Source organism: Erigeron canadensis, chromosome 8 (assembly GCF_010389155.1).
Source record: "Erigeron canadensis isolate Cc75 chromosome 8, C_canadensis_v1, whole genome shotgun sequence".
Taxonomy (NCBI): Eukaryota; Viridiplantae; Streptophyta; class Magnoliopsida; order Asterales; family Asteraceae; genus Erigeron; species Erigeron canadensis.
In genome coordinates, this window is record NC_057768.1 from 24,568,311 (window position 1) to 24,640,399 (window position 72,089).

Below are 72,089 nucleotides of genomic sequence, written 5' to 3' on the forward strand. Positions count from 1 at the left end.
TCCATTGGAATGTTAACATTATTTCATTTGATGAAATCTTCATTCCATGTGGATGGGAGAAGAAATTTCATTCCGTCCTTCACTTGAGTTTTCAAAAAATCAAAAAATTTTGTTAAATTTAATTCCTTCAGATTTTAATTTTTTAAAAAGATTTTATTTCTTTCAAAATATTCAATGAATCAAACATGCCATTAATAAGATGGGGATTTAGACTTTAGAAAAAGACCTCGGCGGATGCACGGCGCAATTGGGTGGGGAGACACCTTCAGCCCAATTATATGTATATTAAGCCCACTAAAGGTAACATATCAAAGACAGTCCAAGAAAGCAACTATACTAATGGATTTAATATACATAATCTCTATTACATGATTTACATCCTTCACTAAAGCAAAACGATATGAACAATGAAAACTAAAAAGTTACCGTTTCCGGTATATAAATAATACACCAAAAATAATCTAAAGTGTCGTTGGTTTGAGTGAAATAATTTTTGGCTTTTATAAGGAAGGTAAAGGGTTCGAACTCTTCTTACCTTACTATATCTTTTTTTCTCCTTTGAAAATTCAACAGCATTAGAAAATTACTCATTTTTTGTTTTTCTTTTGAACCCACAAAAATAAGACAAGGACTCTTTTCATTTTTCATTTTTTGGGTTTTTTTTTGTTTTGTTTTTTTTCCTTGCTTTTTACTTATTCTATTTTATAATTTATGTTAGTTATTAATCTTGAGTTCATTTGAATACAGTTAATATTTTATAAAATTTTCAACATGATTGTAATACTTTTAAATAAATATTTTTTAGCCAATATAATTATGATGTAGTGTGTTTCTTTTAATCGATTTTCAATTCAATTTAATTATAATAGTATAACGAAACCGTATCAACATAATAACTGATGTCCCGTAACGCGAGGTTTGTATCCCCTAGTTAAAGAAATATAAGTAAAAGCCCTTAGACCCAAAAGAAACAAATTTTATTTTCATCTCTGAAGTTTGAATGTTTTTCATTTTCAAACCACTTAAATGAAAAATATCAAATTTTACCTTAAAATTGGTAAAGTTTTGCAATAATGGTCCTTTTTTCAAACGCTGTTGGTTTTTTGCCGTTATCGTACTCAAGTGCTAAACATGCAAGGGAACTAATGTCTTTTCCCCTTTACACTTGATGGATACCGTTTTGTTTCGATTAAGGCTATATAGTCTAGTTGTATATGTAAGCAAGTAAATTCAAGTTTTGAGAGTGTTTTTCATAAATCGATTATATATATATCATGTGTGTATGTAACTTTTTCATAGATTTATATGAAAGTGGGATTCAAATCGAGTAAATGACTTTTGATTTGTGTTTAGATTTGGACTAAAAGTGGAGTTAAATTTTAGGCATCATATGAAATATAAGCCAGAAAGGATTAATGCTAATTGGTCGGAATTCCATTGGACATATGACCGGAAAAAATGACTTAGGAGATTAAAAGTGAAAAATGTGATAGAATGACGCATATTATAATTTATTCATTATATTAGAGCATTGTAAAGGTCAAAGGACCATCATGCCCTCACACTTTTTGCACGTGTCGCCTTTCACAGGCAAAAAATTGACGTCGTGTGAGGGAAGGACCACGATTTCAAAGTTTTGCTAACTTTAAGGTAAATATTGATATTTTTTCACATAAGGAATTGAAAGTGAAAAAGCTGCCAAGTTTAGAAACGAAAAACGTAATTTACTCTTTAAAAAAATAATAAATTAACGCATGTTTTAAATAGTCATGGGTTAAACAATCCAACGCCACTTGTGGGAGAAACATTGCACATACTAATTGTTTTTTGTTGTGGGGTGGTGTCTCACCCGCTCAGGATTCGTTTGGGAAGGTATTAAAAAAACCACGGAGTTAAACTAGTGGCTCGGCCTCCGTCGATGGGTATTTATTCTCGTGTCTTGGGATAATCGTAAATGGCACGAGTTTATTTCGAATCCTATTATCTTTTTAGCACTTAAAGATTTGAGTTTTTTCATTTCGTTAATTAGTTGTTTTGTCTATTCTCTTTCTTGTGTTTGTACTTGAATTTTTGGAATACTAGTGCCTTGCCAGTGTTTCTTGGTAATAAATCTATTATGCCGTTTTAAAAAGGATTTGTTTTTTTTTTTACATAATACAGTTTTGAAATTAACCTTTGTATTTTTATCACCAACAAGTGAAATCGGCAAAATAACTCATTGACAAATCAACACATGAATAGCTTCAGCAACTAAACTCCCTCATGTCAAAGCTGGAAAATATAACTTTTCGAGATGGAATCAACACATGGAAATGGACAGGTGGGGGACCAGCTCAACTCTAAGTGAAAACAGTCAGAAGTGTAATTACAAGAACGAGACACGGTCCACATCCATGGGTCTTCCCTTGGAACAAATGGGCTACTTTAAAAGTTAACATTTGGGGATGGAAAGCAGAAATGGATCGCCTACCTACAAAATCATAATTAATTAAACGAAATGTGAACGTTGACAGCACTCTATGTCCACTTTGCGAAGATACAGTGGAAACAGTTGACCATCTTTTCACGGCATGCGTGTTTATTGTCCAAGTTTGGTTCTACATCTCTACTTGGTGCAAAATTCCTCCAATTTTCTCCTTTCAAACAAAAGATCTCTTCGTTACAGATTTACTTGCTCCGGGGGCCTCTTTCATCAAGGTTCAATTCATTAGTCTGATAATACTCACAGTGGATTGGCTTATATGAAAAGCCCCGAAACGACAAAACATTCTCTAACAAGAATACCACTCCATTGCGGATATTTGAAGACACTAAACATTCAACATTTGTATGGTTAACTGCGAGATCAAAGTACAAAGATTTAGATTGGAATTCGTGGAACACTTTCTCAATATTGCTGGAACCACGTTAGTGTGACCGTCACTGATCATCTATCATTCCTGATATGATAATTGACGATAACTGAAATCCTTATGTCTAGTAAATATATAATGGGCTTATTTATTCTTAGAGACGTAGTATAGGGTTTCCCATTAGGTGATTGTAAACTAAGAGGACTAATGGTGCACACATTAAACACCAAAGGGGTCGAATGTGTAAATACTCTCCTTATAAATAAAGAGTCATTAACCCTAAGTTAAAGCTAATCCCAACACATATTAAACCCTAATTTTCGTGTGGTTTTCTCTTAGGAATTCGTACATCATGTTACAGCCAAATTTATCATCCCATTATTACTCAATCACCTTGTTATGGGAACCCGAAATTAATAACAATTATGTTTTATACTCTTACAGGTTCCACATAATGATCTGGGATGTTTTATCACTCGAATCAAATCATGTTTATTCCAACAAATATAACTTTCCGATTTTGGTTATGTACACTCTTAGCTTCTTGCTAATTTAAATAATAAAAGGTTGCTGTTTTAAAAAAAAAGAAAACTCATTGACAAAAAGTCTGTCAAGTAATTGCTCAATTCAATATTTGAATTTAATTTAAATCAATTTCTTTGTCAAACACAGTGTATTGCACTATTGCACATCTTAGTTGACCATGTGATAAAGTTCATTTAAAATTTTATGACTAAAGGACGAATTTTTGTAACTAAAGTTTCAATCTCTGTATATATAAAAGATGTCAGCATTTTCGACAAGTCAGCAGTCACTTTGGACCATTAGGGACTTTGTTTTTTTTTTTTTGAACATTATTAGGGACTTTGTTTCATTGTAGAAAACCACAGTTTTTAAAGAAGCTGGGTATTCATTAGTTGTTAATAACACATAAACTTTATCTTAGATTTCATATTACGTTGTGATATTTGGAATTACACTAGAGATAACCTTTATTTATAATTTTCAATCATGAACTGATCGAGGTTTATAAATAAAAGAAAAAACCCTGAAGCACTGTTGCTAATTTCTCATAAGTATGCTTACTTATTTTTATCCAAAAAATCGTTGCTTCTTATTTGGGTGTTTTTAATAATGGGTTTTGATTAATTCATAGAGTTTTCATTATTTTACCCATATTTTTGTGAATGGATTTTGGTTAATTCATAGCTATGGTTAATTTTGTTTAAGTTATTGGTCATAAGAATCAATAAAATAAGGTTTTGCAATTTGTGGTTATATATACTTTCATCGCTAGGCCAGTTAATTTTTTTTCCTGTTTTAGTCTAAATTGGATTATATGGAAAAAAATTGGTATAGTGACTTGATTTGAGGGCCACCTTAATATCGATCGATTTCAACCGTATCCTTTCTCATCATTACTATCAAATCAAAGGTCAAGTTTTCAGTTTGATCTCTTATGTTCTTAATGGATACAGTTTGGGTTAGTTTGTTTATGTATTTTTTTTATGTATATGGATGATATATTGTTTTAAGGAATAATAATTTTGTATTGTTTGATAATGGAGTGATCAAAAGACATATATATTAGAGTTTTCAATACACAATGGTATTTGATGAAATGCTACAATGAGTATGTTTTTAAAAGCATCCTATGAACCTTAATTTCCTATGAAATGCTACTGTAATACTGTTACAGTTAGATAAGGAAATTATAAAGTATAAATTTGAAGTTGTAGTTTGTTGGAAATATTGACGAAGTGCATTGCTTTGTATATAGTTTCGGTAAAGGATAATGATAAATCAACCTAATTGGTGTACCTAAAGATGTGCCTAATTGTAAGATGGTGTCATGTAGAAAAATCAGGGGGCAAGATTAGGAAAGAGAATTAGTGGAATCCACATGTCAAATTCTTAAGGTCTTAGGCATATCTTTAGGCACGCCAATTAGGTTGATTAATCATTTTCTTTCGGTAAAATAACTAAATATATGATGTTTTTACGAGTAATTTTTAACTAGAAATACTTACGGATTGTTTTTAGTTGAATGTTGTAACGGATATTTGCGCAGTATTTAAATTGTGAATCCTGGTGATTTTCATTATTTTGGCATGTTATCCATGTCAAAACAGAAGCATTTTCAATAGAAGTAATCATCGAATCAGCAAATTAATAACGCCGGGTAAGGTTATTTCTATAGCTTTAAAGTATCATTGAATCTTTTATGAGTTGAAGATAGGTGTCTAGAGTTTATATAATTTACGGAAAAGCTTGGGACTTATATACGTTATTAATTATTGAAGCATTGTATCTTCTATAAATAGACGTCATTACTTCAAGGGAATGGGATGGGTGGGAATTTAGAAAATGTCAGGACAAAATGTATATAAATTTTCAGAAATTAGCAGAATTATACATTTTTTGAGTTGCAGGCTTTTAAAAGTTAGGTTGCTTATGCTTTGTCCAAACAACATAGTACTTGCAGTTAAACCTAATTATACATTTTTTGAGATGCAAGCTTAATTTTAAAAGTTAGGTTGTTTATGCTTTGTCCAAACAACATAGTACTTGCAGTTAAACCTATATTGGTAGGTTTTTGGTTCCCATAGCCAAATTTCTTAATCTTGCCTTATGCATCCCATACTACGAGTAGGAGAGCGCCCGTATCTATAGCACATAACTAATAAATGATATTTCATGTGTTTCTTGGCTATTATAAGAATTTAACTTTTTATTCGACGTCACCTAAAGGTGATCCTGCTTAGCATTTAGTAGTAGAAGTTCTAATTCATGCAGCCAAGAAAGTAATAATTTGTAGAACTTGTACACTCATTAACTAAGAAAATTTATTTCGTTCTTTACAGGTATTGAATGGGTTGTTCGAAATACCATAAGGGGATCCAAGGCATTACCAATTTACCATGATGATGTCTCGGTCATTGTAATTCCACTCGAAGGAAGGATATGGAGATCATATGTGTAATCAACACACACTCTAAGATAGATATCACAAAATTAAAATTTTGCTTTCTGACATAAAAATAGCTAGATACAGTTCACCAACTCGACTTGTGCCCAATTTTAAATCTGTTCTTTTTCTATGATGAGATTTCTTTGAAGGTGTAAAAAACTTTGCATCAGTGAGTAGTTGGATTCAATTTTTGTTGGCAAGTCTACAATTGTTGTGAAAATGATAAGCATTTAAGTATAAAATACAACTAATTAAATAATGAAGTAGGAATAGTATTTTAACTTTGGTAGTATCTTTGAAAAAAAAAAAGAAGTTCCTTCTTTAAATCTTTACAGGCTAGAATTTTGTTAACTACACAAAGTATATTATTTCCCCTCCTAAATAACTCGAATGTCTAAAGATAAAATTTTTATCAGTTTGTTTTACCATTATTTTTAGATTCAAAGAAGGCGATTCTTATTAATAAAAGTAAGGACGAAGTTTGGCGTAAGTTAGTTTGTGCTTGATAAATCCAGTGTTTAATCATGGTCAGTTATAGATTGTCTTTTTAAGAGTAAAAAGTAAACAAGGTTTGAAAGTAACTTTGATCTTAAACAAGGAGGGCAAGGTTACAAGTATAACTTTTCCGTTGTAATAAGCTTACTATCTTCCTTATTGTTGACGTCGTTAGTTGAATCCACATAAACATCTATTTTATCAGTTGAATCTATACGAATATCTATTTTATTCTACATAATTATTCACGTCAACGTCCATGATTGAGTTTGCTGTATATAATTTCGAGAAATCAATTATAAGAAATAAATAAACCGGTGCAACGCACGAGTTTCATAATTCGCTTATTTGCACCCTTAGCTTTTATATCGGATATAGTTATTTACATCGCAATATATTTTAAAGAACTTTAAATAATCTCTCTCTCAAATATGTTTTTTGAAAGAGGACTTTCCCGGAGTGAAAGTATGTTACGAATTGAATAAATGGAGAGAAAAATAGCCTTGAATGAGCCTTCGAAAGCTTGATGCAAATAAACATATTTTTGTTTACATCACAAGGGGTTAAAAAATCACCTCACACATAAATGAAAGTTAGAATTAAAATTTAGACAATCTAAACCTAAAATACAAATTGTTATGTTTGGGTTGGACTAATACGGAATAAACCACCAGCCCAAAGTGATACTTATATAAACCATAATAACCCTTAATCACACCCCCACCAAGGCAGCGCCAGATTCCTTCAAACACAAAAATTACTATTGAGTTGCATAGACAAATTACCATGGTATATAGTTATTTCTATAACTATTAACTATATATGTATATATAGTATTTCATAATAATGTTCTGATTACTTAGGTGAATCTTTTGTTTTGATTTTTTTTTCCTTAACATTGCTTTAGATCGAATATAAGACAAATAATTTCAGTTATAAAATCTGTTGTTTGTAAGTTTTTATTTACATGGATATGCATATTATATTGTGATGAGGTTAAAAGAACAATGATGACTATGCAATTGGCGGTTATATGTGAACTTTTAGATTTATATTTTGTGATGGGGTTTGTTATTGTTTTGGATAGTCGAAGCGAAAGGTTAGGGAGCCTAAGGAAGAAAACGTGACCCTCGGACCTGCTACCCGCCCGGGAGAGCTTGTGTTTGGTGTTGCTCACATTTTTGCTTCTTTCAATGACACCTTCATTGTAAGTTTTTTTTTTTAGTTGTTTTGTTGTGGTCAATGAAACCTAGTACGAGTAATTTGTAGTGATTATATTTTGTATCGCGTTTAATATGCAGCATGTAACTGATATCTCTGGACGTGAAACCTTGGTTCGCATCACAGGTATTATCACTTACTTTTTAACTTTAGTGGAGATAAGTATATATCTAATGAGAAGTGATCGATACTTATACCACACATGTGATAAATCTACCACACATTTGTTTTAGTAACTGTATATTGTGTTCAGAAAATTATATTGTGATCATTACCTATATGGCTATACCTGATTATCTATTAATAGTGAATTTATTGTGAGATGTTTTTTTGTGAATTTTGTGAGTTAAATGCATGCATTGTATTAATATTGTCAACGTTCTATAAATTGTTATTCTAAATGTTACTCGTAGTATACTATTGTTTGTTTTAAAGTCACCCTTTAAGATTTGATCAACTAAACGGCTTTTATGTATCGATCTAATTTAGGTGGGATGAAGGTGAAGGCTGACAGAGACGAGTCTTCTCCTTATGCTGCCATGCTTGCTGCACAAGACGCCTCCAATCGATGCAAGGTTTGTATGTTTTTCTATCATCTAATCTTTATATATCAAAGATAATTATATCAAAATAAAATGTCATGGTTTAATCTTTTGTGGTTTTGGTGACAGGAGCTTGGCATTACTGCTCTAAACATTAAACTGCGGGCAACTGGAGGTAACAGAACCAAGACGCCTGGCCCGGGTGCCCAGTCTGCTCTAAGAGCTCTTGCTCGTTCTGGCATGAAAATTGGGCGTATAGGTACAAATGTTTACCTTTCTCAATATACGTTTTGTTAATTACTATTAGGGTGACTTTTTTTATTTTAATTTTTAATTTTTGATGTTTTTTGGAACATTGTTGGTCTGCAATAGAATGATTTTGGACAAATGATTGAAGTATTGATAAAAGAATAACTTCAAAAAGCTTAAAAACCAACTGATTGATACATAATGATGCTGCCCTTGTGTTTCGTAAATAATTAAATATGCATTCTTTGCCTTTTGTATAAGGTATATATCAAAATCATGGATAATGGTTTTGTTATGTCATTGCAGAGGATGTCACCCCGATTCCAACTGACTCCACCCGCAAAGGTAATGGTAGAAGAGGAAGAAGGCTGTGATTCGAGTCTATGAAACTGTGGCATTTACAAGTGGAAATTTTTATGGATTTATTCTGGATCAAGCTTTGTTCAGCAGTTGGTTTTTGATAATTTTGATAGATTTATGGCATTGTGTTAAGACCTTAATTTATACTAGTGCTTGTGGATGATAGTATGTTCTAAGGTCGCGTTTGGTTCACAGCATCTGATGGAATTGGAATTGAATTCCATTCATTAGTGCGTTTGGTTGCACAAAGAAGAGGGAATCTCATTCCATAGGAATGTAAACATTCCATCATTTGATGGAATCTCCATTCCTTGAGGATGGAGGAAGGAATTTCATTCCTTTCATCACTTGAATTTTCAAAAAATCAAAAACATTCCGTCAAATTTCATTCCTTCAAATTTCAATTTCTTTGAAAGATTTCATTCCTTCCCAAAACATTCTGTAAACCAAACGCGTCCTAACAGTTATATCCTAGACTTGTTTTGGTCCAAGATAAGTGTTCGCCAAATCATAAGATGAAATTCTTTTAATCCTAAATGTGGTACTCATTTTTTTAATGCCATCGAATTGAACCATCATTAATTTCTTAAATAAAAAGTCAGAAAGTAAAATTTAAGTATGTGCAACGTATTGATTTCATTCTATATGCTTATGTTTATATTCATACAGATCGACAGGTCTCTCTACTTTGTTTACTTTTCAGTGACCGTTTCACTACAAATAATGTTGCATCTATTTACACTTTTAGTTAGCGTGAACAATTTAAAATTTTTGACACGCTTTTATGTGTATAAAAATATATAGAACTAAAAGTGTGTACAAAATTCTCCACACTTAAAAGTGTGTAGAATTAAAAGTTCACACTTTTTTAGTGTGAACTTTCATAATTATTTTGTAACACCTCATTTGTTCACGCTACCTTTTTTGTTAGCGCGGACAAATGGGGTGTGACAAAATAATTATGAAACTTCACACTAAAAAGTGTGAACTTTTAATTCTACATATTTTTACCCACATAAAAGCGTGACAAAATTTTTAATTTGTTCACACTAACTAAAAGTGTGGACAAATGCAACATTATTTATAGTGTTTGTACCTTTTTGGCATTGTTTTGAACCACACCAGGATTTTCACACCTATCCCACCGCCCACTGCACATCACCCTCACCATCGGACATCATCCACCCGATTTTCCACCCACACCACCGTACATCATCCACAACACCACACCATCGCCACCCACCACTCAAAACATCACCACCACCATAGACCTACCATAGACCCCACCGCCACCGTCGGGATAGCTACAACCGCCACAGAAATCCGGCATAAAGTTGTTGATACAGTCTAGATTTTTTTCCCTTTCTTTGTTTATACTTATATATGTATATACTAGGTCTTTTTACCCGCTCGATGCGCGGTTTTTCTAAAAAGTTGATTAATTATTAACCTTACGATTTTTATGTAGACAATAAAGACCTCTTCTTCTAATTAAAAATATTTGATTTCTGGGGAGTTTTCTTTACACTTGTTATATAATCCGTTTAGACTTTAGAGTATATTTAACCGTTATCATAAGAGCAAAACATGGGAAATTAGGGTTAATATGTAAAGACAATCTCATCTCAAATACATCAAACAAAGATTGATATTCCTTAAAGTTGTAGTAACTTTATAAGTAAAGTTAGAATCACTACTAGAAAAATAGCCTTTAATGACACCTAAATTATGACACACGCATTTTAATGACAAACAAAAACGTGTGTCATAAAAATCCTGGAGTAATCCGTATGTTCAAGACAAAGGGGGGGGGGGGTCAGACCTCCCATATTACTCTTCACATCTTTGACCATGTTGCAAGGAGCCACCCGAGCAACCACATCTACGCACTTAGCAGGGCAAGGCAGGTACGGGTTAAGCTTAACACTTTCATCTAAATTACGAGCTCGATTTGCATCTCATATAGTTTAGGTGATTACATTACCTAAACATTCATCATATAATTTCATCTTAACGTTTGGTCCTTTAAACGTGTTAGTGCATGATTCTCAGTGACATGAGCATTCTAGATATGTGAAGTATATTTATTTATAAGTACAAGTCTAGTAATTATCTTGTAATTACCGTTTGTCAATTGGGATCCATTTATGTTTATATGTTTGTTTATTATTTGTATTTTGCAGGTTTTAGACATAACATGTAAAAAGTCATTAAGTTAATATTGTTTCTACGTTTTACAGCAGTTAAGATATTAACTTAATGCACTTCCAAAGGGAAGTTAAGATAATTGTGTTTCTACGTATTTACAGCAGTATAAACATTATCTTAAATACACACTTCCAATAGGTAATATAGACGACGTTGTTTCTGCGTATTTACAGCAGTTGAAATGTTGTCGAAGGCTAATGCTAGTTCTGCGTATATTTACAGCAGTTAAAGCATTAGTTGAGTTAATGTCGGTTCCGCGTCTTGACAGCAGTAAAGACATTAACTCTGAGTACAATGTTGGTTCTGCATCTTGACAGCAGTAAAGACATTTACTCAACATAACCTAAGTGTTATTTGAGGGTTCTTAGGAACGAGCAAAAGTTTTGCTTGTTCAAGTAAGAACATTCAAATGGTCATTTGAGAGTTTCTAAGAAACAAGCAAAAGTATGCTTGTTCTCAAGAACTCTTAAATGGTTTGAGAGTTTCTGTGGAAACAAGCAAAAGTATGCTTGACCACAAGAACTCTCAAACGTTTAGTGTGTTCAGGGAAACACGCAAAACATGCCAAAACCCTAAAAGGCTTGGGCGTTAAGAAACACGCAAACCCATTAGGCTTTGTGTAACACCCGTCATTTTAAAAATCTGGATTTCAAAAATCTTTGCCAAACGACGTTTAAAAGGTAGCGGAAAAAGATCACTTTAAAACTGCCCCATCCTTAACCGGATGGTACTTTTCATAAAATGGTGTTACTAACATGCATCATCAAAACAATATAAATGAAATCAAAGTTATGACACCAACATAAATGCCATCATCATTACAAGTATCATAAGTATAAATAAAGTAGCCGAAACATAGGCTAAGGGAAGTCTAAGCATTCAAAAATCTATGCTAGTCTTCTTTATTGCATCTACCCCATCTCACCAAGCTAATCCTTTCCTAGCTCAAACCTGCTTATCCTGAAGGACACAACATTTTCATAAAAGCAAGTGTTAGCTAATAAATTAGCTAAGTAAGATACACACAATTAATAAAACGTTCTTCATTTTACTTTCACAAAACTTCTTCATAATATACTTATAAAAACATGACCACATTACTTATCAACCACAAAAATCGTAATATGATCCCACCTTTACTTATTCCCACATCCCAACACATTTCAAATCATATCATCGTATACATACAGCTCAATCATCATGTCACGTCTTACATGTCTCACATAAACATATCACACGTATACGTATAGCACATGTAAAGTAATTACTTATAATTGTGCCTATCAACAATTATATCACACATATCAACATATCTTACTTAAATCTCACGTCACCTTGTAATCCTACATCTTAAATTAAATGTACATCTTTCTCACATATTCATATAGTTTTTTTATTCAACTTATTCCCACATCTTACATCTTTAATTAATTTACATATTACGCACTAGCTTTACAACTAGCACGATTTCCCACGTCTTAACTTTTAGGAAAGGCAATGCCATTTCCATAGTATCCCGTTATGCTTTTAACATTAGTGGTTAGTCACTCCACCCGGAAATACTAGTCCCACGTAACTATGCCGCAAGGAGTCACTCGAGCGACCACATACGCACTAGCTTTTCAACTAGCACGGGTTAAGCTTAACACTTCCCACGTCAATCTCACATATTTTAGCTATAGCATTTCTCACGTATTTATATCTTTCTTACTTTTTACGCACTAACACTAAGGCTAGAACGGTTTCCCACATCTCTCATTTTACTTAAACATTATGTACAATCACTACCTAATTAGTCTCACGTCTACTTTTGCATTTAATCCCACTAACGTGCACAACTCATAATTCTCACGTGTATCTAGTGAACTAGACATTCACACTTAAGTTCCACATACAAGCCATCACATATCAACATTAAGGCATATCAACGACATTATCAACAACACATATCTGAAACATATCATGGCAACGTAATTATAAGCATCATACTTTATATGCACATATTTACTTATACTTTAAACGTCATGATATCAACATATATTATTTCAAAATGCATACATTCCCACATGACCTCCCGTATAACCCGAAAAACCCAACACATATAAGATAATCCAATTAAGAGGTTAGAGGTTAATTATAGAAAACTACTTTTGTTGTGTCTCCAGCGCGAGAAAAGTCATGTATCTTACCTGAAATAGAATGATATTAAAATTGGACCCTTTATTCCTTGTGAACGTCCAAACACTTAAACTGCTATATAAATAAATACACTACTATCAGCAACAACGTTAACTTTTAACTTTATAAACACAAGTAGACACAAGTAGGCAAACTGATATATAATTTGTATGTCCTATATTTAAGATCCAAATTTTATAAAATTTCATGATATTAGTATTACATAAATCATTGCAGTACTAATCCATAATAGTGTAACACTAATTGGGACACAGTATTTCGATCTCCATGACTAGTTTTATGAAAATATTTATATTCAACTATATATGTCATAAGTTTACATATTAATACTCCAGTAAAAATTATCTAAATTACTCACATGGTGTCATGGATAAATTAGACTAGTCATGATCATCTAGAATACATATTAATTAGCTCACCAATGAAGCACATGAATAAATATCTGAATAGCATGCCTAAGCACTTACTGCTATTTGTCATATATATATTTCTTTTTTTTTTTCTTATTGCATGACTAAAGGAACTTAAAGCTAGGCATATTTAAAAAAACATTAGAACTCATGCAGCACTCCTTCTGCACTTTCGAATTAATTTCGAACTTTTGTACGTCTGAATAAAAAATTATAAAATCTATACATCCTTAACATATATATCGATTATATTATCTTTAGTTATATATGTACGTAACTCTTTTAACTAATACTCATAGACGGGTCGATATCGAGTGTTACTTGAGATTCTTCGAGAAAACCCCTAAGACTACGCATATATAACCATGTCTCGTAACAATCATCGTATTTCATAGAAGAAAAGATTAAACGCGTTTAACAAAGTTTTACAACGAAAACCCATACGAATTGCGAAATTCGACCGACTAACCCCTATATGGCAAACGATTCTAAAGAACGTACAAATCTAGTGAGAATTAAATGTCAATTACCTTATTCCCAAGTCGAAAGGATTACTCTTTATCGAACTCAATATTAAAATCACTTCCTACGGAATCGACTTAATTTCTCCGACTTTCGCTCCTCTCCTATATATTTAGTTATTGGGGTTTTTTGTTAAACTTATTTCGAGATCTGCGTTTATTCATTATAGGTTTTAGAAAACGGCCAATATATATATATATATATATACTAGTGCTTAGACCCTGTGCGATGCACGGACAACCCTAAATAATTTTTCTTAAACTTTATTTTAAAATTGTATCAATGAATAAATATAACTGAGTTGGACATAATAAAAATATTCTTATGAGTTGATTAATTTAAAGAAGAAGAATGCTAGATATACCTTGGGATTTATTAATGATATACGAGGGCTTAAAACGCGTACATTGCACGCCGAAGAGAAATTGTAAAATGGATTGCCCATAGTAGACGCATATAAGAAGGACTATGTTGGTTACCTGGATGTGATAGGTATTATGAATTTTCTCCCACTTTGATATATAGACCCACGTGGATGCGCTATAACCTTAAATAATTTCTTTAACACCAGTTCAAGCATGCATGTAGCGAATTAAATGTACTCCTATTACAACTAATGACCATTTTTAAAAAAATTAATGACTTCAAATGCATAGAAAAGTCTTATTTAGCACTAAAATAAACCAAATATACCTCATAATTTTCATCACAAATTTGATAGGCTGTTCTTTGTATAAGATTTGAAATTTGTTGATCATTCATTTTAACTTCAATAGCATCAGTGGCATCTACAATCCTAACTTGCACATTAAACCTACCAAAAAAAAAAAACAGAGATACAATTTTACCACACAACTTAATGATTATAGAGTTTTAATATGAAATATAAATATATATTATATATAAAATTGACGAGAACTCCCTCCTTGTTACATGAACAACAAATCCACATTTTGTTGTCCCTTAAAGCATCAATAATGTCGACTGCATCCATGTAGAGATCGGTCAACTTAACTTCTTGAGAACAGTTCACATATTCCATTGAATACCATAACTGGTCGGTTAGAATAAAACCGATTGTTGCAACAACAACCACTTTATCAAACTGTCAAAATGAAAATGTTTATACATTAGAATGTTAAAAAGCTAGTTATAAATTCGAAAGAAAGTTATGTTAAAAAGTAATCTAATCAAAAAAGAATTTTCACAAACAATGAATACTTACATGTTCGTCCATCAGGATCATCTCAATACTACCTATGTTATTAACATCTCCATATAGAGGTTGCTTCCATAGCCGCAAATTCTAACCGTTATCGTACATGGCTTATTATTTGGACGCAAGTTTCTAATTGAAACATAGTTTAGTGAAGCCATGCTAAAATTGATCTGTTATGTGTTTACGTTTTGAAATGCCTTAAAACTGAATGAAAGTGGCCTTATATAGACATAGACATGCAAGGAAGTAACCGCCACAAGCAATACATGAACGGTTACATATTCAAATTTTCGAAAATTTGAACTTCTTGAAAGCATAACTAATCCGTTTTTGAAAATTTGAACTTCTTATAAAAGTAACTAATCCGTAGACCTTCCAAGGAGCAATATTGTAATGATTTTTGGGCTTTCTTGCATTTTTAAGCATGCCACATAGGCAATAACTAACAAATTTTAAAGTGAGATTTATATAATGTAGGGATACTAGCATCACTCCTAAATTATGGAACTTCCCATATCTAATTTCAATACTAATTCCATATGATGTTTCAACCTTACTCATCAGCCTTTATTAATTCTACCTTTATTAATGTTAGTCCTTCAACATAGAAACGACATGACACTTCATTTAACGACATCCCGAGACTAATAAAAATATATGTCCTAATTAACATGCATGAATAGAAACACTTAACCATATTAATATAATCACATAAACTTATTTAAAACACACATTAACTAACGGTCATAAACAACAAACTAACGGTCAACGTCTAAAAGTTTTAGGATGTTACACTTTACGTGTTCCTGAAACACGCAAATGGGTATTTGCGTGTTCCTGGCCACGCCTATATATATGGGTGTGTGCTCATGCGTGTTCCAACAAGAGTGTAGAGAGAGAAACGAGCAAATCCTAGAGAGAGAAAAATAAGAACATACGTAGTCTTGTCTTGGGGGTGATACTCGTCTCGTGCACGAACCGCAAGCACACACCCGACCCCCAAACGGCTCATAGACTTAGATTACCACGTGTTTGGTAAAGTGAGTCCGAAGAGCAGTTCCCCCGAGTGTTTATATTCACGCAAAAAGATATATATATATATATAGTGTTAATGAAAAGTTATTTTGAGAACCTTTTTTTTTATGAGAACCTTTGAGAACTCTTCAAATCAAGCTCGACCGATGATTATTTTTTACATGAAAATTGTTTTTTGATTGTTTATAAGATAACTTATGTGTAATTTTGAAGTTTATAATTGTGTGGAGGCATGGATTATCATCCGTTATACAATCATGTGAAAATTTGGATTCTTGATCACATGTGCACGAATATTGCTATGATTACATGTGATTGACTTGCATACATGTGATCATAGCAATATTTGTGCACTTGTGATCAAGAATCCAAATCTCCACATAATTGTATAACGAATGATAATCCATGCTCCACACAATTATAAATTTCAAAATTACACATAAGTTATTCAGAAAACAATCAAAAAACAATTTTCATGTAAAGAACAATCATCGGTTAGACTTGATTTGAAAAGTTCTCAAAGGTTCTCGCAAAAAAAAGGGTTCTTAAAATAACTTTACCCTATAGTGTTATATATATCATCTAAAGGTTGATATAAAAACCGTAGGTTATCTCGAGGAATTTCCGCACCTCGACATATCCTTAAGTCGATCTCAGTTCGATAGAAGTACAAGACCCGGGGGACTTACAAAACGTGCACGTGTCATGGCAACTTACAAAGTCTAGTGAACTAGATAAACAAGCCATGTAATCATCACATTTCACATCTACACATGCACATATACTTATCATCTATCATTGCATATAATAGTTCGAACATGTATCGTAAGTCATTACTATATATATACAATTGCGGTCGCCTTATCTACAGCAAAGCAGCCAGGCAGGCTGCTGATTCAGCAGCATGCTTGCCTGCTTGAATTTTTTTTTTAATTCGTTTTTTAATCAAATTTTGTTTTTCTAACTTTTGTCATGAAAGTTTCATTCTTTTTACTTTTTAACACATAAATTTGCTAAAGTTTTCGCTCTTCTATTTTTTGCCACATCTCTTGCATTTATTCTACTTTTTTTACGAAAGTTTTGTTACTTGTGATTATTCTACTTTTTTCACGAAAGTTTTGTTTTATTTACCTAGCTTTTATACTTTTAATTTTGTAACTTTTGTCACGAAAATTTCATTCGCTTACTTTTTACCACATAACTTTCGGTTTTTAAATTTTTGTCACGAAAGGTTCATTTTATTTTGTTATTGCACATAAGTTTGAACGACATGAATGCTTCATCTTTTTTACTTTTCACCACATAACTTTTAGATCAGTTCTAACTTTTCTCAACGAAATAACTTTTAGTCTTCGCGGCATAACTTTCAATTTTGTAACATTTGTCAAGAAAACTTCATTTTCCTTACTTTTGACCATATAACTTTTAGATTTTTTTCCTTTGTCAACAAAGTTTCATATTGTTAACTTTTTACCACATAATTTTAAAATTTTCAACTTCAGCCACCAAAGTTTTATTTTCTTTACCTTTTACCACATAAATTTTCACTTTTTAACTTTTGTCACACAAGTTTCATTTTATAAAACTTTTGCCACATGTGTAGATGTTAGGTAATGTCTCCCGGGGCAACGCCCGGGTACAAAAACCTAGTTGCATACTATCTTTCATCTCATATCATATATCATTGCATATCATCTATCATCTCATGTCGCATATCATTGCATATCATCTATCGTCTCATATCGTATATCATTGAATATCATCTATCTCATATCATATATTATTACATATCAATTATCATCTCGTATCATATATCATTACAAATCATATTTCATAACATCTCAAAGCAATTCATAGCATTTCATAGCATCTCATCTCAAAACATATCATCTCATATCATTGGGGTAGCATTTCAGGCTTCACTATTCATCTACATAGCTCATATCACCTTTCGTATAATCCTGAATACCCATAAGCAAACACGATATCATTTGGGGAAGTTATTATATGAAAACTATGTTTGTTGAACCCTCAGCGTGTCAAAGTTGTGTATCTTACCTTGGCACAGCTTACCAACGAGTTATGAGTATCTTATAGTGCTTGCTAAGTGCTCTCGACAACCTAGAACGAGTATAAATGAATCATAAGTCTACTAGACACTTAAACACACCTTAGACCTTTCTGTTGTTTGATCTCGTCGAGGGGAAAAGTGACCTCGTCAAGATTAAACTTCAGACCCATACTAGCTATACTGATTTCGCCGAGGGGGGAAAGTGCCCTCGCCGAGACTGATGACTAGATTAGCAATTTCCATCTTTAACCTAATTCGACTCCCATTCAACTTTAACACAACTCCAGGCCTTATGAACATCAAATACACTTAAAATAAGACCAAAATCACTCATTGAAAACACCAATTGATCCTTAAATCAATTACCATCGTCATACAATCGATTAATCACGCGTATGACCCGAAATCATTAACGGATTGTAATTAAACCAACCCAAACCCTAAGACCAGATTTAAATCTAGTTAATTGACTCATAACATCCAAAATCAAAGGGAAATCATCTATATTACCGGTAGGTGATCAAGAGGATAAGGATTCTTGATAAAACTTGCCTGAAACACCAATGAACGAAAAGATTTGATGAAAGATTGCTACGGAATAGGGAAGGAGGCGGCTTGGGGTTTCGGACACATGTATATTCATACAGACAGGTACTAGTTGTAGAACCATATAATAGTATATTAACTCCAATAAATTTGGGGCAAAACGACAGCATATCCTTGTTGTTTTCAAAAATTTCGATTTCTTCTTTGTCAAAAAAACACGAATACATACTTCAATGTCATCACCATTGAAAGTATCGGTCGAGGAAATAAGTATTCATGCCTGTAGCGTTGTATCCACGGGCTTCCCCATCAGAAATCTAATTTGTTATAAGTTAACCACATGCTTTGATTTTGTGAATTTGGCAGCCTGTTCCAAACGGCATTGTTCGAGTAGAACATAAGGAGTGGTATATACTCGTGTACAGAAAGTTGATCATTTGAGGAAGGGATGTGATCTGTACACCACCAGTTTTTTTGCGATACACCACCAAATATGCATTATTGTGTTGTACAGTACAACACTGTAAAGCACAGTTAGTGGTGTATCGCCAGAAATTAGTGGTGTACAGATCGCTTCCCTTTGAGGAAAGATTGTTTAAGTATCGAGATGGGAAGGTGTTGGCCGGGGAGAGGATTGTTTGATTGCTTTTCGTGCTTGGAGTTGACTTTTTCTTGATCTTAGAAGCCTCGAAATAAACATCATTTACTTGTTCTTGACTATTAGCAAAGTTATGTTAGCCTTACGTGCCCCTTAATGTCAATAGAATATGATTTGCTTAAGTTTTTATTTGATTAGAAATTGGGGAATTATAAACTTATCATGGTTTTTCTTTTATTATTTATATTACCATAAAACTTTGAAAGCATAGTATACAAAAACCTGACACTTCACCAACCTGGTCAAGCAGCCCATTTTGCAAATGTCACGTCATCATCATCAGTAATATTATTATGTATAAAAACATAATATTGAATTAAATAAAAATTGCAACAATTAAATTTGGGTCGAGAAAAATTGCAACAAACAATGAGTTTTAGAGTGGTTACCACTGTACACTTCCCACCAAACCTGCCAAACACAGCACTCAAAGCTAAACTAGAAATGAGGGCGGGGATTGTCGGGGATCTCAATCCCATCCCCATATCCGTTTTTCAGTTGTAATCCCCATCCCCGTCCCCGATCCTGTCGAGTAATTAAATTACATTCTCATACCCGTCCCATCGGATATCAGGAATCCCCGTCGGGTATCAGAGATAGCTTTTTTGAATGAACATGAATTTATCTTAATAAACAAATATTATGTTAAATAAATGATTTATATAACACATAAAAATAAACAAAAGAATTAAACTTAAAATTGATTTTAGAATATAAATAAGAACTTAAAGTCATTCTAATAAATATATACATTATTTTCGGGTTTAGGTATGGGGATTTACAGTTTCCCATCCTTGTCCCCATTTCCATCGGGGATTAGATTTACATCCCCATACTCGTCCCCGATCAACTCCGGGATTTCCCGATCAAATCGGGTGCGGATATCAGGTTCCCTAGCAGGTACGGGTATTTTTGTCATCTCTAAGCTAAACTTAGTCCTTCAGCACTCAATTCAAAATGAAGGCATTCAGCAACAGAACAAAACAACCACAGCCATCAATGCAAAAGTGACCAGCCTATAGCATAAAAACATTCTAAACCAACCAAAATTAAAAAGTACCCATATAAAAAGCATAACATACTCTATCCATAGAAGACCATAAATGTAAAATGTCTTAAACAACATGCCATACATTCATAACTATCAAACTTCAGCCACAGAACAATCTTGGTCCAGCATTAATCCATACAGATTTCCACTTGTAAACACAGCTCCGCTGACTCAGATCACAGCCTTCTTCCTCTTCTACCACCCTTTCTACGGGTGCTGTCAGTTGGAATCGGTGTGACATCCTCTGCAATAAGATAAACAAAAGCATTAACCATTTTATTAACACCTTGTACAAAAAGCAGAATGCTTTTAGAAAAGCGATACATTTTGACAGATCACGCATGGTGTTGATTGTATACATGAAATTTTTATTTACTAAACAAAAGGATAACATTATGTATAAACAGCTTAGTTTGGGTACTTGAATCAATTGTCCAAAATAAAAGCATCTGCCAAATTTACAATGTTCCTCGGAGAAAAAAAGCACAATGGTAAAAATAATGGTAACTTATTATTTTGAATATAAAAAAAGAAAAATAAACAGTTACCCTTACTATTAAATAAATGTAAATTGAAAAGGCTTTAGGTTTTTACCTATGCGCCCAATTTTCATGCCAGAACGAGCAAGAGCTCTAAGAGCAGACTGGGCACCTGGACCAGGTGACTTGGTCTTGTTACCACCAGTAGCCCGCAACTTTATGTGGAGAGAATTAATGCCAAGTTCCTGTAACCAAAACCAATAAGATTGAACATGATGTAAAGAAACAATACAGCCACTAACCAACACATATCTCATTGTCAGGCATATACATGAAGCAACAGAAAAATGTGACATTACTACTGCTATTGTCTTTGATAGACACTAGATGATAGAAAAATATACGAACCTTGCATCGATTGGAGACATCTTGTGCAGCAAGCATGGCTGCATAAGGAGACGACTCGTCCCTGTCAGCCTTTACCTTCATCCCGCCTAAATTAGATAAATAAAAGTAGATACGGAGAAAATTAGAAGGCAACTTCCATTACATCAAAACTTCTGATATTTATCTTTTATTGTACAGATTAATAGATCTAATCTGTCTCGCTAGAGACATCCATCAGGTTTCTTCTAGCAATTACAACTTAAGGTTTACAGCATATACTCTACTCATCTCATTTCAATTGTCTGACAACATAAAGAAAACTAACATATTTGCCACTGTGGATTTACAGTATATACTCTATTCATCTCGTTTTAATTGTCTGTCAACATAAAGAAAAGCGGCAAACTAACATATTTGCGACTGACAAGACACTTAGTTAATCAAATCTCAGATTTGTCCTAATTTTAAATATGTAATTGGCTCGTAATGTTGTAAAAATGATAAATAACTGATAGAATAATACCTAAAGGGTGATTTTAAAACAGAAAATAGTAACATGGAGAATAAAAACAGAACGATGAGAGTAGTAACACAATGCATGCATTTGTTAGTATTTCCAATCCTCTGTATGTATTAAAACCTTTTTCAGTACAGAAGTTTCAGTGTTTGTGTACATCTCAGTATGTCAAATTTGATTGCTTTCTCACAAGTGTTTCATGGGTGTTTTGTATACAATGATGTTAGCAATTGCATAGGCTGCTAACTTGAAAATCTTTTATACAGTGTTCTCATTTTAGCGATTGTTGCTTGTACCCTTTAACCTAATAATGGATATATAAGCCATATTGCACTTGACTAAACATAAATGACATCAACAGTCATATTGCTTGAAAAATGCTCAATTTATATTTCCCAATCAACTGAAATAACTTGATTGTAGACGGGTGGCTTATATACATACATTTAAAAGGGCCTGAAAAAAATCAATTGGGCATTTCATGTGAGCTTTATCGGGTTTTTATACTATGAAACAATATAACAAAAGATATTTGTTCGTGGATTGCAGAAAAAAATATAACAAATTAGATTATATACTTGAAGCAACAACGTAATAAAATGAACGAAATACTTCCACTCCAACAGGTACCGACTGACATTTACACCAAATTTTAAATACAATCAGTACCTCTTGGGAATCGTTTTTTTTAAATCATGCTCATGCCTACATAACAGATATACTCTAAGCTAAAGTTAAAGTGTAACGGATAATACCTGTGATCCGAACCAAGGTTTCACGTCCAGAGATATCAGTTACATGCTACAAATTAAACGCGATACAAACAAAATCACTACAAATACTACATTTCTTCAACGAACACGACAAAACAATTATAAAAAAACTTACAATGAAAGTGTCGTTGAACGAAGCAAAAATGTGGGCAACACCAAACACAAGCTCTCCCTCACGAGTAGCAGGTCCAAGGGTCACATTTTCTTCCTTAGGCTCCCTAACCTTTCGCTTCGACTATCGAAAACAAATTTTAAAAAAAAAACTCATTTTATTATTAAAACTAAAATAATAATCCACAACCTATACATATAGAATCTACATATAAGATAATTAACATCCCTCCCAGCTATTGTCCTTGAAATTCTAAATCTATTGCTTGTGATTATTCGAAAAATATCACATGACTGAAAGTCACCAAATTAATTTTATTAAAAAAATTTTATATGAATCATGTTGAAAAAATAAAAATAATAATGTACTAGATATTTAAAATCAAGACCTTTTAAAAGGGTATCAGGTTCACAAGCTAGCTATCATTATCATTTTAACTTCTAACTAATTAAACACATATACATACAATTCATTTCCACGTAAATAAATATTCAAACGATAGATTTATTCACAAAACCAAAGTCACAACTAGAATTAAAAAAAATATATATGAAGTAAACGAGAGAGAGATAATTTTACCATGGTGATGATTTTCTTCTGCTTCTTTGTAACTGCAGCTGAATAAGATATGGAATGTTTGTGTGCAAAAGGAGAAATGAGATACTGAAATAGGGTTAGGGTTTTTATTAAATCCCTTTTGGGCCTGTCGGTTAATTTGGAATTACTTGTGAGCCCAACCCAAGGTTTTAATAGACAGGTAACACAGATGGACTTGGACTACGCACGAGCTTGTGTTGATCTTGTAGTAATTTTTGAGATTATCTATATATTTATACTTATATTTACTATATTATAAAGCAAATTCACTTTTCAACTTTCAACATTCAATTCAACAATATATACATATTAATGCATAATGTACCATACATTAATGCATACAACTTTCTCTCTCCTCCATAAATCATTTTATTCCTCTAATTCTTTCAAAATCTTTTATCTCAAAAACCGTACATCGATAAATTATAAAAATTATATGGGTGTTCTTAAAATTTCATGTTCTTTCATTAAAGATGTAATTCGATATACTTTTGACGAATTTTTAAATCCTAGTGTAGAGTCCGTACGACTAAGGCTAAATGACTATGACATATAACCTCCTATGACCTATCACACTTTATGACCTATCACCTTCATCATTTTACCGCTGCAACGTGCGGCTACTTGCTCTCGTTTAAGAAAATACTTGAAAACAAATAAGTTTAGATTAAAAATAAGACAAATATGTCTTGGTCTATCTGGTCTTTGTCATCTAGTGTTCCTTTTATTTTTGATTACATGGTTGTTGGCGATTCTAAAAATGCATTTTTATATTTGAGAGGATGATTATTTTGATCTATTTTGTTATCTCTAGGGGTTTGATTGGGATTATTCATATCATATCTTATGTCTTTCCTTGCAACTTGGTTATAATCCTGATAGCGAGAAATACTTTTCAACCTCTTCTAGCTCTTTAAAGATGAACAAAACTGGTGTAGTTAACACTTTTTGATAATTAGAATCTGTAATAGGTTCCATGGCTTGTGTTTTCAAATCTGCTCGATCACATTGTACAACCAGGACCACTTCTGTTTTTATCGAAACATATTTTATAACGTGTTACAATCTAAATTACTTGTACTGGTTAGCAACGAAAGTGTTTGTAGCCACGACCACGGACATGTTACTAAAAATATGTAAATTATAAAAGAGTTGGTTGGTTTGGGTAATCTTAATTTAAGGGGGATAAAATTGGGTATACTTTCAAATCTTAAGGATGTTACATGCATAATATAATAACTTAACCATAAACGGTAAACCCGACTTGACCCGACCATGTCGGATTTATGTGATTAGAGAGTCCGCCGTCAAATTGGAACTTCTCGACCAGTTCGTTCTACCTCCGATCAGGTAATTTCTTCAATTTTTTAATCATTTAGATTATTTTTATTGAATTATAATATTTATTCAATTCAAATTCAAAAATAACATTAATTTGTGTATGTAGAGTTGCAGATTATAATTTGAAAGTTAATTTAAAGAATAGAAATGCCATCTCTTCAAACAGCACTTCCTCCTGAGCTCGCCAACAACGCCATTAGGGTTTCTTTCTATCTCTCTTTCTATATATATATATATATATATATCTATGCCTGTGTGTGTATATATATATTGGATTAGATATATTGTGCGGAAATGATGGGATTATAAATAATTACAAGCAAAAATTATGATCCTTTAACTTATTTGTGGTTTTATTTGTTTGCGATTTGTAGCTATATCGCGAGTGCCTGCGTAGAGCCAAGTACGTTGGTCATAAGGTACATGCACTTTCAGATGCATTTTTTACATATATGCTTCTGTTAATAATCATGATATGTTGATTGCGGATGGTTAGTTATTAGAGATATAATTAGATGCATTCTTATTAACACTAGTTTTGTGTCGAGAGGGACAAGCCGCAACATATGTTGGTTTTCCAGTGAATATTGTCCCGTTTTTAGTGTTTTATAGCACCGACGTATGTTCATGGCTTATTTGAGCCTTTTTGCAATAATGACATTTGAGCCTAATAAGCTTTTTTGGGAAAAGCTCCATGTCAATGGTTGTTTCTATAAGATGAGTCTTTAAGTTTAACAAGTCCATTTTTGTGAAAAAATATATAAATTTGTAAAGGGGCTTCTTGTGTTAAGCTTCTCAGAAGTTGTGGTCGTGTCTTGGACCATGCTCAATGATGTTCATGTTTCGTGGGTAAATCTCATTCATCCCTCGACTAATGGTGAAAGCACATGATACGCTGCATTTCTGTCCATTTCTCCCAAAGTTAAATTTGTGTAGAGAAAGATTTATCTCGTAGGTTTTTAAAACGTTGAGATGTTGGAATAGTTGTCAAGTGTGTTGAAATTTGATTGAGAACTCTACTATATTGTAGCAACATAATACGGAGCTCGTTGTTCAAATGGTGAGGCAGCAATTCAGAAAACACATGCATGAAACGGATCCTGACAAGATTCAAAAGCACTTAGATGAGTAAGTCTTTTATTATTCATTAATTTTCATTTTAGCGCATATGTATCTACCAAAGCATTATGATTAAGAATCCGCCCTTGTTCTTTGGGACTGCACATAGAGTACACTTTTGACCTTATGAGTGTTGGATCTAGAAATGGTGACTTTGATGCTAGAAATGGTAATTGACAATTCATAAATTAATAATCTGGAAATTAACACCACAACTCTACTGCACCTAAATACTAAACAATGGAAACTACACTGGGAGAGTTAGGAACTGTATTGAGGGGTTAGAAGCCAACATGAAAGGACATGTTTCCTCACAAATTACTTTTTGATAAATTTGTTTTTGTATTGTGGGGGGCATGACCTCTCATGCTGGCTCTAACATTAGAGGATCTTGATCCAACCTTGAGATGTAACAACCACATAATCTATTTTGCTCCTTTGTTCACCTTAACAATTGGGGATCAAAAGCACTGATACTTTATGTGTGCCAGAGTATAAAAGATTTAGGTTTAGGCAAGTTGATGTCACACGGTGGGTTTGTGACTCATCTCTATTTGGTAGTTTAGCTAGTACGAATGCCCATCTTTTCGCAAGATAAAATGTTAAAGCCCAAGCACGTTACATAGTATGTAATTTAAATTTTTCTATAGTCTCTCCACCTTCATATTGGATGCATCACATATTAGATGTATCACATACCCGCACGACATATTGCTACCTTTTCTAGAAAAATAAAAAGCTGTGACGTTTGAAGGCACAAGCAATCAATGATACATCCATTTCACAATTCTGAACACTTCACATATAGACCCACATGTACACAAAGACGGTATTTGTGCTGACTGCAACAGAACATGATGGTCGGCATTTATGTATATTTACAGTGCTGCAAGAGGACTTATAAATCACATTTTATATGAGGCTGAAGAGATAACCGGCAGAAAATTCAGTTGAAGTCCATAATGATCTGTTGCAGATGTTTTAAAGTTTCAAAGTTGTTGACTTTTGCTTTTCCAGGTTCAAATCTTCATTTAATAATCTCAGTTGTAACTTGAATTTAATGAAGTTTTGCAGTGAGCTTTACATTGTATGGTTCACTTATGAGGTTTATACATGTTTGCTTCTATTTTGGATCAAATCCTTTAATCCTATTCCACCTTGTGATTTTGGTCTTTTAACTTCTGTGTACCTTCCACGCTATTGAATGATATCTTCTGTGGAACTTGTGATATTTTCTGATAATCCTATTTATTTAAAATCAAGTGAATGAACTATTATTATCTAAATGAGATCAACACGCTATATCCTACAAATTCACAAGATCGAAACCACCCAGATATACAGTCACTGAGCACTAGTGAGCAGAAGAAAACTAACAGTCTGGAGCAATGAGATCTAATTTCACATTCTTTACTAAATGCATGCTAAAATTTGGAATTTCTACAATTGCAGCCGAATTGCCCTACGTACATATAAATGTTTGATGCAAATACTAAACCTCTAAAGATGAATACTACCTTGGGCATACAAGTTGCACCTACATCTTTAATCAATTCAACTTAAGAATTATTCTAAGTTAATAATACAAAGCTACAAAGAAAAATGGGAACATGAAAATGAAATAAACACTTGGCAAGCTGTAACATTAATATGCTGCGACGGCCGGTTTTGAGGTTTTTCCAAGAATGCTCAGGTTCACAGCTGAACCTGAATGGAATATGTCTATCTTTTCCAGTAACTTCATTATCAAGTCACCAAACACATAAGAAGCACCAGCCACCATGAACCCAAACATTAAATAATAAGAAATTGTTTTTAAATAAGACTTAGGTGGATTCTGAGTATAGGCTTTTCCAGCAGCCAGAATTATGATGCATACTGCGGAAGCTGCAGCCACCATTACAAGTTTAAGATTCTTGTCGTTGCTCTCAAAAAAGGAGAACCCGTACACAACTGGAGGAAGGAAGCCAAATATGAGATATGATAGCAAAGAAATGACCATGTGAAGTGGGAAATCTGCTTTTTGCCCCAAAAGTTGTTGGTATCGATCTTCTCGCTTTCTTGAGCGGTCATTCTTTAAGTCCCAAAGCTGTAATGATTATGAAAAGGCAGAGAGAAATGAAGATGTGATATTACGAAAGCTAAAATGGAGTCCTTGAGATAATTGGTCTACAGAAAATAAAATGCATATACAACTTACATCATGACTAATCACAAACAATCCACCAAATATATTAGCTAATCCCAACGCCAACACGTTCACTGCAAGCATTCAAAATAAGAAAGTGTTAAGCAGTTCACTTTTAATCCTTGAGAAAAGCAAAGATGTTTATCCCATATATTTATATAGTTTTGTAATCACATATACAAAAGCTAAAATAAAAGCTGGACAAAAAGTGTTTCAGGTGACCTGAACCGACCTTTTTCAACTAGTTTCCCAACTTGCCCATTTTGCCACTTCTAAACACCCGCCATATATAGGTTTATCCCAAAAGATAAGTATGATAACTAAGTGGATAACCACCTCCAAGGTGTCCTAATGGTTATCATCCCATATCTCTTTACAAGAGGTCTCAGGTTCGAATCCCACTAGGTACAATCTTGGAGGGGGCCAGGGACAGGTTTGGAAATGTTTACAGGATGCCCAGTTAGGCCACATACATCTGAGTCAAAAAGACTCGCCTTCCCCGGGTAAACTGAATAAGGAAAACCTCATCGGTATGTGAGTTTAAGCAACTGCAATTCGATCTTGCATGAAATAGTTGCACTATCATATAAACCTATTTTAGAATTTTCACTTTTAATGATTGTATCCAAAACTTTTTGCTGTGACTTGATTCATAATTCTTAAAGAGGAAATGACTTGATTCATGATTCTTAAAAAGAAATGCAATGCTTACCTGTTGCAGCATTAGCAGCAACTGCAGAAGACACAACACTTAAACTTGCGATTGACTCCATCAAACCACCATAAACAATACTTTTAATAACGTCCAAACTACGACCCCCAGTTTCCGTGGTAACACGGCTTTGTCCCCCCGCATGCTGCAAGGCTGGAGTTCCACTTGCAAAAAGTGTATCCGGTGATGATTGAAGGAAAGACGTCTCAGGTTGGTTGCTTCCAATGGTAATTATCGTGTCTTTACCTATCAATAGAATTATTATATATGAGTTTCTGAAAATCGCAAAATTCCTATTTTGGGATGTATAAAATTTATCTGGTGGGCATATGCTTACCTTTAATCCTTTCAATGGTTTTCAAATCCTCAAAAAGTTTATTCTGTTTGTCTGTTAAGACATCCTTGTCAACCTTCAGAGGCTCTTCTAGTCGAGTTTCGAGATTGTTTTGGAAAGTTCGCTGTTGTGTAACCCCAGGCATTAAATCTGTTGATTGAGATTGTATTTAGATTTTAAAATTACATCATGAAACTTTTATATTCAAGTCAACTTCTAGTAAATCTACCTGGATGTTTGGATTGAACTGTCACATCAAGCTCCTGGTTCATTTGTGAATTGTCAATGACTAAAGATCCCACATTTGGAGGAACAACAAGCTTTAGTCCATCATTTTGCATTGGAGAAACAGAATTTTCTGCAGACTCCGCGTTACCAAACGGAGGCTTGACTACAAACGTTCCCGGATAATCACTTTTGCCGTTGGAGTCTGTTTGGTAAGAGGTAAGTAACTGCTTGTCCATGGTAATTGTTCCTGCTAAAACCAAAGGGAAACTGGGTGACTAGACTATAACAAACTAATGTGTGTATACTCAGTTCAATTCTTATACCATAAAATCAATACACATATATCCCCTCCCTCCCAAATTTATTGTCCATTAGGCAAAAGCACACATCTTAGGAAAACTAAAATCAATGTACCTTTTTAGGTGATATAATGGCAGTTTTACATGTGAGTCCTTTTTTCGCGCGGCTATATAACAGTTCATTTGATTTTTATGACAACAATGTCAGGGGTCGTATCGGAAACTTTATGATATCTTTCTTTGTTTTTTTATATAAAAAAAAGTTAAAAAATATTTTGAGACGAGTTAAAATAGCAAGGCGGGCAATAATTTTGGGATGCGATGAGTATAACCAAGTTGCAGATTCTGCTCATCCTCTATATGTTTTCCTTTCATAGCCCGTGAGTATTTATTTATCTAGAGGTGGAAAACCAGAAGCTTTTTTGACCAATCCACCTGAAAATGGGTTGATTCAGGTTGGTACCATATCTTCAATGGGTCAAAAAGGTAAAATTGAAAAAAATGGTTTAATTGGGTTCATAGGGTCAACCGGAATGAAAGTCACTGCTTTCAACTATTTAACACCTTCTAAATCATTTGATTATAGAAAATAGATTATCATCAGATTCATAACAATAAGACCTTGAGTAAATATATCTAGCATTCAATAGTATGGACAAAAAAGATTGACTTGTTGATCCAACCCAACCCAACCCATTTAGATCTATGTATAATTTGTAATCTTGACCACTAATTGAGCATAGCTTAAGTAGTACCCACACCCGCAAAACACATGGGCCCACTAGAGGGACTTTGGAGATAAGGAGGTCTTGAGTTCAAGCCGGATCAAGCCCTATCTCCAGGGTGTCCCACTGTGTTAGGGAGAGTTGCCTAGAGCTATTTATTGTGAGTTGGACAATGGTTGGTACCAGAAGGCACCCGGGGGCAAGGGTGTCTCTGCCAATTTACACCTTTCTGGAATAAGTTGTAGATTTGGTGGCCCGTTACCCTATCTGTCCGACCACCAGTTTTCCCAACTCTAGAATGATCCTTTAAAGCAAATCTGAACAAATTTGATTACCATCAGTCTCTGTAGGGCTATCTGACTCCTTTGGAATCTGTTGTTCAGTTGTATCATATCCTTGTCTTGAAGAAGGTGCATCCATATCAGTACCAACACTAGCAGCATCTAAGTTAACTTGATTATTTTCTGAATTCATTGTACTGTTGGTGGTTTGTGAGCTAGCTTCTTGACTCAACGAAGCTAAAATGTTTGGCTCATGAAGGTTTGAAGACACCACATTACTTTCTGCATCTAGACTCTGCTCAGCTCCTGATTTATTCAGATCAGAAACATTATTTTTCACCTTATCTGATGCAAATATGTTAGAAAACCACTTTTTTTTCACAGGCACTTCCTTCTGAGAAACTTCATTGTTTTCTTCATTGCTTTTATTTCCAAATATTCGGAACAACTTAAATCCATTTCCTGCAACATCAAAAAAATGTTTATAGAAGCATGAAATTTGAAAAATGAAAATAAAAGTTAGACAGGATTTGTACCTGTGGGCATGAAAATGCTGAAGCATGACAAACATCTGAATACATCCGGCTCTGGTTGTTGATCATATTCGTTAGATATCGTTGATGGAACATCATTTAAACTAATATCAACTCCATTTTGAGCTCGATTATCACTTGAATCACTTAAAGCAACATTCGCTTCGGGCTTGTTACGCTTTGCATCAGGAACTGGGATTCTACGTTTTCTTTTACGAAGAATTACCCTTTTAGTGATACAAGAGTTACAATTAGGACAGAACAAATCATGCGTATCTTGCGTCTTTAATATTGTCTCCACATCAAATTCAGTTATTTCATCATCACCATCTTTAATCACTTGAATTTCACTAGCGTCTGTTTTGTTGTTTATGTGTGACGGAGAACTTGTTTCAACTGTTTCAGATGATTTTATTTCGGAATAGTTATCATGCTTTTCATGTTCTCCATTTTGGTTGCTGTTAAGCAAATGCACTCCATTCTCGTTTTTTTTACTATCTATTGTTACATCAGTGTTCTCTAGTATTTGGCTTTCCCCATTACCTGCAACATACAATAATTCAGCAGTGTCAGAAAATCTATGAAATCGCAGTGAAATCTACAAAACAAGATTATTGGTGAACGGAGTAGCTTGTCTAGAGGGAGAGGCTAAAATTAGTTCATTTGTGATTTCATACTACAACCTTTGCACAAGTCTTTGTACAATCTACTAGTTAAAAAAACTATGCTAATCGCACGCCCCCATTTATTATAAATCAAGGGGTCTATACCTTTGGTTTCAAGTATGGGTTTCACATTCACCGGAAAATGGGAGTGCCGGTTAGGATGCTGATTATGACGTGTGAGACAAGTTCTACCCTGATTATCCCATGAGCAGATTCGACATTTCCATATTCCTTCAGTCACACAAAAAGGGGAATAAAACATAGTTCCTTCATTATTACCTCTACTTGAAGTCCAAATGTAACAACTTAATCTAAAAAGCCTTTTTAATATATATTACACAAGTTGTATAAAAACAAATATCTAGTTAGAAATTATTCTGTTGTATCTGTATCATCCTTTGACTTTAGTTGTCAAACTTGTATTTGCCATGTATATAACAAGGATATATATGAACTTCATTTCCTCATTATAATCTAATCTATCACACATTTTAAGCCACTTGTAGTATATCCTAATGTATACTTCTTAAACCTTTCTATAAAAATCTAAATACACAATAGTACACATGACACAAAAGTTGAAACTAAAAGAAGCTTCTTTGACTTCCAAAGGTCAATATCTGAACACTAATAAAGAAAGTAATAAAGATAGGCTATGGTTTTCCAGTAAACCCTTACACACATGACTTTTAACATGTCTAACCTTATTTGAACAATCCATTCACTTAACAAAAAAGAAGAAAACAATCAGAAACTTAACATGATCTAGGCCACTTTTAAGGGTATGTTCAAACGGAAAGGACTTCAGAGCAAAAGCTCACTGCTAAACATTATTAGTCTCCCACCGACCCGTTCTATAGCCAATACGACAGAACAAAGAGACTTGCTATTAAACACTCCTTATGATACAACATAAAAATGAAATTCCCAACATGGTTAACCTTTTTAGGTAACAACATTAGATCAATGCAAAATAAACAACCAAAACACATCTTTATCAAAAAATCATAAGCATAAAGTAAGACCAACAATTCGAACAAAATACATATGTAGAAAATCACCTTAAACAAGAGAAAAGAAGTCAGCCTGATTGCAATACAAGTTGGAAAGACAGAAGTTGGTAGCTAATATTGATAAAGTATGAAACTTGGGGAGCAGGTAGGGTAGCAAGAAACAGGAAAATGAAAACTGGGATAAAGGGCATATCAGTCTTTTAAGATTTATCTCCCCAAACCCCACATCTTTCAACTTTGTAACAACAGCATATTCAGATTATAGATATAGAAATGGCTGGAACAAGGTGGGTCTTCAAGTATGTCAAAAAACAATTTCTGCATATACTAACATTTTACTACTTTTGAACTAAAAAAAAAAAAAGAATTCAAGATTTCAACTACAACAAGTGCTAAATAAAATAACTGTACTATTGAAATTTAGATCTTAAAATGTTTGTTACCTTCATTTGTGTCAAAATAAACAGAATACTCTTGTTTTTCTTTCTCTTTTTCATCTTCATTTTCAACAACTTTTGTTGTGACATTTTCTTGACTAATATCTTGTACTTTTTCTTCTTCTTTTTCTGTACCATTTTCAGCATTAGTGATGATATTGTGAAGTGGGGTTTGCCCAAGATTCTTTTTTCTAGTTATTAAATTGTCTCCAACTTCATCTTCATCATCTTCTTGTTGTTGTTGAAGCTCCCATGATTGTTGTTGTACTTCTGTATTTTCCATTTATATAATATAAGTTTTTTTTTAAAGGTTATATAATATAAGTGAAGTGAAAGATTGGAAATTTTTTTGCAAAAGATAAAATTAGTGTGGAGACTTGTGAGTGGAGATGAAGGATAGATATGTTGTTGGGAATTTAAAAGGCCTGTGAAAAAAATTTAATGAAGATGAGATTTTTTTTTTTTAGTTATTACACATATATGTAGACTTTAGAAGTATATTCTTGGATTCATCAACCTACTTAATATTGCAAACTTCCATGACATGCTAAGTTTATCTAAAAGTTCATATATTATTTCCTGTTTTTCTATTGGTGTACCAAACTTTGTTGGTATTTACGAAAGAGGACATGACACTTTGTTGGTAAGTAGTAATTTCGATCGAGTTGCAAGGTTGTTAGTGTAGAATTTTGTTTGTAATTATATCATTTTTTATTTTGATAAGGGAATACACCTCATGTCTTATTTTTAAGTGTTTTGTTTTGGCTTTTAAAATATTTTCTTTTAAAATTGGAAGGAAATTCTCTCAAGTTAGACTAACATGACTAGTAATGTTTTTAAAATTTGACCATAACTATTTGTAATTGTGCTATATAATACTTCATATGAAATATATGAAAATCTTGAATTTTTAATATATATTTTAATTATATAAATTTCATCAACTATTATATAATACAATACATTATTGACAGTCATTAAAAATAAGCAGAGGGAGTACGACGTTAACTTATTTTATTTTTTTAACTTTAAAGGTGAAATTTGTATTAATATTCACAAATGTACAAATATTCATAACAACATGGACTTATCCATATACACAAGATCAAATCCTAACCAAAATGCAACATCAACATGAACTCAATAAACCAACAAAACACAAGAATTTTCAAATTAATGCTAGAAAGGATTCAAGAAGCGTCATCTTTTACTGCTCTCTATACCCATTCGCCACATTAGTCTAACAAATTCTAAACAAACATATTCAGGAAACTTGCTCAGAAACAACTACAAAAACATGGTTCTTCAAGCATAAATTCCACTTTGCTGCCATACTATACACAATTCTTGTATTCTTGACTTTTAGAGATAGCAGCTTAAACTTGACATTCTCTCTTATAATTCTGCACAAAAGATCTTCATTCCTTTCAGTTTTCCTAAATACTCTCCTGATCTTCTCCTACCATTGTCATATAAAATAAATTGTTGTTGCCAGCACCGACCAGTTTACTTACCACCACAACAATATTATTCTCGATATTCTTATTAATAATAGTTGTAACCAAATCCTGCAATTTAGTCTCAATACTCAGTAATGGAGCTAATTCACTCATATATTTCCAAACCTTCATAGTATAAGCACATTGAAAAAACAGATGTGCATGATTGTCTTCACTTTCATTACATAATGCACTGTGTAAGTTTATGAAATCTCTATAATCTAAAGAATTTGTGGTGTGAAAAAAACGTAAATTTGATATAAATTTTTTTGGACATGATGCGACTTTGTATACGGGTATATCATGACAATTTCTAAAACTACTTCTTTAATGAAACCGCAAAAAGTTTCTAAAACATCATTGGATGTGTTTTGTAGAGATAATTGAAATGTAAAATATAGAAAAATATAAATGATTTTATGTTAAATTTTTGTAGGGAGAATTAATTATGGCCGGAGAAATGACCATTTATCATAAAATGGTGTTGTTCGTGTTTTTCCATCTAAAAAAAAATGCTAGGAAATGATATCTAGGGACTTTATAATTTTTATATATCTAAGTGTTGATTACCTCTCATATGAGTTTATGCAAAATTGGTAGTTTAAGGTTTTTAATTACAAAAGATTATGCTTTTTTAGTATTTCTTAGGTCAATTTGTCTATCTTATCAAATAATAAAATCTATTAAATGTTTTATTAATTTTATTTCTCTTATTATATTTTTCTGGTTTATTTCAATTCTCTAGATATGTCCAAACGCATCCTTGTTGATTATATGTTTGTTTTTGTTTAGGCTCATTTGCTAATATTATATTGTTTAATTGAGTTGTGAGTTACAGCTTAAATTTAGAAGTTACGCTATCTAAATTTGTAGTATTTGCAATCTGCATACACATACAAATTTTTGGCTTATTGATGTTTTTAGAAAGTGTAGGGTTTAATGTACATATTAGTATTTTATAACAATTTAATGCGCTTTCGAAGATTTTATCAACTGGCTAAACTATATCATGACCTGGCATGAATGGTTAAGGCACGTTCATTTTATATTTGTCACTGTCCACAAGATTTGAATTAAAACCTCTTGTTAGTTGTTACATATATCATTATTTTTTATTGGGTTTTGCTAAACAAAATCCTAAGGGCTTTCGTTAAGGTGCATTAAATAGTTATACATTTACCATAAAAATCAAGGGGTGAACTTTTGATATGGAAGCGTATAACCTTTTTATGCACGACTTCATTTAACATTTTCCTTTTTTATTTTATGGAATGTTATAAAGTTAGGAAAGTAAACTAGATTCATAAGTTAGACAGTCTAGACAGAAATATCATTACGGAAGTAGTGATGTTGAATTTTTACATGGGTGCCCTTTTTACATTGATAAAGGAAAGTGAAATAATTATACCACTAGATTTTGACCATACATCACCAAACATGCTATATAGTATTATATTATATAACACTCTAAAACACATTTGATGTTGTATAAAAAAGTAGGTATTTAAAAGCCTGCTAACTTTGTTTAAGTGATGTACGTATTTGAATTCATGATGAAAAAAAATATTTAAAAATTAGACCATTTGAAATAGCTTTTCAAATTAGGAAGTAATATTCGTAACACATGTTGTGATAAATCTAACACGCATATGTTTTAGAGACTTGTACAAGTGTGTTCATAAAGTTATACCGTGTGGTAAATTTATCAAAATTTATGGTACAAATATCATTACCCTTTCAAATTAGCTTCAACTTGTGTTCATATAAAAACTTATATAAATACTCAAGTTAGCATTTGAGACACCACAGTAACATTCAATTGGGCTATATGCGGTGTACGAACCATGCATGCATGGGATGAAACCCAGAACTCTTGAAATCCGCATAATATTCCACTCCTACAAATGTAGGAAGTGAGATTCGAACCCAAATGGTTTTTTCCCAGATCAAAGATAGATTTACCAATGGGTCACCAACCCATTGACAATTTATCTATTCTTTTAACAAAATAGATTATATAATTAAAGGCACATTTGATTTTTTGTATATGAGAGCTTTGTTTACAAGTAAGGTATTGACTTTGTGGTAATCTACCTGACTCGAGTGTCACCTGTTATATTTATGGGCTGATTATTGAAGGTTTTTAAAGGTTCTGAATATCTAGATATTTGTGTGGTTCAATAATATAAATATATAATTAAGATAATTTGTTGCTCGAATTAAATGAAACTAATACATCATTATTATGTAAAATAAATGAAATTAACATAATAAGTTCAAAACTAATTGATATGTCGAATAAAAATAAAAAATCTCATGTTTCACAATACTAAAGATTTATACAAAATACCAACTGTTTTATAAGTATACAGAATCTTCAATATATCGTTAAGTTAAACTCCAACTACAAATTCAGCTACTTTTCCAATCATCTTCACACAAATAAAAATTGCCTTTCATTGTCATCTCCTAAATCCTAATATAAACGATAACATTCGGCTCCAATCACCAAAATATGAGCTCCAAACGTACCCTAATGTAAGCATCACCTCATATACATTATCCTTATAAAAATGTGGTTTTAACGACACTGAAGTCGTATAGTACTATATGACACGTACTTCAATGGAACTGTACAAAACTGTCAAAAACAAGCGAGTAAATTAGGACTATGTGCACCGCATACATTTCAAAGCATGTAAAACATGCCCTCGATATATATTTGTTTTGTAGCAATTGATATTTATTAATTGTTTAGACTTACAAATATGTAACTAGAAGACGAGGTGTACAAATCAGGTTAAATATATGAGCTCATATGGTCATGCGGATCTAGATTCTAACTCAACTCATTGGGTTTTCTTTAGACCTTGATATAATGATGAATTATTAGTTTAAAAATGAAAATATGATCTGACGAAGTCACGAATACAAACATATAAACATAATTCTGCAATATCAATAACGTGGGATGGAAAACGAGAATGAAACCTAACTTGTATCTGAGATTAAAATCGAAATTGTATTATTGATTAAACTGAAATACAATGATGAATGATACAAGTCTTATATTTATACTTTTATAGAATAACTAAAATAATACCAAAAGGGGTGAAATCCTGGTATCTGCAAGTAAAGAAAAAAAAATTGAAATTCAAACCAACACATTTAAAATGAGACAAAGGGTACATGTAATTATATATTTTAGGCTTCACATAAAATTTTGAACCAAAAAGAAAATACATTTGCTGGGTAATTCATCTAATTAAGGTGCTTCGATACTTGGTATTGTTGCAATTATTATTTTTTTTTTTTTTATCAAATTTCCTTTTTGTTTGTCTCTTGCAATTAAAAAATGGATGCAACGAACATCTATGCTAGGTGCTTGAAACAAAAGTAATTTTCTTTAAATTAATGGAAACGAGGGGTAAAATGTTTGGAAAATGATAATTACAGCTTTAAGAGTTGTCATTAACAACTTATTATATGTATAAAAAGTAGTATTTTATATATTAATACCGCCCCTGAAATTTCATAAGATAAAACACAAATTTTAATGCATCAAATTAATTAATATGGACAGCCTTAACAAAACTCAAAATGTTTTTATAAAGCTTTTTGTTTTTGTTCTTTACTACAAGCTGACAAGCTGTATAAAACTGGTAGATTTAAAATTGGGCTTAAATTTGGGTGGACAAGGCGTCATTACGATCCACCATCCCTTGTGATATCATTAGTAAATCGATTTTAAATTGGGCTCAAAATATTACCCGATTGGAATCATTGGATCACACATACACAATCCGTTGGGTCGATTAATACATCTGCCTTAATTATCAGTTTATCACCGGCACAACCCAGGTAGCCATCTATTATTAATGGAGGTGAAAGATAAATTACTTGTTAAGGATTATAATTATTTGTTAATACTTTTTAAGAAGAAATTGTTGGTACTAGTATTTATAAAAAGTTAAAGGTAATATAATGAACATACTTAAAAAATAATAATAATAATAACAAAGGATGAAAAATAAAAATTACATGACATGACAGGCGAAATATTAATATTGTTCTAAATGTGAAGTTCAGTCAAAAGGAAAATAAATAATAAATGATTTTATAACAATAGCGTACGAAAACGGATAAACCTTATTTGATGTGAAGTGGTGTGAAAACGAAAATGTTAAAAAATAATGTTACAATAATGACATACAAAAATTATATATATATATGTGTGTGTATAGATATCAAGTTGAAGGAAATATTATGGAAATACCTAAAAAGAAACAAATGATGGAAAATAAATGGTTTATGTGACAATTCATGAACCGTTCTCCCCATGTTTTAAATGTAAATTAAGCTCACTCAAAAAGAAAATTTAAAAATAAATTTATAACAATACGTACGAAAACCGATATGATGTGAAGTATTGTGAAAACGAAAAGTGAAAAAAATAATGTTACAATAAATAAGGTAGAAAAATTATACATGTATATACATAGGTTCTAGTTTAAAAAATATATAATGAAAATATCACTACAACATAAATATTAATTCCTTACATTTATTTCTTCGCATTTTTAAAAAGTGTGAAAAAATATGTTAATTTGTTCACATTTAAAATTGTATAAAAAAAATTCACACTTAGAAGTGTGAAAAAAATTAAAAAGGTCATACTTTTTTCGCAACTATAAATGCATAAACAAAATGTTCACACTTAAAAGTATGAAAAATATCAAACATTTTCACACTTAAAAATGTGAAAGCTAATTTGTCACAATCAAATTCATCGCACTTCTTCTTGTGTGAGGAAATTTGGTGTCACAAACTACTTCCACACTTTTAATTGTGAACAATTATATAGTTTTACACACTTAAAAATGTGAACTATTTATTTTCACATATATAATTATGAAAAGATTTTAATTCTTTAACTTTATTCACACATATTGGCTTCCTAATCCAATTCATGTCTCTATTTTTCTTCCCCTCTAACGCGGCCTTCCTACGCTGACAAATGCCTCTTTTCTCTTCTCTGAAGTTTACAACAAACAAGCTAGTGGGAGAATGAGAGTTTTTTTCACACATTTATAAGTGTTACCAAATTGTTAATTTTTTTAACATTTTTAAAAAGTGTGAAAAAAAATGAATGTTAACAAATAACATATTTGTTGTAGTGTATGTAAAAACCAAATGCTGGAAAACAATGTTTATATTTATGAGCAGTAACTCCGTGTGATTTATATAGCTTTAGCAAAAATTGAGTGGCTTAAAGTACTGATTACAAACCTTATGTACGTGGGTTCGAAAGGATGGGAGCACCACCTCCTAAACTTTAAACTTTCGTATTTTTATCATTCTATAAAAAAATTATTTATTATTATTTTTTTAAAATTTACCATAAACACATAAAAGTCAAACTTTAAAAATTCAACACAAGACACAATCTTTTAAAGATAAATAGATAGATAGAGGCTTAACTTGTAAGATATATTATTATAGTACTTTGTTAATGTTTAAGAAGAAATTGTTGATACCAAGGCATACAAAGTCAAAGAAAATATAATGGAAATACATTAGAAAAACAAAGGATGGAAAATAGAAAGTTACATGATATGATATGACAAGTTAAATATTAATATTGTTTTTCAGTCAACAAGAAATCAAAAAATAAAATTATAATAATAACGTACAAAATCCGATAAATTAACCTTTTTTTTTATCCGAAATGTTGTGAAAAAGATAATTAAAAAAAAATAATGACACAATAAATAACGTACGAACTCTATACATATATATCTAAACTAGGTATTTTACCCGCACGATGTGCGAAAAGTAAATAACTTGCTTAATACATACATAAAGAAGGTTTTTCGAGGAAAAAATATACGCATATATGGGTTCTCAATAACTGTTTAACGCATTAGTAAATTATTAAATAAGTTTATTATCAAAAAATTAATATGATATAGTTCATGGTCTATCCCCGGATCAATACTATTTTGGGTTATTAAGTTCTATCAACAATATTTACGTAGATTAAAAATGAAACATATCGCTCATCAAAACATTTACAATATCATCAATTATCAATATTATTTTGATTTAATTTACGTTACATTCCATCATCCATATTTACATTTGATTACAGTGAAACCTCTATAAATTAATAGTGTTGGGACTGAGATATCTTATTAATTTATCGAGTGTTGATTTTCACTAATTTCTTAAGTTAGATCTGGAAAAACTATTAATTTTATCGAGGTATTAATTTATAAAGTATTAATTTATAGAGGTTTCACTGTACCTTAATGATAAGCTTAAAAAAAAAAAAACTTGCTTGCACAACCATTTATGTTCATAGCTTTTCTTGTCATTTTAATGATAATCAGCACTGTTAAATTTAGTAAATCACTTAAGTTTCTTGTCAACATTAAGGATAGCTTTGAATGAAGAGAATGACTAAAATGGCTAGGATAACTACTGTTTAATATATAGAGACTTTTTACCCAATTTAAAACGATCATTTAACAAAATATATATACTTATTGGTATACGGCAGAAGAATAACCTTTTAAATTAAAGACCAATTGAAACATAATATATGTATAGATAATATATGTATAGATAATATATGTATAGATAGATTATTATAAAGGGCTATGTAATTTGAGGTGTACTTGTTGAATGTAATATATATAGTTTGATTGTAAAGTGTATATTGTAAGTAGAAAAAGAAAAAAAAAAGAAAGAAAAGGTAGCAAAATATCATGGATTATGAGACTATCCGGAGCAAGGCTTTCCTAGGGGCATCTCGCGACACATGGCAGTCCAGTCATCAAGGGACATTTCTTTTTATTTGTTGGAGCAAGGCGTTAGATAGAAAGCCCCAATGATGTGTAAAATCGAGTTTAAAAATTTAAAAACAAGAAATACCCTAGAACCGACTACTACAAACTCTCGGACAGTGGACCCGTTCGTATGCAGTATAGTTTAAAGGTAAGTCCAGGTCGAATCCACATAGACTAATTAAGAGTAAGCGAGTTTTAAGTAGTTTTAGAAAGAGTTTTGGATTTTAAAGATTCCCGTCATATTGGTTTTGAAAACAGTTAGTTAATGTGAAAAAAGTTAGTAATTCCGTAGAATTAATTGAAAAGAGATTTTGTGAAACAATAATATTAAAAAGCACACCCACTTGTAATAGCTCACACGTCAAATTATCACAATGTCACTTTTTATGTTGAACTACTTAATATGTAATTAAGATGAACTCTCGTTATACTCAAATCTTTAATTGTCAAAAATATAGTTATCGCTCTCGCGAATAATTTCTACCCTAACAATCAAGCATTAAGTCCTAAGTTGGTTTTACGATTTAATCTAAAAAGCTTTCTCTCGAACTGCTTCTTAATCGTCTAATTAGATCTCTCTATCATAAACGACTAACACATTCATCTAAATTTGATTGTTTTAATCCCTATTACTAGTTTCTCTCGAACTCCAATGACTTTGAATTAATTAAAGACCAATTAATTCTTTCATAAACCAATTAGCAAACCTATAGATTTCTCTCGAACTTCTATAATTAATTACTAATTAATCTATATAAGAAATCAAAACAATATATAAACTTGGACAAACATGGATCTTCGACTAAACGTAAAAACCGTGTTCAACAATTATAAGTAACAAAGTGACAACTCTATGACATGCTCACATTATCTAAGTAGGTGTAAAGAAAATTAGCTACTCATGGCAAGATAAATAAAACTAACAATCATCAAATAAATATAATCCATAATAATAATTGTATAGGAATATAATCTTGTAATAATATAACTAATAACTTAAATAATAATAATAAAAAGGTAAAAAGAGTTCGAACTAAATTTGGTTGTGATTGCTGTGTCGAAATCAAAACCAAAAGGTAATGTGCTGCCCTCTTGATTTCGTCTTATGCGAACTGACCTCCTAAACCAATTTTAACTCGATCATTGCCTTAAAATCCTCGACCAACTTGCTGCCGATTCCCTCCTTACTAGCCACGTACGAAATTGTGGCAACCGTTTTTTTTTTATAATTTGAGCAGCTTCTCAACTATATATAATAGTTGTTGATGTTGTTTGCTCACCGACCTATTTCACCAAAGCCAAAGGCTTCGGCCCACGTGAACAACACAAGTCCAAACCAACTTTCCAATTCTTGAATAATAGTAATTTAATTATGATGATATATGTAGGCTAGAATTATTTGCTTGTCGGCTACGTATCATCTACACCGCTTCATCTCTCGGCTCAATTATTAATTTAAAATGTTGTGTTGCAACTTTCTAACCGAGCTCATAATCAAATCTTGGATTACCCTTACATCTTCACATACAGGATACTTGGTCTCTTCTATAATTCTATAGATATATGTGGAAAAAAAAATAATGTGTCACATTCTTCATCTTTTTAGCTCCAATCTTTATTTCTTTGCAAATGGTCTTTATTTAGTCCACTTTCGAAATATTTCATCTTTTAGACCTATAATACAAAAAAAGGATACATTAAGTATAAAGTCTATCAAAATAGTAATAATTCACACATAAAAGAAACGATATCGCATAAAATAAATATATATAAAATAGGCGATATCACCCAACATGGACCCACTAAGATTCCTTCTCTCTCATGCATGTGTGTGTGTTTCTTTCTTCCTTTTTGGCGTCCCTTTTCTCACGCCCCTTCAATTTTTTTTGTCAAAGAAAGCCCCTTGGGGCAATGTTCTAGGCTTTCCAGGGCTTCCTGAAGGTGAAAAGTGGGAAAGAAACGCCTTGCTCCTGATAGTCTGGGTTATGAATTATGAAGTGTTTATAGTTAAAAAATGTCATGCAATGTTAGTCGTGATTTTTTATATATGTTTGATTCATATAAATAAACATATTATATATATATATGCTTTTTCTATATGTCATATTTAAAATATATGTATAATTATATTATTTAATAAAAATCTATTAGTGTGGAAAAAATATGAAGATGTCACCTAGGATAAATCTTATGTGGTATGTTTAGAGATAATTTTAATTTGAGGTGGATAACTTTAAAAAGTCAGGATAACTATTGTTTTAGATATAGATATAGTTATCTAATATCTAATATAATGAAATCAATGCAAACAATGTGCTTTAGCAAAAAAAAATAAATAAAAAATGCAAACGATGTGAGAACTAGAAAAATAGCGAGAAATATGTGAACCAATCATTTTTTCACATCTTCTTTAATTTAAATTTAAATTAGAAAGGGTATATAATGCTAAAGTTATTTCCATATGTGAACTTTTTCATGTACACATCTTCACGTATAAACATTAATTATTTCAAATGTGCATTGCTTACACATATTCACGTATACAAATGCTTTAAATGCGCATTGCCAAAAAGAGTTCATATGTGAACTTTTCGCATGCACAATGTTAACTTATATACATTAATCATTTTAAGGAATAGAATAGTTTTTATTTCCATCATTAATTTAATAGATTTAAAAAACTTAAACAAAAAATTGTACTTATCACATACATAACAACAAATGATCTCAAAAGCCATGTCTAAAATAATATTTGTATCTATATAAACATACCCAAAAATCTTGGTTGAATGTAAGTTCAAATTCAAAAAAGAAATATAGAACTTGAATACGATTTGTTAGAATGAAACAACTAGATTTTAGGAGAAATAAAACCGTTGAATATCACTGATAATTTGTTACATACTTAAAAACTTATACAATATATATTAAAAACTGTCTCTTGAATATTTTAACAGCAAGGTACAAAGTTTTATGCACCCAACCCATTCCATTCCTTTAATGCCTTTTTACCCATGTAAAAGAAAATTCCTTTTGCAAATAATTACGAAACCACCATCATGATTACTAACCATTGATTTTCTTTAATTAAGAGCTTATATTTGTTCTCAAAGTTGACGTTATTTTTTTAGTTTTCAAATTAACGTTTTATTGCATATATATATATATATATATATATATATGACTTTTAATTTGAGAACCCAATTTCTTGTAAGAACCGTGAGAAATCTTGAATTTCATATTGGAACACATGTTTTTTTGTTCATTTACTTGTGAAACGTTGTAAAAACATATGTTGTAAAAGAAATTTTTTTTCGAAACCTTATATATAGCCGTTTGTCACATGTGAACAAAAAACGTGAACAAATTCATTCACAAGTTCATAAAAATGCTAATTTGAAGGTTTCTTGAAAAAGTTTCTTCTACAACATATATTTTTATATCATTTTACATGTGAATGAACAAAAAAAACATGTGAACAAATATATAATTTAAGAATTCTTATTGTTCTTAAAAAAATGGCTCTCAAAATAAAGAAACTATATATATATATTTCTATCGGAAAAAGTCCAAAAGAATTATTTGAATTGAAAAAACCATGAGAATCTAACTTTGGTACACCAACGTTGAGTTCGAATCCTGGTAACGTGTATAGATGTGTATAGCCTTGATATTAGAGTTGTTTCCTAATTCCACACCATAGGGGCCGAAAATCTCAAGGGAAGAGATTACTTGGTCACCAAGTTTAAAACCCTTATAATTAAACCTATAAATAGAGGGCTTAGACTTAAGGGTTTTTCATATTTTCACACAATACAATTAGTTGTAGGTTTTCTCTCCCCTCTCTCTCTGGTCGACGGCTATAAGGCAAGAAAAGGGGTTTTTCGGTTTTGCTTAGGGTTTGACTTTTAGGGATAAAAACAAAGGGTTGTTGGTTCGTGATCGGGTACTAGCATACGATATAAAGATGTCTATTGTACGATCGTTGAGGGGTTTTACTTTGACCCCTAAATAATAATAATAATAATAATAATAATAATAATAATAATAATAATAATAATAATAATAATAATAATAATAATAATAATAATAATAATATTGGAAGCTTTGCATAAAGGTACGCGTTTCGATTCTCTCTTTGTTAATTGATATGATTGAACATTTGATTCTTTCCGCTGCGTACTCGTGAATTGTTATATGTTTATGTGCTCATATTCTAACAATAACTACACCGTCACCGTCGCTACCGTCGATGTATTGTGCGAGCACCAATCAAATATTATTAATGTAAATGAAGATAGTGTAATTATTTTAAAAATTAAAAGATAAAATGTTATAAATTAATTTATTTTTGATAGATCATATGTTTTACTCGTAGTTGTTAAAGATATTAATGTTAATAAATTAAAGGTGTTTTGGACATTTTAAAATCTGAATTTTAAAATATAGTATAAATAAAAAGTCCTAAACTTCTTTAAAGTTAAAAGATGAAAGAACAACCCGTTAGAATTTAAGTTTTAATACTATTCCAAATTTCTAATTCAAACATTAGCTAAGTCCCAATCTACAAGATATAATAATAAGGGTTTTGCTAAACAAAGCCCCAAGGGCTTTCGTTAATATGAATTAATTAGTTGTACACTTACATAAAAATTAAGGGGCCGACATTTAATATAGAATTATACAACCTTTTTATGCACGTTAAGTGAATTCCTAAGACTTCATTTAGCATTTTCCTAATAATAATCATAAGATTAAGTTTGAATAAACACATTAAATAAATGAAATAGGAATCATGTAAGCATTTATAAGATGATCCCATGTCTAAGAACTTCAAAATAAGGACTTGTTAAAGAAATGAAAATGTTTCAAAGCTTTGGCTTTTTTCCAACCTTGGTTCTTCTTGGTTTTCTTACATCAGTATTGGTTCATGCCCAGGATGGGGATCAATCAGGTACTAAATCATCATTTCTTTAAACACAACTAATTAGTATATATCTCTCTGCTTATCTGTTTCTTGATCAACCTCTTTTTTCCATCCCATTGCAGGATTTATAAGCATAGATTGTGGAAGTCTTGAAGCCTACACAGATAATCTAACGGGCATTAATTACACACCGGATGCAGGTTTTATCGACAGTGGTGAAGTCCATAACGTATTGTCGATATATAACTTGCTTATCATTGATACACAACTTAACACACTCACAAGTTTTCCTGTAAACACTAGAAACTGCTACACCCTACAACCAACCCAAGGAAAGGGTTATAGGTATCTCATAAGAGCACGATTTATGTACGGGAATTATGACTTAAAGGGGGAGCTTCCAGCGTTTGATATATATCTTGGGGCTGATTACTGGGATACGATTAAGTTTAATTCGTTTTCTAAACCAGTAACCATTGAAATTATACATGTCTTGTCATCAGACTATGTACATATTTGTCTGGTAAATACAGGACATGGAACACCTTTCATATCAACAATAGAACTGCGGCTTCTGGCAAATAAAATGTATACAGAAATTGATATCGAATCATTATACCTTTTTGCAAGAGCAAATTTTGGAACTGCATTTGGAACAATCAGGTAAGCTTAATTAATAGTCCTTGGAGTAATATATTTTACCTTTTTACCAAAAAAGAAAACCTTAATATTTCTTACTCCTTGGGCTTCGTTTACAGCATTTGGATTGTTGCTGAATAAATGCAGAATTGCAGATGTACTAACTTCAGTTTTATTTATTCGCCATATAGGTACAAGGCTGACAAGTATGATCGACTGTGGAGTCCATTTAATCCGCCTAATAGTACTAGCATATACACTTCAGATAAGGTTGTTGCAGGACTTTGGACAACCATTGACCCGCCATCAGAGGTCATGAGGGATGCCATCTCTCCAAAATATCCGAAGGATTCGCTAGATTTAAAATGGACGCCAGATAATACCAGTGATAAATTTATCATTTACATGCACTTTGCTGAAATTGAAATATTGAAAAAAAATCAGACCAGAGAGTTCAACATTTACCTAAATGGAAACATCTCATTTGGACCTTTCTCTCCGCTAAATCACACAGTCACCACTATCCGTAGCACAGAACCTGAGACAATAGCACCCACATATTTACTAACAATAAATAAAACTAAAGGATCAACCCTTCCCCCAATCATCAATGCTATCGAGCTTTATACTTTAAAGCAGCTCCAACAAAGACACACAGATGACCACGATGGTAAGTGTAGAATCTGTCCTTTGGTTTATAGCCAAGTAATTAAGATACTAGTTATGAGAATCATGACTATCTGACATGCCTCGACTCTTTTCAACTGCCTATAAAATAAATAATAGCTGCTACAATGTGGAGCATTAAGTCAACTTACAACGTTGCAAAAAACTGGCAAGGAGATCCATGTACTCCATATAAATATGTTTGGAATGGTATCAAATGCAGCTACAATGATACCAAATATTCGAGGATCGTGTCGTTGTAAGTATACAATTTCAAGACCCCCAATTTAAATCCTATTCTGCTTGCAAAAGTTTATTCACATTTAATCTTGATATCAGGAACTTGTCTAACAGTGGCTTGAACGGCGTAATATATCATGGGTTAGCTAATCTCACAATGATGCATACCCTGTAAGTTAACTTAATACTCTTGTGAAAATTTTAATTAAATCTAAATTATAAGATAGAGTGAAATCCAGTCTCCATACCTGTTTTAGGGATCTGTCAAATAATAACATAACAGGAACTGTGCCGGATTTTCTCTCTGGAATGAACTCCCTAACAGTCCTGTAAGTTATTATTCCTTAGGCCACCATTCCAGCAATTAGTACTTTTTTAAGTGGTAAAAACTAATCTTACTAGTTGTTATAGCAATCTAAAAGGAAACAATTTTGTCGGGCCAATTCCAGCAGGGCTTCTAGCAAAGGCGAGCAAGGGTTCATTGACCTTAAGGTTCGGTAGCCATTTGCATAACCAAAAAAAGTCTTACTATAATAAGACTCACTCCTTTAGTATTTAACATCTTACATCTATACCCTTAATTATATCAGTTATGATGACATAAGTACGGGAGATGTTGCAAGTTCTTGCGGAAGGAGTAACTGTAAAAGTAAGAAGGATAACAAATTCGTTGTTCCAGTAATAACAACAGTTGCATCATTCATTGTGATCTTGTTGGCATTCATCGCTATATTGTTGATTAAAAACCAAAAAGAGCAAGGTATGAGAAACACTGCTCTTTAAATCTATAGTTATGCAAAATAATCCTTAACTGGTAAATATGCATGCATAAAAGTAAAGACCACCTTAAGTCACGCAAGATCAATAATGTGAAAATCGTACGCAGGCAAAAGAAGAGGCATGGGGCCGGAAATAAGAAAACAGCAGTACACTTACTCAGAGGTACAAAGCATCACTGACAATTTCAACGTTGTTATCGGGAGAGGAGGATTTGGAACAGTTTACCATGGATATATCGGTGATACCCAAGTTGCTGTGAAGATGCTTTCCACCTCATCTCAACAAGGGGACAAGGAATTTCAGGCAGAGGTAAGATCTTTTCCTGCAGTAATGATCTATCATATCTATATTTTCTGAGTTCTGAACTGAAACATTTGACATATCTAGCAACAAGAACATGAATGCAATGAATATTTACATGAGAAATTAAATATTTCCCGCCATTTAATTACAGGCTTATCTCCTTCTGAGTGTTCATCATAAAAACTTGACTTCACTTGTTGGGTACTGCAATGATGAAAGCCACAAGGGAATCATCTATGAGTACATGGCTAACGGAAACTTGGAAAACCATCTATTCGGTAATTGTTACAATTGGCATTTGTTCGTTGTCTAACCCTCTCTGTTTCTCAAGTCATCACCTTCTAACTAAGACATGTATTAAGTCCTTTTCTATTCTTTTAAGCTTAAATTAAGCCCTATTTAATGATATAAAATATAAATTACCCAAGCAGATACAAGTTCGAGTGTCTTGGATTGGGAACAAAGGCTACAAATAGGATGCGATGCAGCAAATGGTCAGTAATCAAACTATTCCAGCATCTAATTGCTTGTATTTTTGCTTCTATGATCATGAAGGTTTATAGCCATAATCCATATGAGGTTCTATTTACAGGGCTACAGTACCTGCATCATGGTTGCAAGCCACCGATAGTCCATAGAGACGTCAAGTGTACCAACATCTTACTGAATGAAACACTTCAAGCGAAATTAGCAGACTTTGGGCTGTCCAGGGCTTTTCCAGCAGAAGGGGGTACCCATATATCAACAGTAATTGCTGGCACTCCTGGTTACCTCGACCCTGAGTGAGTTTTCTTAAGAAACATCTAAGCCACTATATCTCCATTGATCAAACATAATAAAAATCTTGGCTTTCAGGTACTACACGTCAAACAGGTTGACTGAAAAAAGTGATGTTTATAGCTTCGGAGTTGTGCTTCTAGTGATAATTACAGGCAAACCAGCAATAATCAAATATGAAACCGATAACATTCACATAAGTCGATGGGTCAATTTAAGGCTAGCAGAGGGGGATGTGAAAAACATTGTGGATTCTAGTATACTTGGGGATTTTGACATCAATTCAGCATGGAAGGCAGTGGAACTGGCAATGGCCTGTGTTGCCCACACACCAAGCAGAAGACCAACCATGAATGAAGTGGTAATGGAGTTAAATGATTGTTTGGCGACAGAAAGAGCTCGTCAGGAGGCCAAACCAAAGACTTTATCGGCACTCACGTCTCTAAATTTGGAGAATGTGCAAGTTCAAGTTCCAAACCCAAGTTAGTGAATCAGAAACAAAATGCGTTAAATTCATGTACAGTTTTATATAAGATATGTTGTGCAAATAGCTTCTAAAGTTTATTTTCTTTCTAGAATGAGAGATAAGACTGCACAAGCTTAGCTCTTCTTTCATTCCAGTCTTCTGTAAGATCGACTTACAGATATATGTTTACTATTTCCTTTACTACAATAAAATTATCTTCTGCATGTTGTTAAGCTATGCAGTTGTGAAAGGTATCGGAGAAACTAAAGCATCCTCAAATTTATGCAACAAACTGTATTCATTCAACAACTCAACAATCTTTCTCTTGGGAAAAAAAAAGTTGTTTTTTGATGGAAAAGCAACATATCCAACTAATACATCATTTTATTTATAACAAAGTCATTGAAGTTTAAATTTGATGGAACACTGGTCAAGTTAGTGATATCTTCATTCATAGATCACAGAGGCATTACAAGCTGGCAAATTTTAATGAGGTTTAAACAAAGAACTAAAATTTCATATTCGTAGAGCCACGGATATTTCTGCTAAGTTAACACAGTTGGCTCGGGTAAGGTTTCCTAGACCCTGAAAGAAGACACAGTATGGGAACACTTGCGGTTTGTGCATTGACAGAAGCTTACCAACTAAGTGTAAGGGATAAACAGCAGAAAACAGTTGGTGATTCCATAAAAGGGCTGTCAGATTTTGTTATGTGGGACTATAAAAGTGTCTGGAACAATCTCCCTATGCTCAGGTAGGGGTAAGAGTATCTACATCTCACCTTCCCCATACCCCGCTTATGGCTTCTTGGTTTTATGTCACTTGAGACATTGTGTGCAATAAGTGCACTTGAACTATTGCACCCTTTTGAAATCTATATAGGTGTTCTGCTCTTGGTCTATGTTTCCGACATACTGTTCCTAATATCCTTTGGTTTTATCTCGTTGCATTATATGAGTTCATGTTGATAACTAACAATCAATCTCCAAAAAATGCACAACTATATTCCTATTCTGTATGTCTATCACTATCCGAAGTGGGACGGAATGAAGGGAAAACTTTGTGAGTTTGTATATACATTTTGGAAGCAAACAGGGGTGTTCGGTTACAATCTATATCTGTATTTATATATCTATCTATATCTATTCTATATTACATTATAAAGCATTTGATCTTTTCCAATATTCTCATAAAAAAACTTGATCTACCTAAACTACTCCAATTGTGGTACAGGGTCAGGGTTCCCTCCATTATTATATATTTTTTTTACATCTCTCAACCCTTAAAATAACCACACCGCCGCTACCTGAACAAAACCTTACCTATGATTGTTAATGTAAGGACGGTAACCCCACAAGAATTACAATGCAAATACAATATAAATGAAAATTGCAGGTAAGTAATTGAGCGACTATTTAATTAATGCTTTATATATAGAGAGAGAGGGTACCTGTATCGCAAGATCTAGTAGTAATAAATCACAAAATATACTGTATATGTAATAGCAATGTTGGTTTTCACATAATCCATTAACGGGGTAATGGATTTGTTGGTCGAAAAGAGATACAACAACAGCGCATAGGTTAAAAGCAATAGCCATTTCAAATTTGGGATCGCCCTCCATCGACTAATCCTAACGGACTGTTAAATTTAATTTTAGCTAAACAAATTTTAAAGTTTTAACTTGTCCATTAAAATTTTTTCATAACTTATTTAAATTAACTAGAATTAGACGGGTACCGGCATGATTACATCTTTTAATTATTGCAGTGAAGTCTGCCTGATCTAAAATACTGTCTCAACTCTATGGAAAAGCAACTACACGCATGAAAGATAAAATAAAATGCAAAACCAATCTGGTTGTTTAGGCTAAAGTAATGTTTTGTAGTTGTAGATGAGCAATAGCCAAGAATATTAGAATAAAAAATGCAGGCTTAACACATTTAATGGCTTAGCCAAACGTTGATCACGGTTCAAAACTTTTTAAAAGGCATATTGTGAATTCTTTGCCAATGACGTGAAGTATGGAGGTTTTCTCAGCATTAGCTAGTTTCCTCCAGAACGGTAGTGGGACTTACACCGCCAGTCATGCCCTCGGATTGACTGTGCTAGTGACGTGGTCGATCTCTACCGGACGATGAAGAAACATGCCGCCGAGTCAAATCACCACTGTCATTAAAAAAATATATAAATAAAAACATAACTGAGTATTTTCTTTCATATAGTCAGCTTGGCATTGCAATATTTGCAAATTGCAATGAGTCTGTCGTAGTCTTGCTTTGATATTGGTAAAATCAAAGAGAGTTGTCTTTTATCTATAAAACATCAAATAATAACTATAATATTATGAATTCATAGATTATGGATATCCACGTCCTATAACTCATTCTCTTTTGTATTCCATCTATTATGGATTATGAGATAGTAGAAAATCATACTCTTATTCTCTTTATTCTTGTTCTTTATATTTTCTATTGTTATTATATATATATATCTATATTTGCTAACTATTAGGTCGTTGTTTTACAACACGTTATCAGCACGATTCTTTCAAAATCAAGGTTGTCGTGGATTAAGGTAAACGTTTGAGGTATTGTACATGGTTTTCAACTTATTCCTAACGTTTTACTAGCGTTTTTTTAACGACTAATCTATATATGTTCAATGATGATGATTGTTCATGTATCTAATTTTTCAATCATGAAAACTACTGCTCCAATGTTTACATGGCACGTGTATGTATATTGATCCGCATCTTGCCCTCTTGGTTCGGTAAATTTTGGTTTTCAATGATGCTTATATCCATTTGATTCAAATTTGATTTTGTGGTTTAGCTATATGTGATATGTGATATCATATATTTTACCCATGAGAAATATATAAACTGGATAGTTTTATGAGTGTTGTATGGGTTGTAAAAGATAACAATATTCTAATTAAATATTGATATTTTATTATGCATATTAAACCCTACAAATCTAAAATATCTGTTAAAAATATATAACGGCCATTGAACTAAGATGAGAAAATAGATTTTTCAGATTTCTAAAGGAATTCAAAGCGTTTGCCACACCCCTCAATTTTTAAGTGATTAAAATAAATTTACATATTTCGAAACCATAGCTCTTTATTTGATATTTGAATATTTGATCTTAAGTCTAGAAAGAGTTGTTTCACTAGACATATAAACTGGGATCCTTAAGAAAGGAATAGGAGCATGAAACGGGACCTTTCTTTTGAATTCTAATAGTGTCAATTTGATTTTGTTATGACTAATTGGTTGATGGTCTATCAAGGTGCATTATGTATTTATGTACGTGCTTAAATTAATATATGACAAATTTTAATGCCCTCTATTAATGAAAATTATTTATATAAGTAAAATTGTACCTTAATTCAATTTAGAACATTCACGTTTGATTAATGTTAAAGGTTTGTGTTTTGTTTTAGCCCTGATGATATAGAATACTATATAGCTTACCACACATATATGTACAATAAAATTAATATAACTATAAGTCTTTACATAAATTGAATTCATGACTTATACGAAAGAACCTAGCTTTTGTAGGTTGCTACGAGTATTTATTATTATTTGAGCATATACTTATAAAGATTATAAGTTTCATCTTGCTTGTACATATAATATCCTTTGACACAATTATAGAATTGATTGAAACTATTTTACTACGGAAAGAAAGTCTTATTAGATGGTAATGAGTTTCTTGTTAGTCTAGTGTATTTCAAAGTCATACATAACCTCTAGAAATATTTTATGGGAAAATTCTTTTAGATACATGACAGATATCAATTCACATTTATATTGAACTAGTGTTTAGACCCCGTGCGATGCACGGACAACCCTAAATAATTTTTCTTAAACTTTATTTTAAGATTGTATCAATGAATAAATATAACTAAGTTGGACATCATAAAAATATTATTATGAGTTGATTAATTTAAAGAAGAAGAATGCTAGATATACTTTGGGATTTATTAATGATACACGAGGGCTTAAAACGCGTACATTGCACGCCAGAGAGAAATTATAAAATGGATTGCCCATAACCGCCACAAGCAATACACGAACGGTTACATATTCAAATTTTTGAAAATTTGAACTTCTTGAAAGCATAACTAATCCGTTTTAGAAAATTTGAACTTCTTATAAAAGTAACTAATCCGTAGACCTTCTAAGGAGCAATATTGTAATGATTTTTGGGCTTTCTTGCATTTTTAAGCATGCCACATAGGCAATAACTAACAAATTTTGAAGTGAGATTTATATAATGTAGGGATATGGTAACAATTGCTTATCTATAAAATAAATGACTTGATCTATTTGATTTTGAGATGATATATTAATTATTTTGGGTATAAAGACGATGTTAGATATGACTATTGTTATATTACTTAAGTTTGTATGTTATACTTTGTGATGTATATGATATTTAGTGAACTATAAAAAAATTTATGACATAGATCTTTAGAAGTTAAGACTCAATGTGCAAAATGTAATTTGATTATCTAAGACAATTAGAGGAATAAAGTGATATGAAACAAATCTTTGATTGAATATAAACCTTGATATACATGACACCATCGAATGTTTATTTCATGTGTAAGATTGTAACATAATTTATGTGCATTTAATTATGATATCGTAAAGATTATTTTGGCATGCACTTTATATGGTTTGATAATGCGACATTTTGTTAATTGATCAATGAAAAAGTATGTATAACTTCATGATATGTTATATGCCAAATGTGAATATTATTGTATGTCCAAGGCGTTAGAAAAGCTAAGAAATAAATCTGTAAAAGTATATTAAGGCACTTTGATAATTGATCGGTCATAATATATGTGCAACTTGAATTGTATACTTAATTACTTTACATGGCTATATGTCAACACAATATTATACATGAGTATCTTAAGTTATTTAAGGCTCTAGATGAGATAATATAAATTTGTCATAGAGAAATAAATATTTAAAGGTGAAGGTACTAATTTTTGGTATTATAGTTAGTGCGCACACACATATATGTCCGTATATTATATTTATTGGACCTTGATTATTTTATTAATGACATGATTAAGGAGATAAGACTAGATGTTACTAATTATAAATAGATCAATTACTAGTAACATGGTGCAAAAAATGAAGATATCACTAAATACACATTATGGCCATGCATATGAAACTTAAATTTGTCTAAATGTCGGATCACGAATAAAGGAAAAGATATATGTGTATATTCAACATTATGAAGGATGTTAAGAATGACGGATATAAAATATAAACAAAGAAGAAAAATTTCTTAGTTGGATGTGTTTGAAGTATCTCACATATATATATATATATATATGAGTTATGTTTGTATGTGTTTTATAAGCTTTATAAGACACTTTATTGATTGTTTAAAGGCACGTATCTTTCCAACTCTATAATAATATAGATGTTGTATTTAATTGTGCGAAAACTCAAAAGAGTAAAAATAAATAAATTTAAAGGAGCAATTTTAGTTTCAAAGTACCAATGTGCTAGCCCTCCAATATGTTTTTAAAAAATAAATGTGCAATGGACACATATGTTAATCCAATTGGTTGGGATGACCGGGTAGACCATCACTGGTCAATGATGATGCGAAATATAAATAAGGGTTAAGAGATTCTTCAAAGTGGTTATCTAAATTGTGGTTATTGCTCAATAAGAATGTATGTGCCAAGTACAATAAGGATTAAATTCCTAAATGGAACATATGCAAAGGAGATGTAAATAGGCATATACATCGGCCATCAAAAGACCATTTAGTATTCTAAATCGATGCATCGTCTAAATGAGTCATTAAAGTCGCAATGTGAAGTTTGCGTGATTGATTGCTCATCTTATAAGATTGAGAGCATATTCCATATTTGGCTATTATGATTAGTACTATAATGATCATTTGAGAGCAAAATAGTTTGGGGTCACGTAATTCGCATCATGCCATCGTATTTCCTCCCCATTTTACTTGGTTTATGGTCAGAAACCAAATATGTCTCATATAAAAGTTTTTAGTTATGCGAAAATATCTTAATGTTGCTCCACCACAATGCACAAAGATGAGACCTTAAAGAATGTTGGAAATAATGTTGGGAAAATATGTGTGCCTTGGAAGTACACATGGTCATGCTTTGATTCAGTTCGAAACTCTCTGATTAACAAGACACTAGTATGACTGTTTTGGGTATGAGTTGATACATGAAAGAGATGTATATAGTCAATAAAGCCATAATTTTGAGATTTGTTTATGGTTTATGTTTCTCATTTGGTATGATTTAGTTTTCCCAACATTAGGGGGAGATGCTCCCAACGGGGGAGATGCTCCCAACATTAGGGAGATATGAAAAGCAGCTTAAAGTTGAACTAAGCAAAGATGAATTATCAAAGATCCTCACATCAGATTATATAAATATAATGTTCATGGGATAATTCATATATTACATGTAGTAATTGCCAGAAATGTTGACTGACCAAAAAGAGAGTGAAAAATTTATATATGCCAGCTGCAAATGCTCCGATCAGTAATTAGTATACATATGTTTGAAGCATAGTACATAAGTCGATTCCAAATAAAAATCCTCGAAAAAAAAGGAGCAAGAAAATAAGATGGTCAAACTCGAGGTATGAAAGACCCCATTAAAGTTATTGATGAAACAAGACATGGAGGTATAGAGAAATCTCAAGTACCTGAAAAAGTGAATATTAAACATTGAGATCTCAATAAACAATATCATGTCTAGAGAGTTATGGAATCGATCGAATAAGTGAAATCGACGTCGATAATGATTTTGAATTTGATATAGCGCTAAGTACTATGGATAAATATGAGGATCTTGAAATCATGCATGAAAAAAAAGGGTTCTAAGATATATATAATTGGCGAAAAGAAAAAGACGCAAAAGTTGGACATCAAGTCCGTACACTTGAAAGTGTAACGTTTTATATATAATTGTTGAGTGCGAAACATAAATGACAAAATCACATGTACGATACATAATGCATAATCTTCCAAGTAATCGACAACCAAGATGGAGCATTTACGAATAAATTTATAATGGTTGACCATAATTGATATAAGTGGGCCATTGTGAAACTTGTCATGGAATGAGGATTTTTCGCAAAAGATATTGACTTGATTACGATGAGATTTATTCTCACGTGGTGAATGCAACTATTGATATCTTATAAATCTGGCAACATAAAATAATATGAAACAACGTCTTATGAATGAATTATTTTGAGCTCTGAAGATATTATATATAGTGCATATAGTATGCATTATTCTTTAAATTGTAATATTACTTGAAGTATATAAAATGCATGGAGCATGTCTAATGACTCAAAGCTATAACAAACATGCTTGAAAAATCCTTGAAAACAACATGTAGCAAATATAATCTATAAGTCCATAATAGACCTTTGGTAAAGTCGATCTCTTTGAAATTTAGCTTGAAGTTATGAGATATATTTACCCAAAGATATTAAAGAAATATAAAACGTGAATACGTTAGTAGAGCAAAAGATCTCTATGGCAATTTTATGTTGGAAGTGTGAGGTGGAAATCTTGAATAAACAAAGTCAGAAAATTCTAGTGATGAATAATTACTCACAAGGAATTTATATGATGAGAAAACATGTTGTGGGTATATCTATTTGTTGGAATTTCGGATGCCCAAGACACATATTAAATTGACGTGGCTAGTATGTGATGATCCAAGTCAGGTCATACCCAATAACAAGTTAGACAAACACTTATGATATGTATTTATATGATATGATCTTTAAATAAATAACAATACTTGAAGCATTTAGGAAATGAGTTTCTAAATAAATGCACTTGAGAAATATAAGTAAATTATATGGATAATTTATTTTGAGAAATATGTGAATGTGTTTATTTGGCAAAATAAACACTTATGTGTGTTATGTATAATACATAATATGTTACATAAGGTATATAACATGTTATAATACATTTATATATATTGTATAAAAGGAAAATGCAAGTGGATTTTGAGTTGGTGAGACCCATGTGGTCTCACCTTGAGGCCGGCCACCCCCCACCCAAAATGCACATGCATTTGCTTGTTTTATATAACCCACTAGCTACATTGGAAACACACACTTAATACATGCACTTGCTATAGTGTTCTCTCAACTCTCAAGTGTTAAAACTCTCTCTTTTTCTCTCTTGATTTTCGGCACAAACAAGGCAAAAGGAGAAGGGTTTTTCAAGTCTAAATCCTAGCATATTTGGGTGTTTGTTGGAGGCTTGGGGTATACAAGCTTGAGGTACTTCTATCTTGAAGACTTGGCTTATTTAAGAACATCATCTTCTTCATATCAACCTTCTCATAAGCTTGGAAGAAGGTAGTCTTCTAAACACCCTATGGTTGTTATTTTGATTGTATGACATTCATATACATGGATCCTTATTGTTTGGGGTTTTCTTTTATAAGTTAAAATTTGGTTTTAACTATATATAACATAATGAAAGGTTCATTTTTCCGCTGCGTTTTTCATGTTATAAGGATAATATGACTTTGATAAAACCCAAAAGACCCAACACTATTTATTCAGTATAATAAATAATTTGTATATATGATCATTCAATATTGATACAGATCACTTGTTATTGTGAAAATGGCATTGATAAAGATCATTTTCATCCCTTGTGGAGATAAATTCCTGATTCAAAATATTATATTTGAGTAGCATTGAGTCATTATTAACGTATATAACAATATATTGTTTTCTGTTCTTTCAGTAAAGATAGAGATCTTATCCCATGAGAATATATTAGTGGGTAAAACATATATTTTATTACATTGGAGGCGATAAAGTTATAATTTTACATTATACTAACCTATCAAAGCAGTTTTAGTTTGTTTTGATAATGCAGGATGATCGATTACAAACAGATATGTATTTATAAATGTTGGCATCAACTTAATCGTATATTATAAGTTAATTGACAAATCAACATGAAGATAATGCAGCATAGATGTTTTCAACAATTAAAGTTGTATATCAAATGAAACTTGCTCGCGATACTAAAGACTCAAGAGTTCAAGTGATGTGATCATGAGGGGGAGAAGATACGCACTGCACTCTTTTTCCCTTGGCCATGGCTTTGTCCCATTGGGTTTTCCTGGCAAGGTTTTTAATGAGGCAACATCCCCAAGCGTATCAAAAGAACTATGTACTCTTTTTCCTTCACTAGGTTTTTGTCCCATTGGGTTTTTCCTAGTAAGGTTTTAACGAGACATATTCTTTGACCGGTGGATAGCCAAGGGGGAGTATTATGAATTCATAGATTGTGGCTATCCACATCCTATAACTCATTCTCTTTTGTATTCCATCTATTATTAATGTACTAATTGTATTAATCTCATGTAGCTTATATATAGTGGCTCATGTATGGATATGAGATAGAATGAAAATCATACTCATATTTTCTCTATTCTTGTTTTCTCTATTTTCTATTGTTATTATATATATATATATATATATATATATATATATATATATATATTTGCTAGCTATTAGGTCGTTGTTTTATAATTTAACAACTTGTTGGCTTGTTGCCTACTTGCTAGTTGCTACAAAGACCAAAGTATATACTACGAGTACTTCTTTTAAGGTCAAAATTAATATAGTAACTTAATAAAGATACAAAGTTTTAAAATATACTTAATCATTATATGGTGTAGTAATTAAATTACAATACTATTGTTACAGACTTTTAAGTTTTTTGAAAAGTGGTATCAAAAGTAACAAGGTAATTTTATGACCTTATTTCTAGAAATTGAGAAGGAAAGAGCACAAGTTAATAAGTTAATTATTCTAGAACAAAATAATTATAAAATGACGAGAATCACCGAATGTCATCATCAAACACGTTTTTTTTTTAAATCTTATTCCATATATCGCACAAACAAGTAAACAAGCCTATGTTGAATTATATATGAGTCAAACGTATGAAACAAAGACCAAAAAAGATATATACAAGTGACAGTCTTATGATGAAAGCAATGAAGGGGGTAAATGGGGTGGTTGGGTTTTCATCTACTCCATTTCATTTCATACATCATTTCTTGTAAGTTGTTGGATGAGTGATTATGACACCATTTATTTATCTTATATATATTAACAATGGTCCACTAGATGATGCCCCCATAACAAGTCCTTTAACACCCATTTATCTATCTATTAACACCCAATTAACATTACAAGCGTGTACCAAATCATATCATGACTGAATTGGGTATCGTTCACCTTGACATATGTATATAGTCCAATATACATATAAGCACCAATCCATCAAAACTTCTATTAACAAGATTAAAATAACATCTGACATAACATGTACTATCGATACTTGAAATTTTATCAGAAACTCAGAATATATAATCTAACATGGCTACACCAAAAGACTTAAGAAAAACGATACAAGAGTTTAAAGACAAAAACTTTTGCAGAACGAAAACGAAAGTGTATCGATTTGTAACAAACTGGATACACCAACAGTACAGCAAATCTGGAGCAAACCAAAAGCAATGAAACCTTTAATTTTGATAACTTGGGCCCATAATCACATCTTCATTTCTTATACCAAGACTGGAAAAACATCAAAATCGTCAAAACATACTGGATCTAAATTCGGTGAGAATTAGAAGAAAAGACATGATGCGTGCTTGAATGTTGTAGCAACGCAACAGAGCCTTCTCGAAGATCATAATATCAATTTTGTGCCCCTTCAATACAACCCATTTGATGTATCCTATGATGCTTTCTGCTAACATATGAGCATGTTTTCATCTACGCATATGGAGTAATTGTAGTTGACCTCACTCGTGCGACAAGTATGTGGTCCATAGAGGACTTCGTACATGTTCCAAATCAAAAGTTTTTCATTTTATCTGATAGTTGAAACATCTTATCAGATGACAGATGGAGAAACATCCTCCTTGGGTTTCACAGGTGTCTGCTTCCATTGAAATTGCAAGAGACACTCCATTCAGTTCTCGAGAGTCCTCTTCATTGAGTTCACGAGAGCCCACTCCATCGACACCCTGCCCCTATTCACTTCACAAGAGCCTTCTCTATCGACACCCTGCCCCTATTCACTTCACAAGAGCCTTCTCTATCGACACCCTGCCCCCATTCACTTCACAAAAGCCTCTACAGTTAAGCTAATGAGAGCCAGTTCCACCATGTTCACTCGAGCCTGCTCCATCCCACAGAGAGTAATATGTATAAAGCTTCTGCAATTGTATTAGAAAGAAAAAAGTCACTAACCAATCGAATAGTTATCTCACAAGTATCATAACATAAACAGATAATTATTGCTATCGACTAATTAAAACTCTCCTGAACGATAACACCTTCAGATCCTGCAAAATAACATCTTGACACGAAAGAAAATTAGAACAGATAAACACATATAAGAGAATACTAATAACAGAAGAAAAGAACATTTCCTGCACACACAAAAAAAAACGCACTAGATATAAATAAAGAAACTCGTCAACGAATTTCCCCTGGTCTGAAGTGGTCTATTCCTGTGAATCAAAACTACCAAAAGAGGAGACAAATGGTAGTTAGCATGTTAAAGATGAAACTGGGGTTGCAGAAATTAGGCCAAAGTCATAAGGGGGTATCAAATGTTCTAGGGCGATGTCTTGTCACAAGACCATAACTAGAAACAATACACAGACGGAAAAAAAGTCATCAACCTATCAAATCAGAAGAACACATAACGCTCACTTAACGCTTAATAATAATGTCAAACTCCTTGCTTAAAGCCGAGTTATAAAGCACTAAATACAACATTAGATCCAAATATAAGTTGTTCCTACAAATAGGCACGACATAAAGTCTGCCATTTAGGTACTCGCATAAAGTTTAAGAATTTAAAGTTGTCCGGCTAAAATGAAAATTGCAGAAAGACATCAGAAGTTAATACGCCTAGTTAAGATCCATGCCATCGCCGACTTGACTGCAGATCGGAGAAACAGCAGTAAACGACCTCTCAAACGGAGAGGGGTGGAATTGTCCACTCCTTCTGCGCTTAAAAGCGCAGCTCTCCGGAGGAGATGAAGAACAACTGGTCTCCTCTTCGAGCTTCCTTCGGACACCTTTCACGGCCTGCACTTCAGTCTCGGTTAAAGGAAACAGTTGACGGGTAACTCTGCAAAGGGAATTATGGTTATCATAAAGAATTCTCTGGTTACAATTTTTGTCACAAATGTGTGTAAGCCCGGTTAGTTTGCAGCGAAACATATTGCCACAAACATGTTCATTTTCGCATTTCCAATCGCACTTGTGAACAGAGTTTGGACCATCTTGGCCTAGTATACTTGACAGATAAATAACATTTGTAGGCACAACAGCTACCACAGATTTTCCAAATACCTCCATTGCGTCCATTTTCGTTTCTTTTTCCGAATTCGAAAGCTGTTATGGGCTCTTTGTCCTAAAGTTCTCTGCATAGAGCCCAAAACAACACCAAAAACTATCAACTTCATTGACTACTTAAGCATCTATGCACTAAGGCTACCTTTATACAATTCTATCTGAACCAAATTAAACCCATATGCAAAAAATTAAGAGCTTATTCAAATAATTCAGATCCAGATTATAAGCAATGAATATCACACACAAATTCAAGACCTTTTGGTTGATAGGTCACCTACCGCTAGACCAATTCACATTTGGTCTAAATAATAGAAATCACACAAGTTATTTTTCAAAAGCTTTTAGGATCTCAATTACATATATGGTGTATATATAATAATATAATATAATTATATCATATAAATTTTCTAAATACAAACAGCATATATATATATAATATAATTATATAATATTATAAGAAAATACAAAAAGTGAATAAACAATTAATTAATTTTCATGAAGAAATTAAATCTATAATCATCCAACAAGTTTGGAGTGAAAATTAAAATATCTAAATATGAAATTGATATGAATGAAAAGTTAAAAACTAGGAAGAATTAAATTATGGAATAAAATGTGAAAGAAATTGAGGAAGGAGGACTGACCTAATAATAATAATAATGAAAGCGGAAGGAAAGAAAGGGGGGCTTGTTGTTGTATTTTTGTTAGATTCTATTCTCTCTAGAGAGAGAAAGAGAAAGGGAGTGAGAGAGATAATGACCGGAGGAACAAGGAGGGGCAAAGAAAGGAAAATTTTGCAACTGGTTTGTTGTGAGGGACTCTGGTATTTATAGAGATACACTCGACGTGACCCGCTCGGAGTTTTCCATTATTCTTTTTCTCAAGTAAAAGTGCGAGTATAAAGGTATCTTTGACAAAAGTAACAGAGCTAGAGATTAGGGATATAATTAGGGGTTGAAGTTAAAATTAAAAGCTAGGGCTAAGAGCATTTATAATGGGAGACACTTATCCTCCAAAAATTATTCGTTGTCAGCACCATATCAGTCTAAGGATTAATCAAGGATTAATCCCCAAAACACTCACAATGTCAGAACTAGTATAGGACCTATTATTTATTTAACTTTATCTTTCCAACCCAATATTCTACCATCTATTTAATTATACACATTCAACCCTCTAACTTATACAACTTCAATATTTTTAATAAAAACACACTTAAAAATTTCATTAAATAAAAAAAGCATACAATACAATACTAAACAAAACAGCACATTATTAATTAAAAACAACAACATAGTTTCACAATTTATTATTACTAAGACAAACAGTAATGGATCACGAGAGACGCCAAATATGCTTGACAAGATCGTGACGAAGACCATGGTGATTGGTCCGTGCGTGGACCGTCATCCTCTCTCGAAAGGTACGAACAGGTACACGGGGTGGCTCTGCTAGGATTTCTATATTATAGGAGGTTATTGCATGACCCGAATCCTCAACGATCATGTTATGCAATATAACACAAGCATACATGGTTCGACGAATCTTATTGACACTAAACAACCTTATGGGGTGTGTAATGATCGCCCAACGACCTTGGAGAACTCCAAATGCTCGTTCCACATTTTTTCGCGCACTTTCTTGATCCTTCTTGAATTTTTTCTTTTTCGGGTCTTGTGGGCATGAAAAAGCCTTAACGAATGTCGACCACTCAGGATAAATACCGTCGGCTAGATAGTACCCCTTCTGGTAATCGGTTCCGTTAACCATAAATGAAGTACTCGGAGCCGTATCCTCAATGATAGTACCCCTTATGTCATTGGTCGAACCTGCCGTTCCAAAAAACGCATGCCAAATCCATAAATCGTACAATGCAGCCGCTTCAAGCATGATGGTTGGTACCCCTTTATCACCTTGAGTGAACTGGCATTGCCATGCTTTTGGACACCTTTTCCAAGGCCAATGCATACAGTCGATGCTCCCAAGCATCCCTGGAAAACCGTGAAGTTGTGCGTGTTTCTGGTAAAGACGTTGTATATCATTTGTTGTTGGTCTTCGTAAGTCCTCTTCTCTGTAAAGGTCAAAGACACACTTACAAAAAGCATCAAGCGCGTTTTTGGAAATTTCTTCACCCATTTGTAGATACTCATCAAGTGAATCGGCCACGTTGCCATACGCCGACTGACGTATAGCCGAAGTACACATTTGAATTGTAGAAAAACCGAGTTTACCTCTTGCATCTACACGCTGGTTTCGAAACTCAACAAAATGACGAGGAACAGGCTCATCACCGACTGGGGAGAAAGAAACGATATCGTTAGCTATACGCATGAACAGCTCTTTTCGCATTCGAAAACGCCGCTTAAAGAAGTGTGGCGGGTACTTTGCGTTTTCTATAAAGTAATCATTTAGTAACTGATTCCCTGTACCAAGTTGATCTCTTGGAATATAAACACGAGTGAGAGGGGTTAAAGATTCCCCATTTTCGACCAAATCGATAAAATCACCCATTATAGTGATAAGTTCTTCATCGTCGGAGTCGTTCCCAAATAACTCCGGTCGTGTGTATGTGTTAGCACTCGACGGAAGTGGAAAAGATATGATAATTTTAGATATATGAATGTGTGTTTTATGTTTATAAAAGTGTGTTTTTGTGTATAAAAACTATAGATGTAAAGATGTTATATATATAAGTGATAAAAAGGGACCAAAAGTGAAAATGTGTATCAAATTCGGAAATGGCCGTTTCAAGGACTAATTGTGTCAATTTTTTGAAAAGTTTTAAATATTTTACTGTTGATTTAAAAAAAAAAAACATATGCTCCTCTGTTTGTCTTTGTGGGAACGAGTGCACGAGAACGAGCCTAGTGACGAGCCACACCTAACTGTGGGCGTTCGTCCCTCATCCGAGAACGAGTCGGGAACGGGTGGGAACGAGCCCACTATGAATGCTCTAAAATATGAAGCTATAAAAATGAAGCTTATAAAATTATAAAACTGTTTGGTAAATTGATTGTAAGATGTAGCTATAAATGTATAATTACATTAGACATATAATTAATTTTTCTTAAAAGAAAAAATATCATGCGTGATTAAAAAGTTCAAAGAAAAATGATTATTAACAAGAAATAAGTAAAGTAAAAATTTCGTTCAATAACATTATAATTTCATACTAAAAGAAGTAAAAATTTACAGTAAAACAAATTGATATCTAGATTTGAGAAAAAAGACTTGAGATGAAATAAGAGGGAGGCGACCAACTTCGAAATAAGTGGATAATTGGGTTTCGGCTTAGATACGAGTTCATTAGATCGGTAATGATTGCAGGTCTGCTGGGTGTGTGACTAACAAAGGCTATTTGTGTAATTTAATAAATAGGGTTGGGGCTTTTGTTTATTATTTCTATGGGCTCAAAGGCAACCCAGCTGCTCAAAAGCATTCTCGGTTTTACTTAAAATTTTAAGTTCGATCTTTAGAGATTGCAAAACTTTCGGGTTTATCCTTTTGAATATTTGTAACTACTCATGGTCAACATTCTCGTTGTCTAGTGTACGTGCAAGATTTCATCATTATACAATAAGGTTTCCCCAATGTCGTATACCGACTGAATATTCGAAAAAAAATGTAAATGGGTTGTTAAAAAAATGTAAATGTAAATTGTTTTGAATTGATCAATAGAGTCTTTAAGCTTGTAATATAGAGTCATAAAATAGTTGTATATATTTATAATAATAAAATTGAAAATAAGAGTTTTTAAAATAAAAGATATAAGTTTTTTATGCACATTAACTACAATATTCTTATATGTAAATCCAAATAGTGTATGAGAAAAGAAAAAACAATTAATTTACGTGGGTTATTCATTAGTTTATTTTAGGTCGAGTAATACAGTTCAAAGCTCTTGGAAAAATAAGAATTTTTTTTTCTTTAGAAATGTTTAAATGAGAATTTACTTATGGACCAATTAAGTAACATATGTTAAACTTCTTAATATTAGCAGGTAATTGATAATTTAAAAAGAAAAACAAAAAAAATGATATATGAAAGAAAGAATGTCGACTAAAATACATGAATATATGAAAAGTTGTTCTTAAAATATTTTTGTAAGTATAATTTAATCTATATCTATTCTATACTTATATTATAAAACAGATCTTCCCTGTTTACATTTTAAGTTTCAATATTTACTTTCCCGAAATGCCCATATTTCAATTCTATATTTACCTAACACTATTTCTCTCTCCTCAAATCTCAACCAATCATTTGTTTCCTCTCTCCTGCATAAATCATTTATTCTTCCAATTCATTCAAAATCTTTTATCTCAAAAACAGTATATCAATAAATTATAAAAATTATATGGGTGTTTTTAAAATTTTATGCTCTTTTATTAGAGATGTCATTCGATATACTTTCGACGAATTTTTAAATCCGAGGCCGGAGCCCGTACGGCTAAGACATTTGGCTATCACACTCTATGACCTATCACCTCATCATTTCACCGCCGCAACACACGGGTACTTGCTCTCGTAATGTATATTGTATTTACGTAGTCGCTATATATGTGTCTGCATTTATATATGCGTCTACCTATATGTCATGTGACACATGTGAAGTAGTCTGAAAATTCACATGAAATTCATCTTAAATGTTGTTCAAAATCAATTACGCCAAATACTATATTCTCTTCTTTTATCTTCATAGTTGACCTTCACGTCTCACATTAAAGTTCAACTTATTTTATTTTAAAGTATCATTTTGTAACAAAAAAGTACGGAGTACTTGAGATTTTGGTTCAATGATTATGGTTTATTTTTTAGAAAAAAATTCATTTTGATAAGAGTTTAAATTTTGAAGGTAAGATTTCATTTATAATATTATGGGAATCGATATATTAACAACAATTATTAGCCATTTATAACAAATGTACATGTTTTACTGTACAGTTTATAATTGCGTATATACATTGTTATGAATTGCAAATATTTGTTGTAGATATATCATTCACCTAATGTTATACACATATAAAACATGAAATAGCAAATCCTTTAAAGTGTTATAAGGATCAAACTCAAATATGGACATACTAATTTTAGAGGATGTTTTCGGTTAATATGTCATTTTGAAAAATAAATAATATAATAATAATAATAAAAGAACACTTTTGGCATATTTAGAAACTTTAAAATAGCGGACAATCACAATACCTTTAAAAGAAACTCATGCAACTCTTTTTATTTCCTTTCATGTATGATTTAATGAATTATCATCTTTCTGTAATTATAATACGTAAACAGTGATGAGAAGCACAAAATAATAATTTGAATAGCTTGTGACATATTTAAACGAGATGGGTATCCGCATAATGCGGCGGCGGTGGCGGCAACGGGTGGTGCTAGTGGCGGCAACGGGTGGTGCTAGTGGCGGTGGTGGTAACGATGTGGTTATTAATCTAAATATAATTAATGTAAATGGTAGTTTAGTTATTTTATGGTTAAGACATATATCTTTTGTAAATAAATTTATTAAAAATACTGTGAGATATTAAGTAGAAATATTTAAATTAATTAATAAATAAGATAGATAGTTTGGATAAATTAATATGAGAGTAAACTATTTTAGAGATATATTGGGTAGATTTAGTGTGTGAGTTAGGAATGTGTTGAAAATTAAGGGTATTTTGGGTATTTTAAAGGTAGAGAATTGAAAAGAAGAGAGAGTAGTTTGTTTATTAATATAGTATAGATATAGATAGAATGACACATACCAAACAAAAGATGGCCGGGGGAAAATGCTACGTTTTACATAATTTGTCCATGACATGCATGAAAGTTATAACTATATGAAAGTGAGTTATAAATTAAACTTTATCAAAGTATAAAGTGTATAGTGTTTCTCAAGAGAATATATATATCTTCTTTGCTTAAGATCTAATCCTACTTTTTTTATTTATATGACGATACTTAGATCTTTTGCTTTATTATATTATATCTTAAATCAAGTGCACGATTAGGAACAAAGGAAGCATAATTTCTTATTTATTTCATTTATTTTTTAGACAATTTTTTTTCTTCTTTTTGTCATTTATCTTTGGACAAAATATTATTTTAGCATCAGCCTGTTGCCCTGTTGTTATGTACTTGTTTCACAAATATTCATTTATATATATATATATATATTTTATGGTATATAAGAGAATTTTGTTTTATTCAAAACTGTGTTGATGTTGTATCCTTGTATGATACATAAAAAAGAAATGTTTATCAAAAGAAAATGCGGTGAGGACCGAGGAGGAAAGGCCGAAAGGGTATGGCCATAACGTGGATCTATAACTTATTAAAAATGAATTAATTTAAAAAGTCCATTTAATTAAATAATTAAAAGCAGTAATATGTATAGTAGAAGACTAGAAGAGTGGAGATATTTTGAAACGGATAATAAACGTAAGATAGACCACGTTAGCTATAATGTTCGATTATCTCAACGAATGGATAAGTTACACGTGTGCTGATCCCTTACCATTGGTTACACACGTGAGAACAGACCGGATCTTTTTCGTAAATGGATATTCCGTTTACTTTTTTGCTTACCAACCAAGCCTATATATTAACAACGTCAAACTAGTCACTTGTCTCGTTGGACATGGGAATTCTAGTCCCTATATTTACTTTCATACCGCTATTTCAAGATGAAATGATAATGGTTTTTTTTTTCTGTGAACTGTAATGAAATAATATTGTAATTTGTTATTTAGTTATTGATTATTATCATTATTATTTCAAGCCGACCAATATCAAATCGCATAACCAACTTCGACGGCTTATTAAGGTATTCAACTATTCTAATAGCATTTTGTTATGCTACAATTTACAAAAGATTTCTATGTTTGAATTTTGTTTTAAAAGGTTCCATCACTTTTTTTTTTTCACCTTTTGATTTGTTTGAGGTTCATAAGGCAGGTGGACTCACTAATAAGAAGAAAAGGTTGGTGCTGAAAGGAAATTACCTGTTGGTGTATACCGTTGGTACTAAATGAGAAAATGTTTGCCAACGGGATTATAAATACGGACATAATCTTCTATGATGTTAAGTTGTTCGGTGTTTTTTTTTTTTTTATGTTATATGAATAGAGGAGATCATGTTTTCATGACGTTGGATGATTGGTGCAATTTTAACATAATGTAATATTGATTGTATGTTGGTGCCTACTCATTATTTGGTGTACGGGCAAACTTAAATTATAGTCAATTTTGAAAGAAAAAAACTAAGAAAATAATTAAAAATTTTTATTATATTCCTTTAAAATTATATTAGATTTGAATCTATATAGTTATGATAGGGTCATTAAAATACGTAAAATGTAATTGTATTGAATTGCAGTTGCTAAGTAGAAAAACAAATCACGGGCAGGAAAAAATTCAAATTAAATTATTGTTTAAAGGTTTCCTAGAAAATTTGTTTTCAAAGCAAATAGCTATACCGCCTATACCTTTATTTGATTCTCAATACATAAGAATGTTGTAAAGTTGCTTTCAATTTTCCTGATAAAGTATGAGATATTTTAATCATTAAATTAAAATCAAAGGTAGATTGAGAATAACTTTAAAAGATTTTAATCTTTTTAGTCATACACCAGGTTTGTTAGTTTGTTTATTTTTAGCTTAGATCCTAATGAAATGTAAGCATAAGTCATTCATAAAACCTATGTTTGAGCATAAAATGGCGGACCGTCTGACTCAGTGACAATACATGTTAATCGCGACAATCATCGCATGTTCAAATATATAATGCAAATCTAACAAGTTTTTCGTAAGTGTAATTGTAAGGTGACTATTATTGTCCTAAATCTGATTATATGTGTTTTTCATGTGCTCTAGAAGATTACGGCGCAAGTGAGCTTACTTGTATTATTACGAGTATGTTGTACGCATGATTTTGATATGAGAAAGTGTAATTGGACAATTTATGTCCTATTTTTATTGTATGTGTGAGATATTATATGAGGGTGAATGTACTGATATTATATACGAGTATGAGGGTTGAAACCAATGTCAGAGCACCCACTTTTTATTACTATGAAACCTCCAATGGCCGTACCGCTATCAAACTCTAGCCAAAACCAAAACCAAAACCAAATACCGCATAACCGCCTTGAAAATAATCGTTCAGTAGCAACTATTGTTACTGTATTGGTTACAACTTAGGCCCTCAACCATTGAGTGGTCATTGCCAATAAAGGGGACTCGAGTGCCCCTGAACACCATGAAATGATGGCTTATTATATGGCCCGTTAGTGAACTACTAGAGTAATTGGATGAAACCCCCTGATCCTATGTATCATTTGGTACCCACTATCCCTCAACCATGTCCAGGTGATTCCCAACTGTTGTATTATATAACTTTATCAAATCAAATCACAAAGCACGAAGCGGAATATAAAATCTATGTAGTTAATTAATTAACCAAGATAGAAAACGTGTACCTTAAATTGGAGAGAATAAAGCAAGAAACCTTTATAATAAGGTTTAAATTAAACCTCTCTACGATTGCACAACGTTGGAATGTATGTATGCTAGTGCTTGATCACGAACCGAACAACCCTTTGTTCCTAGCTCTAAATATAGACCCAATCAAAAACCCAAAACCCTTTTTTCTTGATGTAGTCGATCGAACCAAAGAGGAGAGGAGAAGAAGAGATTTTTAGGGTTTTAGAAAACCTAATGAATTGTGTGTAGAAAACAATTAGATTAGACCTCTATTTATAGACTTAGGAAACTTGATGACCAAGTTTAGGGTTTGTGAAACCCTTGGACGACCGGCCCCCCCTCTAGAACAATCTAGAGGGTTTCCTAATTTTTTCCTAATTCCAACTCTTCTCCGTTAAGTCCGTTAGTTAAGTACCGTTAACTTTTAACTCTTTTAACAGACCTCCGTTAGTTTTTCGTGATCAAATTAATTAATAAATTACATTTAATATATTAATTAATTTATAGTTACATTCACGTTGAAGTGTGACCCCGTAGGCTTAAATACTTTCCGGGCATACGTTTATTTTATGTGATCATATTCTAACACCAACCACTTAATAATCCTCTTATTATCTCAAGTTTTAATTTGACAAGACT

General features: G+C 32.2%; 7 protein-coding genes across 9 annotated transcripts; 3 read left to right on the forward strand and 4 right to left on the reverse strand.

The window, feature by feature from the left end:
- Positions 1-5,539: 5,539 nt before the first annotated feature.
- LOC122610473 (40S ribosomal protein S14-3-like) lies at positions 5,540-8,728 on the forward strand. The gene is made up of 7 exons (XM_043783461.1): positions 5,540-5,603; positions 5,717-5,793; positions 7,406-7,525; positions 7,620-7,665; positions 8,029-8,114; positions 8,211-8,340; positions 8,637-8,728. The coding sequence occupies exons 1-7, from the start codon at positions 5,540-5,542 to the stop codon at positions 8,702-8,704; spliced, it is 591 nt and encodes a 196-aa protein (XP_043639396.1). The 3' UTR covers positions 8,705-8,728.
- Positions 8,729-20,577: 11,849 nt separating this feature from the next.
- Positions 20,578-23,574, reverse strand: LOC122579360 (40S ribosomal protein S14-3). Its single transcript, XM_043751526.1, has 6 exons — positions 23,457-23,574; positions 22,881-23,000; positions 22,748-22,793; positions 21,497-21,582; positions 21,204-21,333; positions 20,578-20,853 (listed from the first exon to the last, which is right to left on the reverse strand). Exons 1-6 carry the CDS (start codon positions 23,457-23,459, stop codon positions 20,786-20,788), a joined length of 453 nt encoding a protein of 150 aa, XP_043607461.1. The 5' UTR covers positions 23,460-23,574; the 3' UTR covers positions 20,578-20,785.
- A 1,139-nt stretch (positions 23,575-24,713) lies between these two features.
- Positions 24,714-27,072, forward strand: LOC122579654. 2 transcript variants are annotated; one of them, XM_043751867.1, is made up of 5 exons: positions 24,714-24,824; positions 24,922-25,016; positions 25,190-25,234; positions 25,846-25,943; positions 26,819-27,072. In XM_043751867.1, exons 2-5 carry the CDS (start codon positions 24,963-24,965, stop codon positions 26,886-26,888), a joined length of 267 nt encoding a protein of 88 aa, XP_043607802.1. In that variant the 5' UTR covers positions 24,714-24,824; positions 24,922-24,962; the 3' UTR covers positions 26,889-27,072. The 2 variants fall into 2 exon arrangements, with proteins under 2 accessions (XP_043607802.1, XP_043607803.1); XM_043751868.1 differs by having other exon boundaries at positions 24,738-24,824; positions 24,930-25,016.
- Positions 27,073-27,323: 251 nt separating this feature from the next.
- LOC122579286 (membrane protein of ER body 2-like) lies at positions 27,324-33,790 on the reverse strand. 2 transcript variants are annotated; one of them, XM_043751424.1, is made up of 8 exons: positions 33,356-33,790; positions 31,238-31,777; positions 30,756-31,163; positions 29,398-29,643; positions 29,172-29,318; positions 28,835-29,080; positions 28,135-28,196; positions 27,324-28,023 (listed from the first exon to the last, which is right to left on the reverse strand). In XM_043751424.1, exons 1-8 carry the CDS (start codon positions 33,630-33,632, stop codon positions 27,580-27,582), a joined length of 2,370 nt encoding a protein of 789 aa, XP_043607359.1. In that variant the 5' UTR covers positions 33,633-33,790; the 3' UTR covers positions 27,324-27,579. The 2 variants fall into 2 exon arrangements, with proteins under 2 accessions (XP_043607359.1, XP_043607358.1); XM_043751423.1 differs by having other exon boundaries at positions 29,398-29,646.
- Positions 33,791-46,556: 12,766 nt separating this feature from the next.
- LOC122610474 (putative leucine-rich repeat receptor-like protein kinase At2g19210) lies at positions 46,557-50,646 on the forward strand. Its single transcript, XM_043783462.1, is given in 13 exon segments — positions 46,557-46,653; positions 46,749-47,289; positions 47,421-47,935; positions 48,052-48,190; positions 48,271-48,342; positions 48,429-48,500; positions 48,583-48,693; positions 48,762-48,961; positions 49,058-49,260; positions 49,406-49,532; positions 49,686-49,748; positions 49,847-50,036; positions 50,110-50,646. Coding segments are annotated over 13 exon segments (2,739 nt in total). The 3' UTR covers positions 50,519-50,646.
- A 10,373-nt stretch (positions 50,647-61,019) lies between these two features.
- On the reverse strand, positions 61,020-63,752 carry LOC122611217. Its single transcript, XM_043784202.1, has 2 exons — positions 63,611-63,752; positions 61,020-63,034 (listed from the first exon to the last, which is right to left on the reverse strand). Exon 2 carries the CDS (start codon positions 62,976-62,978, stop codon positions 62,517-62,519), a length of 462 nt encoding a protein of 153 aa, XP_043640137.1. The 5' UTR covers positions 62,979-63,034; positions 63,611-63,752; the 3' UTR covers positions 61,020-62,516.
- A 549-nt stretch (positions 63,753-64,301) lies between these two features.
- On the reverse strand, positions 64,302-65,477 carry LOC122610475. The gene has a single exon (XM_043783464.1). It carries the CDS (start codon positions 65,475-65,477, stop codon positions 64,302-64,304), a length of 1,176 nt encoding a protein of 391 aa, XP_043639399.1.
- Between the last annotated feature and the right edge of the window lie 6,612 nt (positions 65,478-72,089).

Excerpts from the sequence above, each read along its gene's own strand:
- LOC122579654 (XM_043751867.1), top strand. The coding sequence starts at position 24,963 with ATGCCATCTCTTCAAACAGCACTTCCTCCTGAGCTCGCCAACAACGCC. Across the intron at positions 25,017-25,189 it reads TCGCCAACAACGCCATTAGG|CTATATCGCGAGTGCCTGCG; the intron begins GTTTCTTTCTAT and ends TGCGATTTGTAG. Across the intron at positions 25,235-25,845 it reads CCAAGTACGTTGGTCATAAG|CAACATAATACGGAGCTCGT; the intron begins GTACATGCACTT and ends ACTATATTGTAG.
- LOC122611217 (XM_043784202.1), bottom strand. The coding sequence starts at position 62,978 with ATGGACGCAATGGAGGTATTTGGAAAATCTGTGGTAGCTGTTGTGCCT.
- LOC122579360 (XM_043751526.1), bottom strand. Across the intron at positions 21,334-21,496 it reads ATGTCTCCAATCGATGCAAG|GAACTTGGCATTAATTCTCT; the intron begins GTTCGTATATTT and ends TTTTGGTTACAG. Across the intron at positions 20,854-21,203 it reads CATGAAAATTGGGCGCATAG|AGGATGTCACACCGATTCCA; the intron begins GTAAAAACCTAA and ends ATCTTATTGCAG.
- LOC122579286 (XM_043751423.1), bottom strand. The coding sequence starts at position 33,632 with ATGGAAAATACAGAAGTACAACAACAATCATGGGAGCTTCAACAACAA. Across the intron at positions 31,164-31,237 it reads CAGCATTTTCATGCCCACAG|GAAATGGATTTAAGTTGTTC; the intron begins GTACAAATCCTG and ends TTGATGTTGCAG. Across the intron at positions 28,197-28,834 it reads TGCTGCTAATGCTGCAACAG|TGAACGTGTTGGCGTTGGGA; the intron begins GTAAGCATTGCA and ends GAATGCTTGCAG.
- LOC122610475 (XM_043783464.1), bottom strand. The coding sequence starts at position 65,477 with ATGGGTGATTTTATCGATTTGGTCGAAAATGGGGAATCTTTAACCCCT.
- LOC122610473 (XM_043783461.1), top strand. The coding sequence starts at position 5,540 with ATGATATTTCATGTGTTTCTTGGCTATTATAAGAATTTAACTTTTTAT. Across the intron at positions 7,666-8,028 it reads AACCTTGGTTCGCATCACAG|GTGGGATGAAGGTGAAGGCT; the intron begins GTATTATCACTT and ends GATCTAATTTAG. Across the intron at positions 8,115-8,210 it reads ACGCCTCCAATCGATGCAAG|GAGCTTGGCATTACTGCTCT; the intron begins GTTTGTATGTTT and ends TTTTGGTGACAG.